Below are 72,089 nucleotides of genomic sequence, written 5' to 3' on the forward strand. Positions count from 1 at the left end.
GAATCACCACCACCCCCATTTCCTTTTCCCCAGCCCCCAGCCCCCCCACATGTATGGTGGTCAAAGATTCTGTGGAGAAAGACTGGGTTGAGGGGAACGGGCTTTGGCTTGTGTGCTGTCTCTCCTCTAGGAGATTTAGCCCTCTCACCCTTGTGCAAGGATCCTGCACTGCAAGCAGCATGCGGAATTCCTGGCTTAGCCCCTACCCCTGTAAGTGAGGACCAGGCATTGCAATCACTTGCAGATTCTAGGCCTAATGCCCCTGTAGGAAGGGAACCAGCAGGGCATCATCGAGTGTTGAGCGATGATCACTGCTCAGAGAAGTCTTCTGCCCTTCAAGACAAGAGGGCAGAGCACTGAGGAGGGGTCTGAGTGGAGGTCACAAGCCCCGGAAGCTAGCCCTGGTCACGGTAGAAAACCAAATCACACTCACCCTCACAACAACATATATTTTCTTAACGAAGAAGTCCCAAATAAGTTCTGGTTAATATTTTTTCTTCCTATGATATGGCTCATATAATAGCTGTATTTTTAAAAAATGACACAATTCCAAATGTCTTATAAGCACTTGATTTTCTTGTGACTATAATGGCCATTTCATAGTCAAGAGCATTGAGCCATAGGGATTCCAATAACACATTGCCCTGATTCTGCAGGCCCCAGCCAGTGTGCCTGAGAAGCTGGGCTTCCAATTGGCAGTAAACTTTCTGCTCTGAAATACTTGGAAGACATGTTCACGGCTGTATCAGTTTGCTTCCAACTTAAAAAAAAATATTTCTTTTACTATTTGAAGTTACATCTCTCTCTCTCTCATCTCTCTCTCTCTCTCTCTTTCTCTCTGCGTGTGTGTGTGTGTGTGTGTGTGTGTGTGTGTGTGTATGTGCGTGCACACATGTGCCCCTGTGCATACACCTGAGTGAATGTTTGTGCCCAGGGCTGGTGATCTCAGAGGTCAGGGGTGGGTGTCGGATCCCTTTGGAGCTGGTGGTTGTGAGCCGGCTTTCTGCAAGAGCAGTGTGTTCTCTTAACGGTTGGGCCATCTCTCCTGTCTGCCACCTTTTATTTTTGAAACTGGATCTCATTGCTCTCAAGCAGGCCTTAAACTCACCGTACCGCCAAATATGACCTTGAACTTCCGACCCTCCTGACTCCAAGTCCCTGGGGGATTCAAGTATGTGCCACTATGTTTGGCCGTACATGTTGAAAGGTGAACAGTTTTGGAGAGTATCTTTTTTTTCTTCTTCTTTAAACCCCCAAACCGAAGGGATTTCCATTAATGCACGGATCTGTAGAGAATTCCACGAATCCTTCAGGTTCCTGTGGCTCTGTTTACTCATTAGTGATCCACCTGAGGCCGTTGTAAGGCCTCTCCTTTCTATGGCTCTCTTATTCAGTTACAACTACTGGGGAAAAATACATACAGGAAGCAACCAAATGCATAAAAATGCATCCCCAATCAAGCAACAAAGACTGTCGGTATGCCACTGTCCCTGCTCTGATAAAGTGGCTTTTACGGCTGGTGAGGTCCAAAGCAAGCAGACAGCAGATCACAGAGTTCTACAGAAAACACCTCCACCCTCAAAACAGAGGCTTTGAAGCCCAGGTTAAAGGAGATCTTGGGCATAACAGGATTTAAAAAAAAAAAGCATTTTAGGGGAAATAGTGAAAACACCAGGTTATGCCGCATCCGGAATAAATCAATGTGAAGCTTCAGGGGCTCATTCCCGAGCAAGCCCTTCACGAAGCGCTGGGTAGATGTGTTGTTTCTCTCTGCCTTTTAACTTAATAAAGTTTTATTTGTGCAGATGTGCAGTTGACTGATCCTCTTTGTGCCCCCCTTCGACAGGAGTTGGGGCGTCTCCACCCTTTGTGTTTCTGGTGTAAACTACTTGGGCTCTGTGCTTCGTAACCAGCTTAATAAAGTCCTTCTCTTAGTGGGCAGTGGGGGTGAAGGAGCCCTTCAGCATCCCCAGGCCACAGCTGGAGTAATAAGCTTATACCAGGGAACTTCCTGAGTGTCATTGTAGTTTTGTCAGACAGGGCTAGGCCGTTGAACCTGTCCAGAACTCTGCCTTTAGACTTCCGCTTTTGGCCTTGACCCCAGACTCATTTACTGGGTCTTTCTTGGCTGACTCTTTGGCGTCTTCCTCTTCCGTCTTGTCCCTGGGCAGTGTGGGGAAGCTCAGAGAGATACTGCTGCCTTGTTAGATGTCCGACAGAGAAAACCCACTGTTAATCTCCTGCTTGGCTCTGTAGTACTCTTGTTTCCTGAATCAGAATTAAGACTGTGGGTTGCCAGAGCTTCCAGGGACAAGCCACTACCCAAAGACTATATATGGACTGACCCTGGACTCTGACCTCATAGGTAGCAATGAATATCCTAGTAAGAGCACCAGTGGAAGGGGAAGCCCTTGGTCCTGCTAAGACTGAACCCCCAGTGAACTAGACTATGGGGGGAGGGCGGCAATGGGGGGAGGATGGGGAGGGGAACACCCATAAGGAAGGGGAGGGGGGAGGGATTAAGGGGATGTTTGCCCGGAAACCGGGAAAGGGAATAACACTCGAAATGTAAATAAGAAATACTCAAGTTAATAAAGATATATATATATATATATATATATATATATATATATATAGAGAGAGAGAGAGAGAGAGAGAGAGAGACTGTGGGTTGTTGCATCATTCTCACTGCTGTTGAGCTGGATTTTTTTTTTTTTTTTGTATATTCTGGATTGATCCAAATCAAATGCTGTAAATATAACGAAAACTATTAAGAGAAAAAAGTCCTTTCCAGGATCCCGAGGTGGTTCGGTGAGTAGTGAAACCCGCTGCCTATCCTGATGATTGGAGTTGGATCCTCATATCCATACCGTCGGGGAAGAAGAGAACCGATCCCCAAAGCTGTCTTCTGATTTCTACATTCATATGCACACACATAAATAAATAAATAAAATGAAAATGAAAAGGTCTGTGTAGAAATATATATTGATATCAGTAGATGTTAAACACTAAAGACATTTTTCCTGAAAATTAGCATTTCAAAGCTCTCTCTGTCTCTCTCTCTGTCTCTCTGTCTCTGTCTCTGTCTCTGTCTCTGTCTCTCTCCCTCCCTCCCTTCCTCTCTTCCCTCCTCTCCCTGCCTCCTTGCCTCCCTCCCTTCCTTCCTTTCTTCTTAACCAAGTCAGGGTTTCTCTGTGTAGCCCTGACTTTCCTGAAACTCGCTCTGTAACCAGGCTGGCCTCAAACTCAAGGATCCACCTGCCTCTGTCTCCTGAGTGCTGGGTTTAAAGGTGTGCCCAACCACACCCAGATGCTCAAAACTGTTTAAAAAAAAAGTTGTACAGGCCTTGGAGAGATGGCTCAGAAGCCAGAGGAGCACCTCTCTTGCAGAGGACTGGGCTTCGCTCTCCAGCACTGATGTCCGGCTGCACACAGTTCCCAGGGAGCCGTTGGCTGCAGGCCTCAGAGGTCACCTGCATTCCTGTGCACATGCCCTCCCCCATACATACCAGGAAAAAGATTTTAAACCTTGTAGCTCCTTCAAAGTTGTTAATATAAAAATGCTGGGAGGGAGCTTGTGTTGTAGTTCAATTGACTGAGTGTTTAGTATGCAGGGAGCCCACATTCAACCTTTAGCATGATGTCTGTCCTCGGTATCTATCCTCCACCAGGCCTAGCAGCGCACACCTGCTGCCCAAATGCTCCAGAGGCAGAAGCAGGAGGGTCAGAAGTTTAAGGTCATCCTTGGCTAAATACATAGTTAGGGTTAGAGTGGGCGGCATAACATCCTGTCTCAAAATAAAACTAAAATTCAACTCAAAACTAAAAAGCCCAATTCAAGAAAACAAGGAAATAAAACGTGGTCTCAGCTTGGCCTGGTTCTGTCTTCCAGAGGACAGAATAGGACCTGCTAGGTGGGATGCAACTCTGTTTTAGAGACTGTCCCAGGGAGCAAGTTTGAAGCTGGGTAGGAAAAGGCGGCCAGTTTCCATTACACAAGAGATTTTCCAGGGGTGCCCTTTGGGCCTTGGTGAGGTTAAGATGTTTTTCCAGAGGACACTGGTTACAGTGATCTCCTGCCCAAGAACTGTGAACTTGGAGAGATGCTTGAGAATAAGAATGTTCCTGATAGATATTTATGGGTTTTGTTTTTTTTCCTGGCAGACATATTTTTCTGTGGCTTGAGAATTTTTAAGGTGGTCACCATCGTTAGCAAGTACTTCCTTGACTTGAGTACACACACACACACACACACACACACACACAAACACACACACAAGCACACACACAAACATACACATACAAACATACACACAAACACACACAAACATACAAACAACAAACACACACACAAACACAAACACACACAGACACACACACAAACACACACAAACACACACAAACACACACACAAACACACACACAAACACACATACACAAACACTAACACACACAGACACACACGCAAACACACACACTCAAACACACACACTCAAACACACAACAAACACACACACAAACACAAACACACACACACGCACACACACACACACACACCCTGAACACTGTGCACTGAGGCTGGCCTTGAGTTCCTGCTCCTTTAGTGCTGGGATTGCAGGTGTACGGCCCCATGTCCCATGTTTACTGACTATCTCTAAATTTTCTGGATAGAGGTACTATTGTATTAACTGGCATGCTTTTTTTTCCTGCTCAAACACAGCTTTTTTTTTTTTTGGTGTGTGTGTGTGCACTGTGACAAAAGTTTAGTAAAGATTTTTATTATTTATTTATTTGTTTCTTTGTTTGAAACAGGGTTTCTCTGTGTAGCTTGTCTGTTCTGGAACTTGCTCTGTAGTCCAGGCTGGCTTTGAACTCAGAGATCTGCCTGCCCCACCTCCCGAGTGCTGGGATTAAACGTGTGCATCACCACCACCCAGCAATAAATAAAGTTTAAAACAAATCATTTACTACGTGGAAAAGTGTATTGATTGCTTATGCATGGGATTTAAAATTACTTCAATGCACACTTTGATTATTTATTTACCTATTTTCGTGGCACTGGAGGTTGACTCCAGGACCCCCAAGCTGCATCCTCAGCTATACCTTGCCAAAAAAAATATAATAAAAAAAAAAAAGAAGGCTTTTGAGAGTGCTATGAAGAACAGCGGTGTGCTTGAATACTTTATTTGCAATGTAAAGGTACCTTACATTTTGATTTTTTATTTGTTTGTGCTCGAGACAGGATCTCATATATCCCAGACTGCCTTCTGATCCTCCTGCCTCCACCTCCCATGTGGTGGGATTATAGGCTTGCCCTACCATGCCCAGGGCATGCCAGGGGAGCCATAACTTGACCTCTCAGTTTAATTTGAGTGAAAGCTGGTGTTAATAAGTTTGGTAGTCTAGTGCCACCTTGTGGTTAATATGCTCAACTACACTATGTTGGATTTCAGAAAGCAACAATCCCCAATAAAACAAAACACGTCTTCAAAATGTAATTATTGAGTTAGGGCGATGGCTTAGCAGTTAAAAGCACTCACGCTCTTGAAGAACACAGGGGTTTGATTCCAAGCACCCACATGGTGGCTCACATCTGTCTGTAACTTCCAGTCTCGGGGGAATTCAACACTTTCTTCTGACCCCAGCAGGCACTAAGCGCATACATGCTGGAAAAGCACTCATGCGTACGAAGTACTAAAATAAACAGATCTAAAAGCTTTTACGTACTAATTAACTTTGATGTGCAGACTTTCTTATGATCCATGTTTTCTGGAAAAGATCGTCAGAACTGGGAGAGTCCTAGGCAAACAGGAACTAGTTGGTTATAAGATGACCACCTAGGTACAAAACTCTGTCTGGGCAGCGGGACACACAAAATGGGTGACAAGGTCACAGTTCTCATGGACCTTGTGCTGTCGTGGAGGAGCCATGATCAACAGTCATGTGAGCCATCGTGAACTACAGACTAATCGGCAAGGGCGATAGGTTAATGTATCAGGAAGAGGATTGGTGGCAATTTTGTTTTTGAAGTTACATCGTATTTTTAATTATAATTAATCTAGATTTATTTTAATTAATGTGTATGTGTGTGGATATGTGTATGCCAGTGATGTAGAGTCTAGGCAGCCAAGCAGGCCTAGGTCACATGACCTACACTTCAGCAGTGGCAGAGATAGGGTAAAGCTTCACATTGTCGTCGTCAGCAGGAGGCCTCGTAGTCTTTAGGGGTCACAAATCAGGTAAAACTGGACCCTTGGCTAAGACGCACAAAAGACTTTAAGCGTGAGCCAATATAAACCAAGCTGTATCCTAAGCAGCTCTCATTCAGTGAAAGCCACTGCTATTAAGTCTGGCGGTCTAGTGCCATCTTGTGGCTGAAATGCTCAAGTACAGTTCGTTAGGTTACAGACAAAACCCTTCCGTTTCCTCGTAAGGTTAATTGTTAACCCGGTTTCACTTGACAGTCTTCTCAAGAATGGCCAGGCAGCTGCTTCAGGTTTCCTGAGACAGAGGAACAGCGGTGACTCATCTTGATCATTTGACTGAATCTTTAATCAATGAAAATGCAAGCCGCTGGGCAGTCCTGTGAGAGATTTTTTAAAAAATCAGATTATTTGAAGCCAGGAGATTCAACTTAAATATCCGTGGCACCTTCTGGGGGCAGCCCGGATGACGGGATGTGCGAGAAAGAAGTAGTGCGATTTGCCTGTCTGCTTTCACTCTTGATGGCACGTTCTGTTGTTGTGACACATCCTCGGTGTTATTGGAACCATCTTCTTGGGCTTCCAACATAGACCTAAGATCAGCAGCTCCCCACTAATCCTGCAGGCTTTCAGTACAGGATTGGCTCTTCTGAGACATCCAGCCTCACAGACTTGGCCTCTCCAGTGGAAGACACCCATTGTCAGACGACTCAGACTGGATCGTGTAAACCACTTTAATGTATCCCCATTGCAGTTACCTCTCCAGCCCCAAATAAGCCCACACAATGAAATCACAACTCGTTAATATGAATACAGGCTGAGCGCCTAGATTGGGCAGATCCACCACTGCGCTACTCTATCCCCAGCTAGGAGATACCTTATAACCTGCGCTTTCTCCAGACCATGGGCTTCGTCTCCATCTTCCTTCCACCTCCTCTTTCTCCCTCATCCCCTTCTCTCTCCTTCCTCCTACTCTCTCTCCTCCCTCCTACTCCCTAAAACTTTTCGGCTCCACCTTTTTTCCTCTGCCCAATCACAGGCTCTGGCCTTTATTTTACAAGTTAAAATGGGGAGAAGATTCATATGACGCGTCACCTGAGTATGTAATTCGTTTCTTGTCCGAGGCAGCCCCTCTTGGGGAAGCAGAATTAGCATCAAAATACAAACAGCACCATGGCAACCCATGTATCCCTCCCCTCTTTGTATGTGTATGTTTATATTTATCATATACCACATTTACTCATTCTGTCAGTTCTCTTCCCTTAGGTAACCCTTGCTAGCACTTATCGCAGTGCCAGGAGTCGGGTAGTGCTGTGACAGACCTGACCGAATTGCTCTGTGGATTGTGAGGATTGTGGTTGCAATTGGAGTTTTCGGCTAAAAAGAGGGCATTGACTGTTCAAGTCTGTTGGAACTTGAAAGATAATGCTGAGAGTAAAGCAGACAACGGAGGCCTGGGATTAAAGCATGTGCCATCTCACAACCATCTGTAATGGGGATCCGATGCCCTCTTCGGGTGTGTCTGTAGACAGCAACAGTGCACGCATGTACATGAAATAAATAAATCTGAAAAACAAAAGCATGTGCTACCACACATGGCTAAAAGTTTCCTGTAATAGATTATAAACACTGGGTCTAAGAGAAAGAGAGTCCAGGACTCAGTCATAGCTAAGCATGGCTATGGGTTTCTCCTGGGAGACTTGCAATTAAGTCTTAGTATTAGCCACAGATGCTGTTCGGCAGTTCTCGGTAACAGCTCCTAAGGTATCTAAGGAACGAAACTCCCTCCTCATTTCTCTATCTTCTTGATCAGTGAAATTCTTGGGTGATTTTGGAGTTGCTTATAATCTGACAAAGCAAATCCAGGAGCCATTACTCATCAGGAGTGAGTAATTGGCTTAGGATTTATACATTTACTATAAATAAGGTTTCTAGTGAGATTCCTAGAAAATTGTAGGTTAGGGGGCTGGAGAGATGGCTCAGTGGTTAAGAGCACTGACTGCTCTTCCAGAGGTCCTGAGTTCAAATCCCAGCAACCACATGGTGACTCATAACCATCTGTAACGGGATCAGATGCTCTCTTCTGGTGTGTCTGAAGACAGTGACAGTGTTCTCATAAACATAAAATAAATAAATCTGAAAAAAAGAGAAAATTGTAGGTTAATAAACTATCCTCAATTTCATTCTCATCCTGGGGAAAGGAGAAAGCCCGTAAGCAAAAGTTGTTAGATGTGCTGAAGTCCATGGTGGTGGAGTTCATGGTCTCGTCAGCCCATATGTTTAACTATTATTTGGTCCCTAGTCAGTGGAACTGTTTGGGAAGGATTAGGAAATGTGGCCTTTTTGGAGGAGGCATGTCCTAGGAACAGGGTTGAGGTTTCTAAAGACTTGTGCCATTCCCAGTGTGCTGTCTGTCTTGTTTTCAGCTCAAGATGCGGGCTCTCAGCTCTTCCTGCTGCCACGCCTGTGCTCACCCTTCATGAACTCTCACCCTCTAGAACTGTCAAGACAATATCTTGTGTCTGTATGGCTGTGGCACCTGTCAGTAATAAATTTGATGGCCTATAGCTTAGGCAGGAAATAGGAGGTGAAACATCCTGTAGGCAAAAAGGATTCTGGGATAGTACCAGGCAAGGGATATTACCCAGGAAGATGTGGAGAGCACAGACATATGGGGCTTGAACACAGGTAATCAGCCGTGTGACAGAATGTAGATTAGAATAAATGGGTTATTTTAGGTCGTGAGAGAGTCAGAGAAGAGCCTAGCTGTATGGCCCAAGTATTTGTAAATATATTTTGAGTCTGAGTCTTATTTTTGGGATATTGGGGCTGGGAGGAAGAACCAGACCTAAATTTTACATGAAACCTCAAACTCATTTAAACACTTCCTTTTGTAAGCTGCCTTGGTCACGGTGTTTCTTTGTCAGAATGATACAAAAGTAACTAAGACCTTCTTGTCTCAGCTGGCGAGCGGATTCAGCCAGACTCTTGGGGGAAGGGCACTTTCCTTCCTGGGTTCCCTGTGTTGACCGTGTGTTTCAGTTCTTCTCAATTCCAGTTTATTTCCCACTCTCATCAGGGTCTGTGCAGAGAAGGGAAGGAGACCCAGCCTCTTCTCTGAAACCCTTCCTGTGCTGGCTTTAGGACGGCACAAAATTGTGAAATCCAGCGCCGTCCAGAACACCTTGGCAGACGGCAGCACAGTGCCTCTCAGCCTCTCTCTCATTCCCTTAAACACGCACGCACGTATCAGCTAGGAAAAGAGTAACAAGGAAATGCAAACCCAGGGCTCACTGTTCTCACTTAAGGAGTCAGTTTGTATGTAGTGCGCTATAAAAACCAGTCTCTGGGAAATGTTAGCTATGTTTTACTGTAAACGAACAAGACTTTTTGACTAGCTGTACAATTTAAACTGCTAAAATGCTCAGCCATAGCGATGCACCCTGAAGTCAACGCACGAGGAGAGGAATCGCAGTGAAGAGGACTGAGCATCCCAGACCTGTCTGGGCTACAAGTAGAAGCCTCTTCTCGAAACCCAAACCAAACAACAACTAACAGCAACAATAAGAGAGCGAGATTTATTTACTCCACCACAGACAGCGAACAAAGAATGCCACTCACCTTAGAATTCTGTTATGCTGCGTCCCTCCCCGACCCTCCCCTCTCTCTCTTCCTCCTCCCCCGCCCCCCAAGACAGGGTTTCTCTATGTAGCCTTGGCTGTCCCGGAATTCACTCTGTAGACCAGGCTGGCCTTGACCTCAGAGATCCACCTGCCTCTGCCTCCTGAGTGCTGGGATTAAAGGCGTGCTCTACCGTATGGTGGCCATGCTCCACTTTTCTATACTGAATCTTGAAGAAAATTATATTTGTGAATTTTTTAGGTGCTTGACCTATATAAAGTGTGCGAACCCAGAGGAAAATAATCTTCCTAGTGAGATCAACCTTTCCTATTACACAGGACCCACATCAGAAACCCTTCCTATCCTCTCCACCAGCCACGGGCGACCCCACGTGTCTTCCGTGTTCTGTGGGCATAGGCTAACCTTTTGAAGGAGAGCCTTGGTCACATTTGTAGGATCTTAGCCTCCTAATGTGTCTTCCATTCATTGTTGTAAGACAGCTGCTTTCTCACTATTTTTTACTGCTCTTTAAATGTGTTAATGGAATCTTAAAGTGACATAGGCCCTCGGGGTTGTGTTGTACATCAAGCCCTAGTGTGTGTGTGTCCTTTCTCCTCAAGTCTGGCTAAAACTTCAGTAGCCTGCTCTGCTGTTTTTCTTCCTAGAGACAGCTCTTGGAGCTTCACACATTCTGAGTTCTTGCAGGACAATGGAACAATATTCCCAGGCCAGCTTTCTTTTCTTAATACTTCACTCTTTCCTGGTAGTGCGTAGCCTGGTTTATTACACAAAAATAAGAACATAGAACATAGGTCTGGAGAACATGGAGAACACGGTCGAGTTCAATTCCTAGCTCACAACCATTTATAATGTGGTCTGATGCCTTTTTCTGGCATGGAGGTGTATATGCAGATAGAGCACACCTACATACACATACTCATACATATACACATATACATATACCAACACATATACATACACATACTCATACATATACACATATACACATACCAACACATATACATACACATATACCAACACATATACATACACATATACATTCACATATACATATACATATAAATATACACATATAAATGCTCATATACATAATAAGTAATTCTTAAACAACAAGAACATAGAACACATGGTTTCTAGTTTATTTCTTTCTTATTCTATACATGTGATTGAAGTGGAAATTTCTGGTTCTTTGGAAACTTAGTTGGGTCATGTGATGCTTTTGTGGAAGCTGTCTTGTGAGCAGGCACGTGGTGTTTTTGCTGAAATGGACATGTGAGGGGATGTCTTGCTGAAGCAGATACATGAGAGAACATGCGATGTTTGGAAAGAGAACACATGATACCCATAAACAGTGCTATACCTTGCAACACTTCTGGTCTTCACTTCATAGAGAGAAACAGGCCAAAGAACTGGTCATACTATTCCAGCCTCTCCCTCCTCCTCCTCCTCCTCCTCCTCCTTCTTTCCTTCTCCTTTTCTTCTCCTTCTCCTCCTTCTAAATTTATTTATTTTGCATTGGATCCCATTACAGATGGTTGCAAACCATTACGTGGAACTCTGATCTCAGGAACTCTGGAAGAGCAGTCAGTGCTCATAACTGCTGAGCCATCTCTCCACCCTTGGCTGCTTCTTGAAGCTTCTGCTGACATATGCAGATATGGCAGAGCCTCAGGGTTTCTGCTGGATTGAGCCACTGCTAATGATCTGTGTTTGGTGTTTGCGATTGAGCTGGACTGCTGATATCCTGATAATGAAGGCTGGAATCACTCCAAAGAACTACTTCTAAACAGGTCTACAGCCCTGAAGATTTGGTGGTGCCATGTGAACTAACAATGGTGGTCAGCCACCAGAACACACCTAATGAAACTTTTGTGCATATTAAGCACCCTTTGGAAATAACAGATTTTCTGTCTCTCTGTGTGCTTTTTCTAGGTGTTTTAAGCAAAAACTGGATGGGCTATGTAGTTGTCTGTGTTTCTCTCACTCAGGATGTTTCACCATCTTACAGCAGGAAGCAGGACTTAGTTCCTTTTGTGGTTGGTTAATATCACGCATGTGTGGTCATGCGCTGACACAGTGTGATACTGCCACAGTTGTGTGTGAGTGCAGTCTTACATCTTCGTTATTTATCTTGTGATATCTCACACAATGAACACTAGTTACCAGCTTTTGTTTGAACAATTTTAAAAAAAATCTTTTGGATGTTTAAAGACATCCAAAGGCTGACCACTTCAGTCACAATAATTCTGTGCTCGGACTTCTTTTTTTTTTTTTTTTTTGATGAATTAGCATGTTTTCCACAGAAGTTGTGTTACTTTCCAGCCCTATCACCAGTTAATGAGAATTCTGTTTTCTCTACCTTCACTCACTCATCCTCTCCCATAGGGAAAGGGATCCAAAGGCAGGCAACAGAGTCAGAGACAGCCTCCGTTCCCATCGTTAGGGGACCCCAGTGAAGAACAAGCTGCACATCTCTACAGATGTGTAAGTGGCTTAGGTCCAGCCTATGCATGCTCTTTGGTTGGTGGTTCGGTCTCTGTGAGCCCCCATGGGTCCAGGTTAGTTTACTCTGTAAGGCTTCTTGTGGTCTCCTTGACCTCCGATCCCTCAGTCCTTCCCCCTCTCCACTCCCACAAGACTCTCTAAGCTCCACCTATTGTTTGTCCGTAGTCTCTGTATCTGTCTCTGTCAGCTGCTGGATGAAGCCTTTCAGAGGACAGTTATGTTAGGCTCCTGTCTGCAAGCACAGCAGAATATCATTAATAGTGTCAGGGGTTGGCTTTTTCCCATGGGATGGGTCTCAAGTTGGGCAATCAATGATTGGTCAGTCCCTCAGCCTCTACTCCGTCTTTGTCCCAGCACTTCTTGTAGGCAGGACAAATTTTGGGTGAAAGGTTTCCTGGGTGTGTTGGCGTCCCCCTCCCCCCACTGGAAGTCCCATCTGGGCACAGGAGGTGGCCTCTTCAGGCTCCATATCTCCTGCTGCTAGGAGTCTCAGCTAGGGTCACCTCTCCAGGAGCCTCCCCCCACTGCAGGTCCCAGAGTAAAGATAAAAAAACTCAAGCGACAGCATAGGCTGGTGAGGATGTGGAGCAAGAGGAATACTTCTCCACTTTGGAAATCAATTCGGTGGTTTCTCCGAAAACTGGGAATAGTTCTACCTGAAGACCCAGCTCTACCACTCTTGGGTGTACACCCAAAAGATGCTCCTCCATCCCATAAAGACACTTGCTCAACTATGTTCATAGCAGCTTTATTCATACTAGCCAGAAACTGGAAATAACCTGGATGTCCCTCAACTGATGAATGGATCAAGAAAACGTGACAGAACACTACTCAGCTATTAAAAACAAGGACAGCATTGCAGGCAAACAGATGGATCTAGAAAATATCATCCTGGGCTGGCGAGATGGCTCAGTGGTTAAGAGCACTGGCTGCTCTTCCAGAGGTCCTGAGTTCAATTCCCAGCAACCACATGGTGGCTCACAACCATCTATAGTGGGATCTGATGCCCTCTTCTGGTGTGTCTGATGACAGCAACAGAGTACTTATATACATAAACTAAATAAAAATCTTTAAAAAAATCATCCTGAGTGAAGTAACCTAGATCTATAGTATGTACTCACTTAAGTGGCTATTAACCATAAAGTACAGGATAACATGCTACAGTCCACAGACCCAAAGAGCTACATAACCAGGAGGACCCAAGGGAAGATGTTTGAATATCACACAGAAGAGGAAATAAAATAGTCATGGGAGGTGGAAGATGGGGAGAGGAATTGGGTAGAGATCAGATGTGGGGAGAAGGGGGTGGAGGAAGGCTGGGAGAAAGAGCAACAAGTGCTCCTAACTGCCAAGCCACCTCTCTGATCTAGAGCATGGGATTTTTGTGTTTCCCCCTCCTTTTACCACATATCCCACAGGTCTGGAAAACTGTACAGCAGTTGTGTGTAAGCGTGCATCTTTCATTGGATAAAATCTCTCCGTGTAGTGGCCAGGTGCAATTATATGGCCCAAACTTGTGGCCATTCCACTTCAATCTCCTGATGACATATGTGTGCCAGTGCGCACAGCTCTGTGCCTCGTTTGGGTTCTGCTACCTTGTCCGAAAGGTCTTGGTTTACGCGGAGGATGCAGTCTATTCTGATCTCAGCTGGTTTGCGTTTCGTTTCTAGCTGAGCCTTCTGTACACCCCACCTCTGGTCATGTTTTCGTTCTTGAGTATTTGAAGGGTATTTAGGACAGTATGGCTGTATTTACAATGTGTCCTCTCTGCTTCTCTGTCATTTCAGGTTTGTTTTCACTTATTTAAAAGATTTATTTATTTATTATATATAAGTACACACCAGAAGAGGGCATCAGATCTCATTACAGACGGTTGTGAGCCACCGTGTGGCTGGGATTTGAACTCAGAACCTCTGGAAGAGCTGTCAGTGCTCTTAACCACTGAGTCATTTCTCCAGCCCTTTTCCATCTTTAAAGTCTCTTCATGTTGAGCTGGGTGGGGTAAGTTACGCCTTCAATCCCAGCACTCAGGAGGCAGAGGCAGGTAGATCTCTGTGAGTTCGAGGCCAGCCTGGTCTACAGAGTGAGTTCAAAGACTGCCAACCCTACACTGAGAAACCCTGTCTCAAACAAACAAACAAACAAACAAACAAACAAACAAACAAACAAAAAGTTCTTCAGGTCAGGTCATTCTGGTTTATTTGTTTTTATTAAAAGTTTTGCAATACTGTTTGGGGCTGGAGAGATGGCCACATGGTGGCTCACAACCATCTATAATCAGGTCTGGTGCTCTCTTCTGGCCTGCAGGTGCATGCATGCAGAAAGAAAGCTGTATGATGTATACATAATAAATAAATAAATGTTTAAAAAAAGTTTTGCAAAGAGAGTTCCAGGAAAGCCAGGGCTTCATAGAGACTCCCTCTCCACCCCCACCCACCCAGCCCAAAACATTTTGGTTTGACATTGGACATTGTATATATGATATTGTGCAGGGTCTATACTTTTGTAATTTCTTAAAGTGTTTAGCATTTTCTGGCAAGCAGCTGAACTACTTGGCAGGCAGTGTGGCCCTTTTTGTTTGTGAGCAATGGGTTTCATTAGTTCCTTGCATGTTTTAGCTCTCGCACTAAGTTTTACAAGCTGGTGGACACTGATACATTATTTCACCCACAGAACTATAACTACACATTCCCGGAGGGTGGAGCTGTGTGAAGGAGCTAAGACTCATACATACCACCATTTCGTCAATGGTGCAATCAAATGAATTACTGAGGATTTACAGGATATCTCCTCAGCATGCTGAGTCAGCTTTCTTCTTGCTGTGATCCAACTCTCAGATGAGAAGCAATTTAAAGGAGGAAGGGTTCATTTACAATTTAAAGAGGGCTCATGGTGAGGAAGGCTTGGCAGCAGGAGCCATAGTCAGGAAGCAGGAGACCTGCTCATGCTTTTCCTGTTCTCTATTGAGTCCTGAACTACAGCCGGTGGGATGGTACTGCCCACAGTTAAGGCTGGCCTTTTTCATCCTCATTAACCTACTCTAGTAACTCTTTCACAGAGTCTCTCAGAGGCTGGTTTCTGAGGCAATCCCATCAAGCTGAAGCATCAGCCATCACAGAGGCTCTCAATCTTGGCTATAGTAGAGACCACGCAGTTCATCTGGAAAGATCAGTTTCAGTGTGAAGAAAATCTAAGATTTAAACCAGACTATGCCGGTCACTGCTACCATGAGCTCTATAAGTAATGTTGTGAATTCAAATTCTAGATTCGCCACTTACTCTCCTATGAGCCTATCCACCCCACCCCCCTTGTAAAATGGTGATAGTAAAGGGTTATGGTACAGAGGATTTTAAGGGGAATCAATGGGTACTTCTTAGCTAATTACCAAGTATGCAGTCATTGTGCAACTAAAACTGTTCTGTGTCTGTCCTTGGTGAGGGTTTGTCATTGTTTTAGTGTTCTCTATTGCCTGGAGCAGTCCTGTAAAAACAACCAATCAACCAACTAACCAACCAACCAACCAACCAACCAACCAACCAATCAACCAACCACACTCTCCTATTCCCTTCCCTTTCAGTAATAATCTTGCCTCTTTATTTATGGATTCCATAGATGAGACATAGATCACCGAATGCAGCTTTTCTCACCATCCATATCCTGTATCCTACTGTCATGTCCTGTTTGAGCTCACTGAGAAGCCAGCTCTGGGAGTGGGCTTCTCCTCCCACTCCACTTTAAACCCAAGCGTGTTTGTCTCCAAGTGTCCTCTGAGGGCCGCATGCCCCGAACTCTGTGACACGGAGAGAAGAGAACAGTGGATACTCCAAGTGTAAGAACACCGCGTCCCCGAGAACATCTGGAAGTGACCCGCTTCCAGCAGAGGCTACTGTCATCTATCCTGTGATGTAAATGTGTCGGTAGTGGGGGAGACAGCAGGGAAGTTCAGCCTTGAGAGGTCAGTTTCAGCTGGATGTTGGGTGTTCTTGATGATGTCATCTCTGTGTGTCAGTTGGTTGTCCCCTTAGTTGGAAGCGTCACCTGAGGGGGCATTGCTCTGCACAGGACTCTGTGCTAGAAACCCCAGCTGACTGCCTCAACAGGGATCCAACAGTGACGTCTGGTGGGTGTTTGAGTATTCAGTCAGATGACCTATTGTCTGCCATCGATCGCTCTTTATCATTCTTTTACTTTGCCTGCTATCCACGTAATAAACTCAAAACTGAAAATATGACTCTCACAAATCATTCCCAAGACTGTACAGAGCATAATCCCACTTATAGACTTATCTGTCATGTCCTTTGAACCAAATCGTGTTTCTCCAAGGGAGGTCCTTAGAGCAACAACAATCACCATCGCTAAGAACGCCTATCTGTAGTCTCACCACAGACTTTTGATATCAGCGTGCAGGGACACGCACTCAATTGACTTAAAGTCTTTGGGGGAAAGCTTATGATTAGGGGTTCCCTGGACTCATGCATTTCCCCCTTGGAAATTTCCTGCTAGAGAAGTGAAATCATTTCTCTTGGATGTGTGGAGAGACAATATTATGAATGGCCGACTTAGCTTGATTGTTCTTTTTCAGGAGAAAATTCGACTCTAGTGGACACAGATTGGACAGAGTCCACTTGAGAAGACTTCCTGGTGAGTGAGTGGGGGGGGAAGTTTTGCACACTTTGTCAATATTAACTTCAGTTCACGATTTCAAGACTTAGAAGATTCATTTTTTACACATGTGAACTCATCCAATCTGATTACCATTGGGAGACTATGTCCCCTCTCCCCCTTTTAAAGGGAAGGACTTCATAGTTTATCAATCACTGTATTGGAAAAGATTCTAAAGATTCAAGGGTTGGTGGTTGAGGAATGACAGAGCTAACTCTAGTCTATAACTTGTTTCTAGAAGGAACTTGGGTGACCTTACACTCTGTTTTGTGAAGGAAGTAACAGTAATGGAAATTTACAATCAAAGGTATGCACTTTACTGTGATCTGACAGTCTTTGAATAAACCACACACCCTATAAATCGTGCAGGGGAAACATTGTCTTTATTTTTGATGATGGATGAAGAAGGTGACTCAGATCACAGGCAAGCGATGCCTTTGTTTCGAGTTCTTGGCCCTTGTCTAAAGTCATAGCCTGTGTAATGCCTGCTTGTTATTTAAGGCAGATGACAAGGCGACATCTATTGCTTGCTTCATCTGGCCTTTCAGAGGGCAAGAAGGAACATTCTGTTCTGAGTGCTTTTTCCTGAGCGTCTACCTGTTCACACAACCCAGCCTTGAGAGGTGGGAGGAGGTTACCTTTAGCAACATCTGCTCCCCTAAGACGTCAGATCTTTCCTACCACCCCTTAGCAAGTAATTCTGAAACCACTCAGAGTGTATGGGAGATCATACATAGGTCACAGGCCAATCGGTCACTGGGCCATTTTATGAGATGTGAGCGTTCGTGGAGCTTGTAATGCTCAAAGGAATTTGGAATCGTTCTCATACTGAGTGATGCTTCTCTGTTGACTTAGATTGCATGGTAGCCTAGGCACTGCCTTTGGGTTTAAGAAAACAAAAAACAAACAAACAAACAAACAAAAAAACCCAAACCATTTCTTTGCTCTAGCTGCTTTACATCTGGGAGGCTGCCTGGCTTTGGCCACCAGGTGGAACACTTCATTTGATGTTCAGGCCTTTCTGAGCCACACTGAATGAGAGCCCTGAATCCACAGGGCTGCTCCTGTAATCGAAGCTACTTGGCAAGTACCTCCTGAATCCGGGGATTTGAGTCTCATCCTTAAACTAGCAATAACGCCCCTCACCCAACCCTTTAGATACAAGAAGTCTCATCTCATAGAACAGTCACTTCCTCATGTACAAGTATGCAGGAGTTCTACTGTCTATTTGGATGATCCCAACCTTCACATCTCATAGAAGCCTTCTTCTGCCCTGAAGTAAGGCACAGGAGCAGAAATCAGGTGACACTTGCCTCACATACAGCTAACCCTGGGTTCCATACACTAATAGTGGAAACCAAAGAGAGAGGTAGAGTGTAGTGTTTTTTTTGTTTTCTTGGCTGATGGCTAAGGAAACCTGTCAGTCACATAGAGGAGGGAAAGATAATTTAAAAAAACATGGATGTCAGTTTAATAAAATTCAAACCAGCTGTATTAGTTAGGGTTTCCATTGCTATGAAGAGACATCACGACCATGGCAACTCTTATAACAAAAACCACTCAATTAGGCTGGGTTACAATTTCAGAGGTTTATTGTCGTGATGGGATGCATGGCATTGTGCAGGCAGACATGGTGCTGGAGGAGCCTAGAGTTCTACATCTTGATTCAAAGGCAGAAGAAGGAGATGTGTGCTCCACTGGGCACGGCTTGAGCACGGGAGACTTCAAAGTCCACCCCCATAGTAACACACTTTCTCCAACAAGACCACACTTCCTAATAGCGCTACTCCCTATGGGACAAGCATTCAAACACATAAGTCTACGGGGGTCATTCCTATTCAAGCCACCGCACCAGCCAACGAGCTTAACAAATATGAAACTAAAGTCATGATAAATCGCTGTCTACAGTTTTCCACTCTGCAGCCGTGTATTATCCTCTGTTACGAAATGCCCACTTCCAGAATTTCAGCTTTGTGATTTAAGATGTCAGTTTTCTAACAGTGGAGAGGACTTTATTTTTGAGAAGTCGAAGTTTCTGTAAAATGTGAGCTGAAAACAAAAGGCAAAGAAAGAAGGAAAACAATACCCACAGACCAACCAACAGCCCACCAGGACTTGTGCTGGCAGCAGAGAACTGAATAGCATCCATCTTTGAGGTATGTGACAACACTTGACTGGTTAAGGATGAAGGGGACTTTTTTTTTTTTTTTGTCTTGTGCTGTTTAATTTTCTTTGGGCAGTGGTGTTTATAATCCAACCTCTTTTCCTCCACTGAAACTTGTCTTTCCAACAAGTCTTCCTCCTATTTTCTTCTCTCCCTCCCAATCCCCCACCTCAGTGTGTAATCTCCTGAGGGTTGCTTACATGAGCGTAAGTGGGGGTTATTTACTTGAGCAAGAGAAATGTATCACTGCATCTGCTTGAATACATTACCAATACACCCAGGCTCACCAGACTCAGTTAGGTGTTGGAGTCACACTAAAGGCAGAAATTAAAACGCTTACCCCCTGGTGACCAAGATTGAGCCCAGAGTTAACTCACTACGTCGTCTTCCTTGTGGTTTCCGTCTTCCCTGTCTGTTGTATGAACCGAAGTCCGAGCCTGTCTTGCAAATCTGTTCCTGTCCCTGTTGCCTGTATGTCTGACTGTCCCCAAGAAAGAGCTTTGCTTTCTCTTTAATTGAACGACCCAAAAGGCATGACCTGGGGGAAGGGATGAGGAATGCGTTATATAAATCCTTAGAGAGTTTTACAGGGGATGAAGTTGCTGACACCGACTGACAGAGGTAACAGTACCACAGACATCATTGTTTATCGAGCAAAGTTCATATGGTGCCTTCATCATTTATAGTGGGCATTCATTTTATAAGGGCACTTTCAGCCAGCAAATGATTATCTTAACATCCATGCATTACTCAGGGGTGTGGAAGAGTATATAATTTAAGATTATGTATTAGTTCAGGCTGTTAAATCTGATTACGTGGGAGATCCAAAGCAAGTAGGGTTGGTTGTTACATTGTTCTCTTAAAGGCAGGTTAAACAAGCTGAGTGCACAGTAGGGCAGCAGCCTTAAGTCTTAGGTGGCCTTGAGGTGTATTTTTAACTCTGTGAGGTCCAGCAAGATAAGTGTTTTCATAAGCATTGAGACAAGAAAAATAGAGAGTTCTAATGAAGACGATGGCCTCTGAGCAGAAAATGCTTTCTTTAGTAGGTGTTTCTGGAAGTAATTTTCATGAAACTTAGCACCTTAGAGCAAAAATTAAACCAACTTCGATATCAAACAATAGACGTGTAGAATATTTGCCTTCTCAGTAGCATATGTTGACTGTACAGAGTGGATGCATTTCACTGTATGTTGTTAGGCCACTTGTCCCATTCTGCCCCTTCCTTTCCCCTGTCCCCTTGACCCTATTTGCTCCAGTAGGCAGTCTTTTTCTTTCATGTCATCTATTCCCTCCCCCTAGATTTCACAGGAGTGAAAATGTTACACTTCCCTCCCTTCAGGCTGGCTTATTCACGTAACACGATCATCTCCCGTTTCATCTGCTTTGCGGAACATGCCACGGTTCGGCTCTGCTTTGTGCTGAGAGAAGGCTCCATTGTGAGTCTATACCACACTGCTAACGTTTCTCCATTTATGTCAACCGTGGGCACTGAGCCCATGGTTGAGTTATCAGTTATCAGTAGTGACAACTCAGCTACTGGGACTAGAGCCGTGAGAAACACCGGTGTGCAGCCGTCTCTACTGCACGCTCACAGTGGTCCTTCTGGGTACACACTCGGGAGTGTTACAGCGGATCAGGTGGTACTCGTATCTTCGGTTCTTCAAAGAACTTCCGTGTCAGTTTCCATGGTGGCTGAGCAACTTCCCCTTTCACTAACAGTACAGAAACTTTCCTCTGTCTCTGCACCCTTACCAGTGTTTATTTGCCAGTGTTTAGTACTTGCGAGTGTTTAGCACTTACTAGTGTTTAGTACTTACTAGTGTTTAGTACTTACTAGTGTTTAGTACTAGACAATGTTTAGTACTTACCAGTGTTTCGTACTTACCAGTGTTCAGCACTTACCAGTGTTTAGTACTTACTAATGTTTAATACTTACCAGTGTTTAGTACTTATTAGTGTTTGGTACTTGCCAGTGTTTAGTACTTAGCAGTGTTCAGTACTTGCCAGTGTTTAGTACTTACCAGTGTTTAATACTTACCAGTGTTTAGTACTTACTAGTGTTTAGTACTTGCCAGTGGTTAGTACTTACCACTATTTAGTACTTGCCAGTGTTTAGTACTTACCAGTGTTTAGTACTTAGCAGTGTTCAGTACTTGCTAGTGTTTGTTTAGTACTTTTTAAGCTCTGACAGAGGTGGGATACCACCTTGATGGTAACTGCAGTTTGCACCTCTCTGATGGATAAAGATTTTGAACATTTTTAAAATAGTTTCTAGACATTGCTTTTTTTTAAAATTCCTTTCTGTTCAGTTTATTTGTCCATTTATTGATTGAAGTATTTGGTCTTTTGGAAGTCATTCTTCTGAGGTTTAAAGAAAACATCCTGGTTATTAAAACTGCGTTGGCTGGAAAGGTGCAAGAATTTTCTCCTGGTCTATCAGTGCTTACTTGTTTCCTTCCATGGTCAGAAGTACTGTAGCTTGGTCAGAAGTACTGTAGCTTGGTCAGAAGTACTGTAGCTTGGCCATTAGCCAGTCCTTGTTGCTCATCTTTAATTCTTTTGACAAATATCAGAATTGAAAGAGGGAAGGTCACAACTGATACCACAAAAATATCAATACAAAGGCTGGATCATATGGAATTACTACCAAAATATGCCAGTCAATTGGATAAACTAGATAGAATGGACACATTCTTAGACACATAAATGGAACATGACTGAATCGTGAGGAAATCGATTTTTTGAATAGATCAATAATGAGAAGGGAGATTGAATCCATAACGAAAACTCTGTGATTTAATTAAAGCCCAGGGCTAATAGGCTTTTGTGCTTCAATTCTACTAAAGTGAACAGACTTCATTTGTTGTTTTCTTTGTCCTCTGCTGTCCTTACAACGTGCTCCACAACACTTCTCTGTCTTTTTGTTTTAAAAACTCATGGGTTTGTTCTGACAAGAGAAGCTTTGAAAACAGCAGGATCTGGTGGGAGTTTTATTGTGTAGCTCTAGATGTGACCCGGAATCATTCTATTCTAACCTCTGCTACATGCTCACATCCCTGGGTCATGTTTTTATAAATTCCGACTGAATGTCACTTTCTCAGGGACACCGTGAAGGCTTTGACCTGAGCCAGGAAGGTGATCTCCTGGCTTCTTGTTTTGGTTTTGTTTTGCAGTCCTTCACAGCCTATGTCATTTCTTTGGTTCAGGGGTTCTAGTCTTCAGCACCCAGAATGTTTGAGGTATGACATGCATTTGTTCGGAGGACTCTCAGATTTCCCATGGCATCTGTGAGGTTTTTCAAGCATTCCTTCCCCAAGTGTGACAACCAGAAACGTCTCCAGTTATCACCAAATGTCCCCTCAAGCAAAGGAGATTCTTCGCTCTAAAAGAACCACCATTCTAACCCATTGGTTATTTCACACATAGTCGATCTCTCTCCTTTTACTATAATTTGTAATAAGCTTTTCACTGTCAGATATTCCCAAGGACATACCCCACAGCTTAGCAGACACATAGTGATTGGATTAATGAATGAATAAGAGGGTTAAGTCGGCGTTTAAGGGCTCTGACAAGGTCTGAGGCCACAGGGAAGAGAAGAGGAACCACACTTGAAATACATGTCTACAGTAGCACACAGACTGCTTTTATGCCACAAAGTCACAGTTAAGTAATTTTGTGGGGACCATAAAGGTTTAAATATTTACTATTTGATACTTTATTAAACTAAATTTGCCAGTCTTTTTGGAGGGATGTAGCGGGGGGGGGGTATGTTCAGAATGAGAATCCTAGTTAATTATTCAGAAAGCATCTACAGTGGCTTTGGTTTTCTGTAAAACAAATTTCCATTTGTGTGTCTTACCTTTGTCCCACAAAGAGATTTCCAGGTGCTAAACAAACTCCGGTACTGCCAACAAAATCTTTCTTGAAGGACATTTTGTATTGTTATTGCACTGGCTCTGGGGAGGTGATCTAAGCGCACCCCACTTCCTTCTTAAGGACCAGAGCCTCTTTTTCAAATAATCAGATCTTTAGTTCTTGTACCTCTGTCGAGAGAGACGTGGTACAGAGTCAGCTTTCTGTGTGCAAACTCTTGTTCTAGCCCCTGACCTGGGGAAAGCTGAGATCTGTTTGTTTTCTGGCTGCTGACAGAACAGACGGTCTTGCTTCCAGGGGGAGGGTAGTTTTCATAATACCTTCACTGGCTCATAGCAAGCATTCATAAGGGGATTAATGATGATTGCCTAATGGTGCAAAGCTGCTAGGGGTGCGCACCCTGCGGGCAGCCCACCACCAGCTGCCTTACCTCATCTCAAAAACTAAGAGCAGGAGGGCTGGAGAGATGGCTCAGTGATAAGGGCATTGGCTGCTCTTCCAGAGGTCCTGAGTTCAATCCCCAGCAACCACAACCGTGTATAATGTGATCTGATGTCCTCCTCTGGAATGCATCTAGAGTACTCATAAGCATAACTGTATAAGTAAGTGTTAAAACACGCACACACACCCACACCCACACACACACACACACCTCAAAAAACAAGAGTGGGGAGGATCAGCCCAGGCTGTGTGCTAAACCAGAAACCAACATGCTTTCTATCTTAAGTGTACTTCTCTTTGTTATATGTACAATTAGATGCCACGTCCCCAAGTCATTCATTAGAAAGACCTTAACCCCGATTCTGAAACTCACGAGTCGCATTAGTTATAATAATTGTGTTTAGTTTAATCATTTCCTGTGGGGCTTCTGCCAAATAGCGTCAAATAAAGGAATCCCATTTCAATTGGTAGTTTTCTGCAAGGTTGATTATTGCTTCCACTAGCTCAGCTGACCTCTACTGGGCTTAGACTCCAGGTTCAACCCGGAGCCTCTGGGTGCTGAGAAGAATACAGGATTTAGGAGTAGGTGCTGACACGTGGTTGCAATCTTGGCACTTGAATGGCGGCAGGGCTACTTGGAGGTCAAGGCCATCCTGGCCAACATTGGCTCTATGAGCCCTTATCCAAACAGCAAACATCAACAAAAAAGAATAGAGAATTCAGTATGTCTGAGAAAAATCAAGGTGGCTTGGAAGCTCGGGCTCCTCTTGGGGATTAGGCTGTCCCCTTCCTAAGGCTTCTTCTGCCCTGGGTGGGCACCTTCCTGCAAAGGTCTATTTTCATGCGCAGTTAGAGGACACATGGGATGGTAGTCCTCAAGGAGTGCTGTGTTCCGAATCAGCCGGGGCGCTGACTTTTCCACCAGAGTGGCTGCGGGCAGGGGGACCAGGTGACTGTGTTGTTCAAACTCTTCCGGCAATTCTCCCGTGTGGCCGTTTTGAAATGGATGTGCCAAGTCAGAGGCTGCAACATCGGCTTGTTCGGAAATTACCCAGAGGATCTTTTAAGCCCAGATTGTTGGGCTACAGTCCCGGAGTTCCTGATTCAGGGGTTGGGGACAGCTGGACAATCTGCATTTCTAATGAGTTCCCAGGTAACACTGGCGTGGTGATGATCTGGGGACATCACTTTGAAAAGCAGTGTTTCAAATTAAAGGAACGATTGGAACGGGAGACTGGGTTTTCTAGTGTCCTTATTAAATCCATCTGTGCTACAAGTTTGAACATGTCTAGTCATCTCTGGGTGGAGAAGTCACCGCAGAAGTCTTCTTGTGTGTTTGCGGCCATTTTGAAATGATCCACACATACAGTGCCCTTGTAATGTCTGGGACAAACACACTACTTTTTGACTTTTCTCTCAGTCTCCTTCCCTTCATCCTACCCTATCTCCCATGTGTTATGTAGGCCAGAGGTCAACATGAGGTGACTTCCAAAATCATGTGTGACTTGCTCGCCAGCATCCTAAGACAGCTATTTCTTCTGCCTTTGTCTATTAGAAATATGTTTACAGGGTTGAGTAACTCTGTACTGTCTAGGTGCCCAGGAGTATTTCAAATACTTTATTAAAAATATTGGAACTCTTCATAATTTTTTCTTTGGTGGTTTCTTCAAAACATATAAATCTACAGGACGGTAGAAATGGATTTGAAACTCCGGGGCTCACATAGGTCATTGTAGCTGCTGAGGCCTGAAGTGATTGATTCTCAGGCAGTACCAGTTCCCAAGGTTCATAACCTTTATTTACCCACCTCAGTGGCTGACCGGTGTGGGTTTTGCTCCCCAAGCAACATCCCTGTCCACACGTATTTCCAAAGCCCTCTAGTGACACACTTTCTCTACCAGGGGTACACTTCCTAATCCTTCTCAAATAGTGCCACTCCCTGGTCACCAAGCATTCAAATATATGAGCCTATAAGGACCATTTTTATTCAAACCACCATATCTAAATATGCTGGGCACTGAAACTTGAAAATGACGTTTTAGATTTTGGATTTTTTTTAAAAACATTTTTTATGCTGTTTGAAAAGTTGATCATAAAAGGCAGCACTAAGAGTGACCGAGAAATGAGTAGACGGGGTGGGAAATGCTACTGGTTTCTCCTCCCTCCTGCCCATAGCTGTTTGCTGCCTTGGAGATCATTTATTTCTGAACACCAGTGACAGCATTAGCATCAGTAAATGGTAGAGGCTCCTGAGTGAGGATGGGGGCAGCAGTCTGTATCCCTCAAATAAATAGTTAACATAGTAAGTTATATAAATGTAACAATCGAGGGCCGTGTGGCTTTCCAGGGTGATGTGGTAGTGACCTTAGTGACATGCTACGGGGGACAAGAGGTATCAGGTGGGGGGATGGGACATGTTGGGATGGTGTGCAGATACTTAAGTAGGGTGGCCAGAGAACCCTTCACTGAGAAGACTTGAAGGAGATGAAGAAGTCACCATGGCTGAGTTGGAGCAGAGAGCTTCCGGTGGGGGCTGAGGAGAGCGTTTCTGGGGTTTTCTAAGAAAGGGTGAAAGGTTTGGGTGGATGGAGAGGGGGTAAGAGGGAAAGTAGGAAGAAATGAGGGTGAGAAAGGGGGCAAAGCTGGGAGCTGGTAAGGCTCTGTGGGCTGGAATAAAATCTGTTTAACCTCTCAGCACAGTTTTCATTCACCATTGAACATACAAACTGTGCTGGCTGGTTTGTGTGTCAATTTGACACAAGCTGGAGTTATCACAGAGATAGGAGCCTCCCTTGAGGAAATGCCTCCATAAGACCAGCTGTAAGGCATTTTCTCAATTAGAGATCAAGAGGGGAGGACCCAGCCCACTGTGGGTGGTGCCGTCCCTGGGCTGGTGGTCTTGGGTTCTATAAGAGAGCAAGCTGAGCAAGCCAGGGGAAGCAAGCCAGTAAGTAACATCCCTCCATGGCCTCTGCATCAGCTCCTGCTTCCTGACCTGCTTGAGTTTCTGTCCTGACCTCCTTTGGTGATGAACAGCAGTGTGGAAGTGTAAGCTGAATAAACCCTTTCTTCCCCAACTTGCTTCTTGGTCATGACATTTCATGAAGGAATAGAAACCCTGACTAAGAAACAAACACTATTTTCTATGTCAACTTCTTATAATTCTACTCTTACAAGTCAACAGTGCCACAAAAGTATTGAAATGAATATTTGAATAATTTAAAGAAGGGCTGTCATGCTGGTCAACATTATTTTTCTTCAACATGACATAAGCTAGGGTCATCTGAGAGGAGGGAGTCTCAATTAGAAAATGCCCCCATTGGCCTGTAGGCAAGTGTAGAGAACATTTTCTTGTTTAGTGATTGATCGGAGAGGGACCAGCTCACTTTGGAAAGCACCTGTGTAGGCATCATGGTTTGTAGTAGGCTGACCACGCCTGCAAACACTTTCTCCAGAGACTGCATCAGTCCCTGCCTCCAGTTGTCCGCCCTGATTTGTATCAGTATTGGATGGTGACATGGAAGTGTAAGTCAAATAAACACTTACCTCCCTGAGTTGATTTTGGTCAGAATACTTTTTATTGTAGCAGTAGAAAGCTACTCACACATGCACTCATATATACATACTCATACACACACACTCACACACACACTCACACACACTCACACACACATACTCACACACACATACACAGTCTCTCTTACATACACACTCACACACATACTCACACACATACACTCATATATACATACACACACTCATACACACACACAATACTCACACACATACACTCATATATACATACACGTGTACACATTCTCTCTTACATACACACTCACACACTCATCCACACATCCACACACTCACCTACACACACTCACATGCACACACACACATACTCACACACACACACATACTCACACACATACACTCATATATACATACACGTGTACACATTCTCTCTTACATACACTCACACACGCACACACACATTCTCTCTTACATACACTCTCACACACTCATATATACATACATACACACACGCACATCCACACGTCCACACACTCACCTACACACAGTCACACACTTCCGATTAATTAGACATACCTGGAAGCCTAACTTTACAATGAGAAGGTAATGATTGAGCACTGGGAATTAGCATTAATAATAAGGTGTAGAGCTAGATGTTGTGTGTATGCCTGCAAGGCAAGCTCTTGGGAGACAGGTGAAAGTCTGAGGCCTGCCTGCTCATCAGCGACTTCTAAGGCCAGAGAGGAATAAAATAGAAAGGTCGAGTCTTAAGAAACTAAAACCAATCAACAACAACCCCCTAAGCCGGCAAACCAAAGGGTGAAGCTGCCATTCACATGTCAGACCTTTTAACCCAACAAATCAATTGTTTATGGCTCTCTGAAATGTTCTAAAGAACAGGTTCTTTTCAAAGTTGGTTCTTTGAGAGTTTCATATGTCGTTTCAGTATGTTGCTTCCCCCCAACTCTTTCCAGGTTCACCCCACCTTCCCTTCCATCGAACTGGTGTCTTTTGTTCTCCCATCAAGGCCAATTTGTGCTCCCCAAATATATATATATATATATATATATATATATATATATATATATATATATATATATATTTTTTTTTTTTTTTGATGTATGACTTTCCTCTGGAGCACAGTCGATATACCATCTTCTCCCAGCAGCTAAGTATTGTGAGAATCTCCATGGTTACAGGTGGAGCTCTGTGCCCGAATGCCCTCTCCCGGCTGGGTTTGTTCAGGTTTATACAGGTGATGTTGTGGTGTTGTCACAGCCACTGTGAGTTCCTATGTGCAGCTGTCCTGCTGTGTCCAGAAGACAGTCTTTCCTTGGAGTCACTGCAGCCTCGAGTTTTTAGGATCTTTCCACTCCCGCCCTCCTTGAAATGATCCCTGAGCCTTCGGAGGGAGGAGTGTGGACTGGGCATTCTGCAAGTCTCTTTAAAAAAAAAAGATTTATTTTGTTTATATGGGCACACTGTAGCTATTTTTAGACACCCCAGAAGAGGGCATTGGATCCCATTAGGGATGGTCTTTGAGCTACCATGTGGTTGCTGGGAATTGAACTCAGGACCTCTGGAAGAGCAGTCAGTGCTCTTAACCGCTGAGCCATCTCTCCAGCCCCTCTGCAAGTTTCTTATTCTATGCACCTCAGTCTCTCAGTGTCCATCACCATCTCCTGTAAATAGCATTTTTCTCTCCTGAAGATTGAGAGATACTTTTTTTTTTAGAAATTTACTTATTTATTTCATATATGTGGGTACAGAACAGGGCATCAGATCCCTTTACAGATGGTTGTGAGCCACCATGTGGTTGCTGGGAATTGAACTCAGGACCTCTGGAAGGGCAGTCAGTGCTCTTAACCACTGAGTCATCTCTCCAGCCCCGAGAGATACTTTAATCTATGGGCATCATGACATGCCATTAGAAGTGAGTCTTACATGGTGCCCATTTAGAAGAATAGTACATTTCTTTTGAAAATTCTTTAGTGTGTGTGTGTGTGTGTGTGTGTGTGTGTGTGTGTGTGTGTGTGTGTGTTGTATGTGAGAGTGTGGGCATATATGTACCACACTTTGTATATATCTGTCAGATATGTGAGAATTGGTTCTTTCCTTCTACCATAGGACCTGGGGGGTTGAACTCAGGTCATCAAGGCTGCATGGTAGGCTGGGCCACCCCACTGGTTCATAGCTAGCCTTCCTAAAGATTTTATTAATATGTCTACTTATATACCTCAATGATAAATTTCACCATGACTGAATTGAAGATTCCAGGTTTTGTAGCAGTTTCCTTTTGCACATGCTGAAGGTGCACGAGGTGAAGGAGAATTCAAGGGAATGCCGCCGAGGAAAGTAGACGCTGCCATTCCTGACATAAACCAGACCAAACACATCAGCTGTCACAGGAAAGTACATACACACAGCCTTCTCAAGAAGAAACTTGGACTTCCAGCAAGGTGACAGTCTTGCTACACGTAGAGGTGGATCGTCTTAGAGCTATGGAAATGAACCCAAAAGACAGGAATTACTAAGGAACAGAGGAAAATGAAAAATCAAAAGTGTAGCCAAGAGAAACCAAAACCCACAGAGGATGTCCAGGGGTCATCAGGGCCTATGACACAGAGCAGCTTGGACTGAAGAGATGCGAATGAATGAGCGCCTAGCTTGGCATGCTGCCCTGGCTGTGAGGAGAGAAGCAATCTGCCCACTTTCTCTAAGCAAGCTTGTGGAAAATCTGCTTCTTATCCAGGGCATGGAAAGAGGTAGGCATGGGGAGTCAGCCACGAGAAATTTGATTCCCTCTTGAGTTTAGAAACAAAATGTTTCCTCATAAATCCACATATGGGAGATTGTAGAATAAATAACCAGACATTGTTGAAGAAAAAAAAATGCACCATTTTGTCATGGCTGTTTTGAGACAGGATCATACCGTGCAGCTCTGTGGGGCTGGTCTAGAACTCACTGCATAGAGCAGGCTGGGCTCAAAAGTGGTTACACCATGCCTAATTTTTAATTTTTCTATGGGGAATACATTTATCAGTAACTTATGTTATACTTTATACATATAACATTATCCCTTGTCACTTAAAAATAAAGATAGCTCAAGAGGAAGAAATCAGCCAAAATAATGAATTTATGTTAAGTCCTTCCGAATTGGAACGATTTGACAAAAAGAATAGTTTTCAAGTGAGGCGAAAGACATGAAAAAGAATAGGGTTGAAAATGAAGTTCTGTCAATGAAAAATAAAATCACCGAAGTTAATATTCATTGAACAAGTTCATACCAAGACCATGTAGGCAAACAATTTTTTAAAATGACTAATATATTTGAAGAAACTATTGAATGTACAACAGGGGTAGAGAGGGGTTGGCTGAACAGATGTGGGCATGGGGGGGCAGAAGGTGTCTGTGCTGGTGGGGCTGGAAGATGACTTAGTAGATAAAACACTGGCTGCTGTCTCAGAGATCGGGGTTCAAAGCCGAGCACCCACATGGCAGCTAACTGCTCCCCGTGTCTCCAGTTTCAGGGATCAAACACCCTCTTCTGACCTCCTCAGGCACCAGGCACACATACCACACATGGTACACAGATACACATACATGCAGGCAAAGCATCCAAAGATAAATTAAATTAATAATAATTAAAAATGCGAGTTACTTTCAGTTGATACTTTGTAATTGTTTTTGTCCTGCAGGATACTTATGTAATACATTATGTAAAAGTAGGCATTATGTTTTTCACATTTTTAAAAGTTTTTGGAAAGACTTTTTATTGGTTCTTTGTGAGTTTCTCATCATGCACCTCAATCCCACTCATTTCCTCCTCTTCTCATAACCACCCTCCACCCTGGCAACCCGAGACACAACAGAGAGAAGACTCTCACTGTGGAAGCTGTAGTGTGTCACAGTGTGTCCCACAGTATACCCTTTTGTACACACTTCTTTGATTGAAATGCTCATTTCCACGACTCACTGGCTTGGTACTAGGTCGGGCAGGCTCACCCACAACTTACAACCAGGGCCAGCTCTACCGTGCTGCCCAGGTGAAGTGCAGGGACTGTTCTCCCAAGTATGGCAGCTGGTGAGGGGTATGGCCGGTTCTCCCATTCTCATGACCCCAGGGCCAGCTCTCCTGTCTGCCATAGATGACAAGGAATGAGAGATGGGAAAAGGGCATCTTCTTTCCCTCTTCTGTGCCACCTCCCAGTAGACAAGAGGCAAAGCCGACTCTCTCATACTTATGCCTTCAGCACAGGCTAACATGCAACCCCCATATCCAGGGCCAGCAAGGTGCAGGGCTCTCTCCTACATGCTGCAGCAGGTGAGGGGCAGGGCCATCTCTCCCACCTGCTGTAGGTGACAAGGGATGAGGGGAGGGGGAGGGCACCTCTCCCTTGCCCATCTTGCCACTTGGCAGACAAAAGGCAGGGCCAGCTCTCCGACACTCACACTCTTGGGGACAGCTCACCCACAACCCTCCTGCCCTATCCAGTGCTAGCTCTACTGTGCTGCCCAGGTGAGGTGCAGGACCCACTCTCTGGGGAGCTGCAGCAGGTGAGGCACAGGACCAGATCTCCCACTGTGATGATCTCTAGGCCAGCTGACCTGCCTGCTGTAGGTGGCAAGGGGTGAGACTGTGTGGGGGTTCATCTCTCCTTTGCCCGTGTCCCTGCACAGCAGATAGGTGGCAGCGGCAGCTCTCCCAGGCTCATGCCCTCAGGGCCAGATTGCCTATGATCTTGCTACCAGGGTCAGCACTGCTCTGCTGCCCAGGTGAGATGTAGTCCTGCCCTCTCAAGTGCTGAAGGCAGTGAAGGGAAGGGCCAGCTCTCCTATGCTCACTGTCCTTGGGGCCAGCTCACCCTCAACTCCCAGTGTGTGTGGCTGCTCCCCTGAGTTGAGTACTCCAGCTGGCTAGGGGTAGGGATAAGCTCTTCTGCTCTTCTGCTCCTAGGGCTAGCTCTCCCATGATGCCCATGTGAGGGGTGGGGCCAGTTCTGCACAGCCCTCAGACATTAATGTGTACCTGGGTGGCAGCCCAGACTAGGAACATTGCCCTAGACTTTGGTGGTAACAGTGCCCTGCTCCTATAGGGGACTTGGACTCAGATCTGGCCCCCATTGGCTGCAAAGGCCAGGGACCCTACTGTGGTCCCAGATGGGATCACTGGCTACTCATACCAGGCTGTTCCTTACTATCCTCAGGTCTCCAGATCTGCCTCTCTTTGTTGTGCCCACGTCCTTCTGTTTCTCTTTCTCTTCTATTTCTCCACCTCTTACTCACTGGCACCCGAGGTCTCAGAGTGTCTGGGGGTCCTCTCAGGAGTGGTCTCAGGGGTGCTCTGCCCCTTAGTGCATTATGGGACCAAGCAGGGTCATCTTGGGCATAGTCTGCCCCTGTAGATCTGTGCAGCGCTGGACTGGTGGTCATATCAGGTTGGCTCCCTAACAGCCTGACTGGTGCCTCATGACACCTGACTGGTGACCATCTCAAGGTCTCTTTTATTCAGGGGATATTTGGCTGCAAATCATTTAGATGTTTGAAGGTCAGAATGTTGAGTACAGGCATAGCCTTTCTCCTCTCTGCCACCTACTGACCCTGCAGCCATACCTGCAATGCCTCCAAGGACTGGGATTTTCACATTTTTTATTATCATGAACAGAGCAGAGGAGGAATAATAATTAGAAATTAGGTAAAACATTAGTTAGAATTAATTAGAAGAAACAAATGACAAAAAGTTGAAAACCTTTTCTTACGGTAAATGTGACATTTAGCCTTCAGGATATGCAGATTAATGCCTTCCCAGAAATAGTTATGGCCATGCTGAAATGAGTGTCCTGGATATTTATTGTAATTGAGTCCACGCTAATTGAAAAAGCAAACACTGGGGGTAGCAAGATGGCTCAGTGGGTAAAGGCACTTGCCACCAAGCTGGGTGTCCTAAGTTCGATCCCCAAGACCCACATGGTGGAAGGAGAGAACTGACTCTTGCATGTTGTCTTCTGACATCTGCATGCACATGTGAACACACACACACACACACACACACACACACACACACACACATACACACACACAGAGACAGACAGACAGACACAGGCACAGACACAGAGAGACAGAGACAGAGAGAGACAGACACAGACAGAGACAAACACAGACAGAGACAGACAGAGACAGAGAGAGACAGAGAGACAGAGACAGTCAGAGAGACAGAGACAGAGAGAGACAGAGACAGAGAGAGACAGACACAGAGACAGACAGAGACAGAGAGAGACAGAGAGACAGAGACAGTCAGAGAGACAGAGACAGACAGAGAGAGACAGAGACAGAGAGACAGAGACAGAGAGACAGAGACAGAGAGACAGAGACAGTCAGAGAGACAGAGACAGAGAGAGACAGAGACAGACAGAGAGAGACAAAGAGAGACAGAGAGAGACACAGAGAGAGACAGAGAGAGACAGAGGAAGAGAGATGGAGAGAGACAGAGAGACAGAGACAGAGGAAGAAAGAGGGAGAGAAAGAGAGAGGGAGAGAGAGACAGAGAAAACAGATGGAGAGAGAGAGAGAGGGAGAGAATATTTTGAAGTACTTATTGGATAGTAGTTACTGAGATGTCAGTCATGGATCTTTCTCTCTCACTAGGGGTGAACACAACCATTAGAGGTAGGCTTAAAGCCCCACAAGTAAACATTTTAATTTCGAGAGTGGAAGTTATTAAATGGAAGATGCGCCTTTTAAAAACGAGTTAGGGCACCACTGACCAAATTAGAAACTGCACATGGTTCCTCTGTGTGAGCCAAAGCCATTCTAACGTGGGATGCGTGCTCTCAGAAGAGTGGCACATCGCAACGGACCTTCTGCTAATCTATTCGACTGCTGAGTTTCATAAAAACATGGAACAAGTCCACTAAGTATTAACTTTGAGCCTCTTTCTTACTATTTCTTGGTGATTAAGCATTGCAATGGTCAAGTACATGCGTGAGAAACTGCAGTCATAAATGTCGGGGAGAGTGTGTAATCACAGTCAGTAACACACATTTGAAAGGTCATTCATAGCTTGCCTAGAAAACAAGAAAGACAGATTATCCTGTCGGGCTTCCCTCAGCTGAACCGAGTTAAAACTATCATTTAAGTTCAGCATGGAAAGGAACCATTTCAGAAGCACAAAGCTGTGAGAGAGAGAGAGAGAGACAGAGAGAGACAGAGACAGAGAGAGAGACAGAGAGACAGAGACAGAGAGAGACAGAGACAGAGAGACAGAGAGAGACAGAGACAGAGAGAGAGGCAGAGAGAGAGACAGAGAGAGACACAGAGAGAGAGAGACAGAGAGACAGACAGAGACAGACAGAGACAGAGATAGACAGAGGGACAGAGAGACAGAGACAGTTGTGTGACATTTCTGAGAGGCAAATTGTTCTATTCAATGTGTACTGATTGGTTAAGCCTCCCCTCCATGGAGACCATGGCTCACCTTCCCTTTGCTGGGCTCCTTGCTTTCACCTGTAACGGCTCCCACACCTCGGTGCCCTCCCTCTGACCGTGCTAGCACCACTGGTTTCACACTTGTGTTTGCCTGTTTTCTCTGGACTTGAAACTGCAGAGCTTGGTTTCCAGGTGGATTGACACCTGTGACTTCTTAGCTTAGTGCATTTGAGGATGTAGATTCAGCATCTCCTGACGCTTCAAAGAGAAGTGTTAAAGCAGGGAATCAAGATACCTAAAGCATTGAGTTTACAAGCGATTCTTCCTCTGGTCTTTAAACTTTACTTAACCCTGTCTGGGCATGGTGGTGCTCACTTTTCATCTCAGCACTTGGGAAGTAGATGGAACTCTATGAGTTCTCAGCCAGCCGAAGCTATTAGTAATACCTCGTCTTAAACCAGCTCACTACACTCCCCCCAAACCTTATCCTTAACTTTGAGCTCATAATACTACGACATTTACTAATGAAACATAGGCATCTAATGCTGGCAATTTGCATCAAATCTTAATTTTTAAATTGCTCGCTCTCTCTCTCTCTCTCTCTCTCTGTGTGTGTGTGTGTGTGTGTGTGTGTGTGTGTGTGTGTAGGTGTGTAGGTCAGAGGCCAACTTGCAGGAATCTGTTCGCTCCTACCATGTAGGTCCCTCCCTAGGATCAAATCCAGGCCATGAGGCTTGGCAGCAAGCCCTGCTGAGCCACCTCAACTGGCCAGAACCTTAAAGTTTTGATGCCCTTTATGTCAGTAATTTTAAAAACTGACTTTAATGAAAATGTGAAATACAGAATAGCATATGTTAGTAAGTTCATTTCATTCTTAAATCTGAAGATGTAAGTTATATACAGTTTAAAACACTGCTTGTTTTTATACATGGTGATGTTTGGAGGAAAGTACAATTATGCATTGAATTACTTGTTTTTTATTTCATTCCCCCTTTGACTCTCTCCTTTGAGACAAGGTCTCATGTGGACTAAGGTGGGGGAGGCTGGCCTTGAACTCCTGATCCTGCTTAGCTCCATCTCCCAAGTGCTGGGGTCACAGGGGTGCACCATGCACACTGCCTGGATGGTCTTCTTATTTTAGTGGCAGTAATACATATTCACTGAGAAAATTAGAAAATAATTATAAGAGTGGAAAGTTGTGTTGGTGCAAGTGAAGCAAGACCTGCGACAAGGCTGGCCAGGGTGACCGCACCTTTGAGCACTGGGAGATGGGGAGTGGGCAGGCAAGACTCTGTGAGTTCTAGGCCAGTCAGGGATGCACAGTGAGACCCTGCTCCACCCCCCCAATATTACAGGGATGGCTGAGTATTTTGTATACAGCAAGAAATATTTTTTCAAGGAACCAATCAATAAATGATTGGTTGATGATTAGGTTGATGAGGAGAACTCATTTGTTATGTTTTTGCTGGGGATTGAAGGTAGAGCTTTGTACATGTTGGGTAAGTGCTCTGCCAATGAATTCCAGTCACAACCCTTTAAAAATGCTTCTCAAAGAAAAGGCCGCCCAGAGATGTCCCCACCTAGAGATCCATCTCATCTGCAGACACCAAACCCTGACACTATTGCTGATGCCAAGCACTTGCTGACAGGGGTCTGTTACGGCTGTTCCCTGAGAGGTTCTATCAGCACCTGACCAATACAGATGCAGATACTCACAGACAACCATTGGACTGAACCCAGGGACCCCAAGGGAAAAGCTAGAGGAAGGACTGAAGGAGCTGAAGGGGACTGCAACCCCATAGGAAGAACAGTATCAATTAATGGACCACTCAGAGCTCCCAGAGACTAAACCACCAACCAAAGAGTATATACATGGAGGGATCCATGGCTCCAGATACATATGTAGTAGAGGATAGCCATAGATATCATCAATGGGAGAGGAGTTCCTTGGTCCTGTAGAAGCTTGATGCCCCAGCGTAGGGGGGATGCTAGAGTGGTGAGGTGGGAGTGGGTGAGTGGGTGGAGGAGCACCCTCATAGAGGCAAAGAGGAAGTGGGAGAGGAGGGAGGTAGCCAGGAAGGGGGATAAAATTTGAAATATAAATGAATAAAATGATTAATAATAATAAAATGCTTCTTAATAGCACATATTCACTATACTTAATAATGACACTCATTTAGAACAAATTGATACATTCACATAATGTATTTCAGCCATTCCTTTTTACCCTTTCCTGTCCCCTCCCACTACCATCAACCTCATTCATTTTTGCAACCAGCCCCTCTTCTCCTTTTGCGTCTTTTTTTCTGGTGACCCAATGAGTCAGGGGATGACACTCCACAAGCCTCTTGTTCCTCCAACACAATATTGACCTGCTCCGTCTTGCACAGACATTGTGCAGACAGCCAGAGCTGCTGTGAGTTGGAGCACAGTGGCAGTCCTTCCCATGGGCCAGCCAGTGTTCCATATGTCACCCTCCATTCCTCTAACTCTTGCCTTTTTCTCTGCCCCTTATTCCTCGGTGTTCCCTGAGCTGCAGAGGCATGATATAGATGCCCAGAACACAACAGTCACTAATTCTCGTCACTTTGACTAGTAATGAGTCTTTGTTATTGCCATGACCACTACCAAAAGAAGCTTCTCTGACCAGTGCCAGTGGATGGCACAGCCTTGGTTTGATGTCTTTGAGATAGTGTCTTGTTTTGTAGCTAGGCCTGTTAGACTAGCTGACCTCACCATGTGAGCGATGGTGTTCTGTCAGCTTCTGAGATGCTGGGACTGTAGACATGCATCACCGTGGTCTTCAGGAGTTGTCTTAGGGTTACTATTGCTGCCATGAAATATGATAACCAAAAGCAAGTGGGGGAGGAAAGGGTTTATACACCTTACACTTCCATATCACTGTTCATCATCAAAGGGAGTCATGACAGGAACTCAAACGGGGCTGGAACCTGGGGCAAGAGCTGATGCAGAGGCCATGGAAGGGTGCTGCTTACTGGCTTGCTCCTCATGGCTTGCTTTTAGTCTGCTTTCTTATAGAACCCAGGACCTCCGGCCCAGAGATAGAACCAACTACAGTGGGCTGGACCCTCCTCCATCAATAGCTAATTAAGAAAATGCCACATAGCTGGATCTTCTGGCAGCTTTTTCTTAATCAAGTTTCTCTCCTTTCAGATAACTCTAGTTCAAGTCAAGTTGAGTGAGACTAGCCGTTGCAGGAGTCATTGTTTTAATAAGCTCTAGATGGACTAGATTTGGTATGTTTCAGCACAAATGAACACTTGGTATTTCTTCCAACAGTTAATGCCCTTTCGAGCTCCTTCCATGAAGACACTGGTGATGTATAAGCCTCTCCACAAAATAGAAGAGTCTCTCATGAGTGAGGAAATGAATTTTTCATACCGCACAGAACTTTATATGTAACAATTTTATGCTAGAGGGGAGTTAAATTGGATGGTGTGGGGACAAGTATCATTTTGCTTTGTCTCTACATTTTAAAGAACTTCTATACAACTCCTGGATTGCCTATAAAGCATCTCAAGACATTCATCACTTACTGTGCCGCGGGTATTAAACTTGGCATGACCAATGGTCAGAAACTTAATGTCACTTTGGGCTCCCAGCAGCAGGTGGGAGGTGCTTCTCAGTCACCAGATGGGGGTCCAGGAATCAGCAGTAGCAGCAGGAAGGCAATGGAAACCAGAGGTAATCAGACATTGGTGAGAACTACAAGGGAGAGAACTCACTCCTGGGAACGTGTTCAAATAAGGCCTGGAGTTCTCATCACTCCTACATTGTGTCTAAGGAAAAATTTATTGGCGTTGAGTAAGAAGGACAGACAGGAGACAGCAGGGTGTTGATCAAAATAAATTCCTTTTGGGATAGATAAGGTCAGACATGAGACCAGGGAGAAGAACAACAAGAATATTTCCTTAGTAGAAGATTCTAGAAGGAATGTAATGCTAACAGAAAGAGCTGGATAGCTAATGGTTGAACTTACAGGGTCTCAGAGTTGACTGTGGAACCATTAGGGGAGAAGTCAAAGATGGGGCTTTTGACACCGGGTGGTCACTGTGAGCAACTTCAATATAGATGACAGTGCTAGAGCCGGTGATGAAGGGCTGGTTGGGGATCTTACCAGGAGAGCAGGGAAATGGAGGCATAACTAGTGCTGTCTTTACTTCCAAACCTCAGCCAATGGATGTAGATTGTTCCCTTCAAGGGGGGCGGAGCACAGTTCTCTTCTCCCTCCCCCTCCTCCAACCCTTCCTGCTTTTTCTGTTCTCCTCCTCCCGCTCTTCCTTTTCCACCTCATTGTTATCTTCTTTTCTGAGACTGGGTCTCATGTGGTCCTGGTTGACCTTGACCTTGCTATTAACAGAGTCCAGCTTTGAGTTCATGATCCACATTCCAAGTGCTGGTATTCCAGGCACATATCAGAGTCACTTCCTCTCCTGCTTTCCCCCCTCCTCCTCCCCCTCTCCCTCCCCTTCTTTTCTCCCTTCCTCCCTCTTCCTCTCTCCCTCTCTCCCCCTGCTTCTCTCTCTCCATCCCTCCCCTCCCCTTCCTCCCCCTCTCTCTCCTCCTTTCTCCTCCACGTGCTCCACCATCTGAGTAGCTCCACTTCTTTACTTCTTCCCTTCTTGCCTTCATTGCTTCTTGGCTTCTTCCACAAGCCAGCAAATCTCTTAAAAGAGTTTTATTGGAGGGTTCAGAGGTTGGAGGGACAAATCCAGGGGTGATTGTCTCTGCTCCCACAAGTGGACAGCAGGGAATTGGACAAAGGGCAAGGCTTATATAGGATTTCTTAAGGGGGGGAGTTCAGGGCAGAGATTTCTAGAGTGAGGATTGGTGGGATTTTAAGTCCTGAGCTTGGGGAGCTCAGGGATTGGATTGGTGGGGTTTTGTGCTCAGGATTTTTTTCCTGTGGGAATCTGAGGGATTGGTGGATTTTCCTCAAGGATTGGTGTGTTTTTTCCCCACCCCCACCCTTTTTGTGCATCTGGCCCATGGGTTAAGATGAGAAGACCTTTCTAGCTGCAGGCTGCTTTGACTGAGGCACCATCACTGCTGAGCTGCCTGGGGTGGCTGGAGAGGAGGTGTTGACACTGTAGACAAGCTCCTTATGGGACAGCTCCTACGGTGGTATTTCCTGAAGGCCATAGGCTGAGGCAGGAAAGAAGGCGCTGCCACTGTGGACAACTCCTGTGACAGTACCTCATGACAGTCTGCAGGCTGAGGTGGGAAAGGAAGCACGGCCACCATGGACAGCTCCTGTGGCAGTATTGGGTTGGAAGGAGGGGTTGCCACGTAGATCTTGTGGGGCGCTGCTCAGGGACTACAGAATCTTTTTCTTTTCTTTTTTTTCCATTCCATCCACTGTTTATGTTTTTCTAGATTTTATGAATGGATTTTTTTCTATCTCTTTTAAGAACGTCGAGAGTATCATAATAGGCTTTTTTAAAGTCCTTGTCTTGTGTTTTAGCTATACCGTATTTCTCAGTGTCACTGTAGTAGAGTTGTTAGGCTTTAGTGGAGACATATTATCCTGACTGTTACTGATTATATTTTTTTCTTTTTCTTTTTCTTTTCTTTTTTTTTTTCGGAGCTGGGGACCGAACCCAGGGCCTTGTGCTTGCTAGGCAAGCGCTCTACCGCTGAGCTAAATCTCCAACCCCTTATATTTTTTTCTTAAGTGAGGAATTTTACTAAAAACAAAACAAAACTAAAACAAGACTGAACAGAAGTTTTCGTCATGGAGGAGGCCTGGGGCCAGGTTGCCCTCCATCAGCTGCTAAATGTTCTGCTGCTACACAAAGGGGTTGGGGATGGCCTCCATGCTGTCAGACAGGCAGATGAACAGCATTGAGGTGCCATGGCTCCATCTGCTGTGTGCCCTCTATCAGCTTGTACTGGTCATTGGGGTCTTGCACGAGCTCAGTGGTTCCGTCCAGTGCCAGGTTGCTCAGTGGGTCAAACTCTCTCAGGATCCCTCTGGGTTCCCAGTCATCCTAGAACTTCATGTGGATGGTCTTGTCAATATACTTAGACAGGTCCAAGATGCTTTCTTTCTTTCTTCTTCTTCTCTTTGTCCATCATCTTGCCATAGCCTATCGATTATATTTTTACATCGGTAGCTAGGTATCTGGGTTTGGGATGGTTGTAATTCTAGCTGCTGATACCTGCTCTTGTGTTGGGTAGGTGCTCCATTCCTTGGTCTTGGTTGCTGCTTCTGGTTCTTAGGAGAGTGTGATGCCGTGGGTTGCCTGATTAGGAATGCTTCTGAGATCCTGCCATGTGTAGCCTTTGGGGGTCCTGGGTAGAAAGTGTTTCTAGGTATTGGGAGCTGACACAAAGGACTGGGGATGGCTTGAAGGTGTGTGTGAGGGGGTCCACAGGAAGGAAGAAAGCTGGGTCTGTTACCAGGATCTGCTTAATTCCCTGGGAATGGGGGCCGAGAGAAAGAAGAGGCCAAGGTAGGGGAGGGGGTTGGAATTGAGGGACAGGAAGGAGAAATAAGATCTCCTACCTGATTCCTTGGTTAGTGTGGCTGGCAGGTTTCTAGCGAGTGCCTGCAGGAATTGGCAGCAGACACAGAGGGATGGGGTAATGGTGGAGTTCTGTAGGAAAAGTTCTGCTTGATCTGACAATAGGACCAGTGAAGGAGAGAAGGCTACAGCAGATGGCCTGCTACAGAGCTAGGGGTAAGACTGAGGGATTGGAATTGGAGGACTGGAGAGAGTGAAGATCATCTACCTGATTTTCTGGCCAACATGAACAGAGGGTTTCCAGGGAGTGCCTATGGGTTATATGTGGTGAGCAAATGTGTGTGTGTGTGTGTGTGCTGTTTGTGAGTGTGTGTATTTGCCCGTGTCTGCATGTGTGGAGGCTAGACGATGGTGTTGAATATCTTCCTCCATTGCTCTATCTCTATCTCTATCTCCATCCATCCATCCATCCATCCATCCATCCATCCATCCATCTGAGATGGTTTCTCACTGAACATGGACCTTGCTGTTTTGACTATATTGAGGGAGCACCAATCCCCCAAAAGCTGCATTTCCATCTTGTTCCAGCATTGGGATTATAGACATATCTGGCTTTAAAACAAGTAATTAACAATTGAAAGTATTATTACATTATTTCCCCTCTTTCACTTTTTCTTTCTTCCTTCCTTCCTTCCTTTCTTTCTTTCTTTCTTTCTTTCTTTCTTTCTTTCTCTTGTTCTTTCTTTCTTTCTCTTGTTCTTTCTTTCTTTCTTTCTTTCTTTCTTTCTTTCTTTCTTTCTCTCTCTCTCTCTCTTTCTTTCTTTCTTCCAAACCCTTCCAAGCATAACCCTACTCCCTCTCTTTAAAATTCAAGGCCTCTTTTTTTCCTTTAATTGTTTCTATATAATTTATTCTGTGTCCTCAATGCCTCTCAACTTCATGACATCTTCTTTTAATTATTACTGTTAAATGTATAATACATCGTTTCCCACATATTATCATTGTCACTCATCACACACACACACACACACACACACACACACACACACACACACACGACCTAATGAGTCCATGTAGGTGCTATGGAGATGGACATTTGAAGCAAGAATTGATTGGGATTAAAACCAGAGATCAGAGATCGGTAACTAGCATCGTAGGGAACCTGCCAGTGACTGAGTAAACATGGAAGAAGCTGACGTTTCAGGAGAAAGAAGTCAGCTATTCAGTAATTGTGCCTGCTCATCGTCTCTAGCCCGTACACGCGTATTTTAGCACAGCTTAGCTTATTCAGATACTTTCCCGGCCCACAGGGCTGTTCTTTTCTTCCAGTTAGTTACATTTACCTTATCATTTATTAATTTTTTCAACAGCTGTTCTTTCAGTCAAAGGAAAACACAGCTTTTGAATGCCTTTATCCCGGTTCCCCAAGTCCCAATCTAATTAATAAGCAAACATAAGAAGTGAAAGGCCTATAGCTCATTTCCATGCCTTTGCACCGATTGTGTACATAAATGAATATCAATGGGGTGGGCAGAACTGGGCTCATTGCACCGAGTTAATACATGATGATTTATGGCTGGGCAGAGGCAGAAAACAAATGACTCAGCCCTGAGGAGAGGAGGAAGGAGTGATTTTCAGACACCATAACAACACTGCAATCTATGGCATGTATAGGAAAGTCCTGTTTCAACATCGATTGTATTTTAGAGCAGCGGTGCTAACCCGTTTCCCCCTAATTAAACAGGCATTTACTCTCACTCTTCCCGCCCACTGATACCTGGGTGTTCTATCATCAGCATCATTGATCTGAACAGTTCTTTCCCTTTCATTGTTTTAAACGTTGGAACTGATACTGTTCATGTATTCTTCGTATTTCAGGTTTACTGAGGCGCGTTGATAAATAACTGCACACCAGATACACCTCAGTCTGTCAGATATTGGTGCAGGTATTGGTGAGTCTTTGTACCAGCATATACCCCTTCACCATGAAGTAGAACTTACACTTATCACTGCCCACACTTTTCTTGTGCTCTCTTCCCTACCTTCTCCCTCCCTCCATTCCTTCCTGGGGATTCGACTTAGGGCATTGTCTTAATTAGGGTTTTACTGCCGTGAACAGATACCGTGACTAGGACAACTCTTACAAGGACAACATTTAATTGGGGCTGGCTTACAGGTTCAGAGGTTCAGTCCATTATCATCAAGGCAGAAACATGGCAGCATCCAGGCAGGCATGGTGCAGGAGATGCTGAGAGTTCTACATCTTGTTCTGAAGGCAAACAGGAAAAGATTGGCTTCCTGGCAATTAGGGTGAAGGTCTTATATCCCACACCCACAGTGACATGCCTATTCCTACAAGGTCACACCCACTCCAATAAGGCCACACTTCCTAATAGTGCCATTTCCTGGGACAAGCATATACAAACCATTACAGGCATGCAAGCAAGAAATACTCGTCTACAGACCCAGATTTCCCCACCCATATCCCACAATTTTCTATTTTATTTTATTTTACTTGATAGTAAAGATCTGATTAGTCTGGTAAGTAAATATTATAAAGAAAATAAACGACTGAAGCTCCTGGAAAGGGCGGCGCAGATCTTCCTGGTTGCTGCCGCCACAGAGAGCTCGTGGGCAGCACCCCGTGAGCAAACTTGAGCCTCGGGACCACAGGTAAGACTAACTTTTCTGCTGCAAGAGACCTGCCTGGTGAACTCGGGACACACAGAGGCAGAATTCCTCTAGGACCGGGCACTCCCTGTGTTTACTGGGAGTCCCACACCCAAGGATCACAGCCCGCAGCAGCTCTCTGCTCCCAGACCCCGTGGGAGAGAGACCTCACCGCCTGGTCAGGTGGGCACTCCTGAGGCTGCGGAGCGGAAGAGACCACCAACACTGCCCACCCCTGCCCACATCCTTGGCCCAAGAGGAAACTGTATATGGCCTCTGGGTTCCCGTAGAGGAGGGCCCAAGAGCAGCAGGACCGCTGCGTCTGAGACACCACCGGAAGCTGAAGGGATCTACTGGATAAACAGTTCTCTGCACCCAAATCCCGTGGGAGGGAGAGCTAAACCTTCAGAGAGGCAGACACGCCTGGGAAACCAGAAGAGACTGCACTCTGCACACATCTCGGACGCCAGAGGAAAACCCCAAACGCCATCTGAAACCCTGGTGCACAGAGGCTCCCAGAAAGGGCGGCGCAGATCTTCTTGGTTGCTGCCGCCGCAGAGAGCTCGTGGGCAGCACCCCGCAAGCGAACTTGAGCCTCGGGACCACAGGTAAGACCAACTTTTCTGCTGCAAGTGACCTGCCTGGTGAACTCAAGACACAGGCCCACAGGAACAGCTGAAGACCTGTAGAGAGGAAAAACTACACGCCCGAAAGCAGAACACTCTGTCCCCATAACTGGCTGAAAGAAAACAGGAAAACAGGTCTACAGCACTCCTGAGACACAGGCTTATAGGACAGTCTAGCCACTGTCAGAAATAGCAGAACAAAGTAACACTAGAGATAATCTGATGGCAAGAGGCAAGCTCAGGAACCCAAGCAACAGAAACCAAGACTACATGGCATCATCGGAGCCCAATTCTCCCACCAAAACAAACATGGAATATCCAAACACACCAGAAAAGCAAGATCTAGTTTCAAAATCATATTTGATCATGATGCTGGAGGACTTCAAGAAAGATGTGAAGAACTCCCTTAGAGAAACACAGGGAAACATTAATAAACAAGTAGAAGCCTACAGAGAGGAATCGCAAAAGTCCCTGAAAGAATTCCAGGAAAACACAATCAAACAGTTGAAGGAATTAAAAATGGAAATAGAAGCAATCAAGAAAGAACACATGGAAACAACCCTGGATATAGAAAACCAAAAGAAGAGACAAGGAGCTGTAGATACAAGCTTCACCAACAGAATGCAAGAGATGGAAGAGAGAATCTCAGGAGCAGAAGATTCCATAGAAATCATTGACTCAACTGTCAAAGATAATGTAAAGCAGAAAAAGCTACTGGTCCAAAACATACAGGAAATCCAGGACTCAATGAGAAGATCAAACCTAAGGATAATAGGTATAGAAGAGAGTGAAGACTTCCAGCTCAAAGGACCAGTAAATATTTTCAACAAAATCATAGAAGAAAACTTCCCTAACCTAAAAAAAGAGATACCCATAGGCATACAAGAAGCCTACAGAACTCCAAATAGATTAGACCAGAAAAGAAACACCTCCCGTCACATAATAGTCAAAACACCAAACGCACAAAATAAAGAAAGAATATTAAAAGCAGTAAGGGAAAAAGGTCAAGTAACATATAAAGGCAGACCTATCAGAATCACACCAGACTTCTGGCCAGAAACTATGAAGGCCAGAAGATCCTGGACTGATGTCATATAGACCCTAAGAGAACACAAATGCCAGCCCAGGTTACTGTATCCTGCAAAACTCTCAATTAACATAGATGGAGAAACCAAGATATTCCATGACAAAACTAAATTTACACAACATCTTTCTACAAATCCAGCACTACAAAGGATAATAAATGGTAAAGCCCAACATAAGGAGGCAAGCTATACCCTAGAAGAAGCAAGAAACTAATCGTCTTGGCAACAAAACAAAGAGAAGAAAAGCACACAAACATAACCTCACATCCAAATATGAATATAACAGGAAGCAATAATCACTATTCCTTAATATCTCTCAACATCAATGGCCTCAACTCCCCAATAAAAAGACATTGATTAACAAACTGGATACAGAACGAGGACCCTGCATTCTGCTGCCTACAGGAAACACACCTCAGAGACAAAGACAGACACTACCTCAGAGTGAAAGGCTGGAAAACAACTTTCCAAGCAAATGGTCGGAAGAATCAAGCTGGAGTAGCCATTCTAATATCAAATAAAATCAATTTTCAACTAAAAGTCATCAAAAAAGATAAGGAAGGACACTTCATATTCATCAAAGGAAAAATCCACCACAATGAACTCTCAATCCTAAATATCTATGCCCCAAATACAAGGGCACCTACATACGTAAAAGAAACCTTACTAAAGCTCAAAACACACATTGCACCTCACACAATAATAGTGGGAGATTTCAACACCCCACTCTCATCAATGGACAGATCATGGAAACAGAAATTAAACAGTGATGTCGACAGACTAAGAGAAGTCATGAGCCAAATGGACTTAACGGATATTTATAGAACATTCTATCCTAAAGCAAAAGGATATACCTTCTTCTCAGCTCCTCATGGTACTTTCTCCAAAATTGACCATATAATTGGTCAAAAAACGGGCCTCAACAGGTACAGAAAGATAGAAATAATCCCATGCGTGCTATCAGACCACCACGGCCTAAAACTGGTCTTCAATAACAATAAGGGAAGATTGCCCACATATACGTGGAAATTGAACAATGCTCTACTCAATGATAACCTGGTCAAGGAAGAAATAAAGAAAGAAATTAAAAACTTTTTAGAATTTAATGAAAATGAAGGTACAACATACCCAAACTTATGGGACACAATGATAGCTTTCCTAAGAGGAAAACTCATAGCGCTGAGTGCCTGCAGAAAGCAACAGGAAAGAGCATATGTCAGCAGCTTGACAGCACACCTAAAAGCTCTAGAACAAAAAGAAGCAAATACACCCAGGAGGAGTAGAAGGCAGGAAATAATCAAACTCAGAGCTGAAATCAACCAAGTAGAAACAAAAAGGACCATAGAAAGAATCAACAGAACCAAAAGTTGGTTCTTTGAGAAAATCAACAAGATAGATAAACCCTTAGCCAGACTAATGAGAGGACACAGAGAGTGTGTCCAAATTAACAAAATCAGAAAGGAAAAGGGAGACATAACTACAGATTCAGAGGAAATTCAAAAAATCATCAGATCTTACTACAAAAGCCTATATTCAACAAAACTTGAAAATCTGCAGGAAATGGACAATATCCTAGACAGATACCAGGTACCGAAGTTAAATCAGGAACAGGTAAACCAGTTAAACAACCCCATAACTCCTAAGGAAATAGAAGCAGTCATTAAAGGTCTCCCAACCAAAAAGAGCCCAGGTCCAGACGGGTTTAGTGCAGAATTCTATCAGACCTTCATAGTAGACCTCGTACCAATATTATCCAAACTATTCCACAAAATTGAAACAGATGGAGCACTACTGAATTCCTTCTATGAAGCCACAATTACTCTTATACCTAAACCACACAAAGACACAACAAAGAAAGAGAACTTCAGACCAATTTCCCTTATGAATATCGACGCAAAAATACTCAATAAAATTCTGGGAAACTGAATCCAAGAGCACATCAAAACAATCATCCACCATGATCAAGTAGGCTTCATCCCAGGCATGCAGGGATGGTTTAATATACGGAAAACCATCAACGTGATCCATTATATAAACAAACTGAAAGAACAAAACCACATGATCATTTCATTAGATGCTGAGAAAGCATTTGACAAAATTCAACACCCCTTCATGATAAAAGTCCTGGCAAGAATAGGAATTCAAGGCCCATACCTAAACATAGTAAAAGCCATATACAGCAAACCAGTTGCTAACATTAAACTAAATGGAGAGAAACTTGAAGCAATCCCACTAAAATCAGGGACTAGACATGGCTGTCCACTCTCTCCCTACTTATTCAATATAGTTCTTGAAGTTCTAGCCAGAGCAATCAGACAACAAAAGGAGGTCACGGGGATACAGATCGGAAAAGAAGAAGTCAAAATATCACTATTTGCAGATGATATGATAGTTTATTTAAGTGATCCCAAAAGTTCCACCAGAGAACTACTAAAGCTGATAAACAACTTCAGCAAAGTGGCTGGGTATAAAATTAACTCAAATAAATCAGTAGCCTTCCTCTACACAAAAGAGAAACAAGCCGAGAAAGAAATTAGGGAAACGACACCCTTCATAATAGACCCAAATAATATAAAGTACCTCGGTGTGACTTTAACCAAGCAAGTAAAAGATCTGTACAATAAGAACTTCAAGACACTGAAGAAAGAAATTGAAGAAGACCTCAGAAGATGGAAAGATCTCCCATGCTCATGGATTGGCAGGATTAATATAGTAAAAGTGGCCATTTTACCAAAAGCAGTCTACAGATTCAATGCAATCCCCATCAAAATACCAATCCAATTCTTCAAAGAGTTAGACAGAACAATTTGCAAATTCATCTGGAATAACAAAAACCCAGGATAGCTAAAACTATCCTCAACAATAAAAGGACTTCAGGGGGAATCACTATCCCTGAACTCAAGCAGTATTACAGAGCAATAGTGATAAAAACTGCATGGTATTGGTATAGAGACAGACAGATAGGCCAATGGAATAGAATTGAAGACCCAGAAATGAACCCACACACCTATGGTCACTTGATTTTTGACAAAGGAGCCAAAACCATCCAACGGAAAAAAGATAGCATTTTCAGCAAATGGTGCTGGTTCAACTGGAGGTCAACATGTAGAAGAATGCAGATTGATCCATGCTTATCACCCTGTACAAAGCTTAAGTCCAAGTGGATCAAGGACCTCCACATCAAACCAGACACACTCAAACTAATAGAAGAAAAACTAGGGAAGCATCTGGAACACATGGGCAGTGGAAAAAATTTCCTGAACAAAACACCAATGGCTTATGCTCTAAGATCAAGAATCGACAAATGGGATCTCATAAAACTGCAAAGCTTCTGTAAGGCAAAGGACACTGTGGTTAGGACAAAACGGCAACCAACAGATTGGGAAAAGATCTTTACCAATCCTACAACAGATAGAGGCCTTATATCCAAAATATACAAAGAACCAAGAAGTTAGACCGCAGGGAGACAAATAACCCTATTAAAAAATGGGGTTCAGAGCTAAACAAAGAATTCACAGCTGAGGAATGCCGAATGGCTGAGAAACACCTAAAGAAATGTTCAACATCTTTAGTCATAAGGGAAATGCAAATCAAAACAACCCTGAGATTTCACCTCACACCAGTGAGAATGGCTAAGATCAAAAACTCAGGTGACGGCAGATTCTGGCGAGGATGCAGAGAAAGAGGAACACTCCTCCATTGTTGGTGGGATTGCAGACTGGTACAACCATTCTGGAAATCAGTCTGGAGGTTCCTCAGAAAATTGGACATTGAACTGCCTGAGGATCCAGCTATACCTCTCTTGGGCATATACCCAAAAGATGCACCAACATATAAAAAAGACACGTGCTCCACTATGTTCATCGCAGCCTTATTTATAATAGCCAGAAGCTGGAAAGAACCCAGATGCTCTTCAACAGAGGAATGGATACAGAAAATGTGGTACATCTACACAATGGAATATTACTCAGCTATCAAAAACAACGAGTTTATGAAATTCGTAGGCAAATGGTTGGAACTGGAAAATATCATCCTGAGTGAGCTAACCCAATCACAGAAAGACATACATGGTATGCACTCATTGATAAGTGGCTATTAGCCCAAATGCTTGAATTACCCTAGATGCCTAGAACAAATGAAACTCATGACGGATGATCAAAATGTGAATGCTTCACTCCTTCTTTAAAAGGGGAACAAGAATACCCTTGGCAGGGAAGAGAGAGGCAAAGATTAAAACAGAGACTGACAGCCACCCAATTAGACAAGATGGATGAAGCAAAGAAGTGCAGACTGACAGGAGCCGGATGTAGATCGCTCCTGAGAGACACAGCCAGAATACAGCAAATACAGAGGCGAATGCCAGCAGCAAACCACTGAACTGAGAATAGGACCGCCGTTGAAGGAATCAGAGAAAGAACTGGAAGAGCTTGAAGGGGCTCGAGACCCCATATGTACAACAATGCCAAGCAACCAGAGCTTCCAGGGACTAAGCCACTACCCAAAGGCTATACATGGACTGACCCTGGACTCTGACCTCATAGGTAGCAATGAATATCCTAGTAAGAGCACCAGTGGAAGGGGAAGCCCTGGGTCCTGCTAAGACTTAACCCCCAGTGTACTATACTTGGGGGGAGGGCGGCAATTTGGGGAGGGTTGGGAGGGGAGCACCCATAAGGAAGGGGAGGGGGGAGGGTGATGTTTGCCCGGAAACTGGGAAAGGGAATAACACTCGAAATGTATATAAGAAATACTCAAGTTAATAAAAAAAAAAGAAATGTAAATAAGAAATACCCAATTTAATAAAGATGGAGAAAAAAAAAACAAAAAAAAAACAGAGACTGAAGGAACACCCATTCAGAGCCTGCCCCACATGTGGCCCATACATATACAGCCACCCAATTAGACAAGATGGATGAAGCAAAGAAGTGCAGACCGACAGGAGCCGGATGTAGATCTCTCCTGAGAGACACAGCCAGAATACAGCAAATACAGAGGCGAATGCCAGCAGCAAACCACTGAACCGAGAATAGCACCCCCGTTGAAGGAATCAGAGAAAGAACTGGAAGAGCTTGAAGGGGCTCGAGACCCCATAGGTACAACAATGCCAAGCAACCAGAGCTTCCAGGGACTAAGCCACTACCCAAAGACTATACATGGACTGACCCTGGACTCTGACCTCATAGGTAGCAATGAATATCCTAGTAAGAGCACCAGTGGAAGGGGAAGCCCTGGGTCCTGCTAAGACTGAACCCCCAGTGAACTAGACTGTTGGGGGGAGGGTGGCAATGGGGGGAGGGTTGGGAGGGGAACACCCATAGGGAAGGGGAGGGGGGAGGGGGATGTTTGCCTGGAAACCGGGAAAGGGAATAACACTTGAAATGTATATAAGAAATACTCAATTTAATAAAAAAAATAAAAATAAAGAAAATAAACAAAAGTTTGGCAAAATTTCCCCCTCTATTTTCAGTGCTTGGGAAAAAACAAACACAGTAAAACCCAAAATGCTTCCCAGTGATCTGCAGCTTTGGTGACTAAGCCTAGTTCCTTAATAACCCATGCAGAATAACCTCAAGACCAGCTCATATCCCTCCCACAATGCCCCTGTCTGTCAGTCCTCATAACTCCCCAAGTCAAGGTTTGCTTAACAAGCACGGTGTGGAACCTAGGCACAACCCTACCCTACAGTGTCTCTTCCAATTCAACCAGTGAGGCCTCGACTGGACCCTCTGAATCTCTGAGCAGATTCTTGATGCTTGAGCTTCTTAATTTCAATCATGGTTTCAAAAGTCACCTGTTCATGTTTGGATCTGACTGGTGATTAGTTCCCCAGTGAACGCCAATCGGGGTACAGGACTGCGGGGCTGTTCGTCTTTGACATCTCTATGGAGAGTAATAAAGACTCGAGCAACTGAGAACCGTCCCTTGTGCCATGCTGCCTCTAAGAGCCACATCGGTTTCCTTTAATTCTGCTTCTCGATCTGCTTTAAGTAATGGGATGCTTGGAAGTCTGGCTAGAAGCCAGACATATTGGGGCCGGGAGATGGACAAAAGAACCTTTACATCTAAAATAGGCATATTTATTTTGATACTTAAATAGTTTACATGAATTATCTTCTTGGCCTTTTAGGAAATTTTGTCAATGGAATGAATGAATGAACGAATAACCCTCAGAGCCACCCAAATCTTAGCAATCATAGCTTTAGCTAAACGTTTGACCTGTTCACCTAGTGAGATATTTGTAGCCATTATTCAAGAATGTTGGATGAAGCTTGAAAGTGTTTGGGTCTGAAAAAGTATCATTTCAATTATGTAGACATGTGTTAAGTCATGCTATTTATTTATGTGCACTTGTAGAGGAAGATATAGAAAAAGACTGTTAGTAACACCCAACTGGCATGATGTTATTGATCTCAGGGGGTTCTAACTTTTAATACATGTATAGCTCTTGCAACACACACACACATATGAATACATGAATAGTGGTAAAATATTACATGTTTTTCAAATTTTAGATTTTCCGGAATTTCTTATATTGAATAAAGATATTATCTCCAAGGGAAGCAGAGCTTGTTAGCTACAGAAATTGTGTCAGAAGCACTGGGGATGAGTCTACAGGTGGCTCAGAGAATAGTGGGGAATTACGTGCCGGCCTAGTAACCTGACTTCCCTCCTAGAATTCACAGATGTCAAGAGAGAACTAATTCTTTTTTTTTTTTTCATCTTTATTAACTTGAGTATTTCTTATTTACATTTCGATTGTTATTCCCCTTCCTGGTTTCTGGACCAACATCCCCCTAGCCCCTCCCCCTCTCCTCCTCTATGGGTGTTCCCCTCCCCATCCTCCCCCATTACTGCCCTCCCCCCAACAATCACGTTCACTGGGGGTTCAGTCTTGGCAGGACCCAGGGCTTCCCCTTCCACTGGTGCTCTTACTAGGCTATTCATTGCTACCTATGAGGTTGGAGCCCAGGGTCAGTCCATGTATAGTCTTTGGGTAGTGGCTTAGTCCCTGGAAGCTCTGGTTGCTTGGCATTGTTGTTCATATGGGGTCTCGAGCCCCTTCAAGCTCTTCCAGTCCTTTCTCTGATTCCTTCAACGGGGGTCCCGTTCTCAGTTCAGTGGTTTAATGATGGCATTCGCCTATGTATTTGCTGTATTCTGTCTGTGTCTCTCAGGAGAGATCTACATCCGGTTCCTGTCGGCCTGCACTTCTTTGCTTCATCCATCTTGTCTATTTGGTGGCCGTATATGTATGGGCCACATGTGGGGCAGGCTCTGAATGGGTGAGAGAACTAATTCTTTAATGTTATCCTCTGACTTGTATGTGTGCAGTGACTCTTCCACATGTATGTGCAGGTGCATCATGTGTGAGGGTACACTTGTGTGTGAATGTATGCATGAGTGCGTGCGTGCGTGCGCGCGCACACGCGCGCGCACATACACACACACACACATACACACACACACACAAATAAATAGTTAAGCTCACCTGGGGGCAGTAACAGAACCAACTTCTGAGTTCTTGAAGTCCTGTATGTGTTCCTAAAATCACTGTCCAGTATTTTATGTGTTGTGCTTTTATTACACTTCTAGCTGAAGAGTCTGCTTTAATTGTCTGGATGTTTTCATAGTTCTGGGAACTGGGAAGACAAGAACCAAAGCACAGCTGATTTGGTATATGGTGAGACCCTGTATCCTGCTCCATAGATGACACCATCAACGGCCAGATGGTGAGATCATATGAGCCTCCTTTTACGTCATTTCATGAGAACTCAAGCCGAAGACCTCAGCTCCTAACACCGCCAAGTTGTTTGCAGTGAAGATTTCAACCCATAAACCTTTGTGGGAGATACGCACTTTTGAACAACTTCTGTATTCAAGGAGTAAAGGAGCGTGTTGAGCCCACAGAAATCTTCCTGAACATTTTCGGTGAAGGTTGCTGTCTAGGCTCACTGAATTGTGTGAATACAGCCATTTACGTCACAAGGAACTACTCTGAGAGAGAAAAGTGTTTTCTTCCAATTACAACAGCGTCGTGTAAATGTAATCCCAGGGGTTTTTCTTTGCCTCTTTTGCTCCCAAGTAAGGACAGGGCACGTCTATGCTTGCTCTAGCTTGTTTTTAGCTCCCGAACAAATGACAGAGACTTAGTACATTTCTTAACAAGCTGCAGACACTATGTTGGGCAGATACTTAACTATTCTAACCCTCTATGGCTGCCTACTTCCAGTCAGGTGGTTCTTTACATGCATTTGAGTCTTGCCCTGACTCTGTTTCATGTGTGTCCTCGTGGCGACTGCCCTGGTGATCTGCTCAAGGCAGCCGCTCCCCTGGTGAGCCAGCTCCCTTGGCCATCTGCTCTTTCTGAATCTTCCTGGTCTTTGTCTTCTTTTTTCCTTCTTCCCAGCCTCTCTCCCTTTGCTGGGACTCCCACTTACTGGGATCAGAAGTCCTGCCCTATTTTCTTCTGCCCAGCTATAGGCTGAATCAACTCCTTACTAACCAATCAGAGGTGATAGAAAAGAATTTGTACACATCATTGTGAGAGGAGATGCTCCAAATATGACAATGCCAACGTCCGCACTGCAACCTCTCTTGACACAGCAGTGCACAGAGCTGTCTCCCAACAGCATAGTCTTGTTATACTGAATTAGTAGCCGCTATCCAGAGCACTCGGAATTCACAGGAAGCCTTCAATCTTGGCTGTGCTTAGAACTGGAGACTTAGTTGAACCTCAACACTGGTCCTTTGATTTTTCTTAAACTGTTTATCATTGCGTCTTCACTTTAAAGTCATCTTAATTGAACTAAACATTAAAATGCTTCTCATTTTTATTTCTTTTCTTGTTAACTTACCCATATTGGCTTTTGGAAACAGCACATGCAAAAAAAAATAGCTACAAGCAGGAGCTCATTGTTTTTTTTGTTTGTTTGTTTATTAGTTTGTTTTGTTTTTGTGAGGAGAATACAATCTTAAAAAAATAATTCCAGGGCTGGAAAGACGGCTGAGTGGTTAAGAACATGGACTGCTCTTGTAGAGAACCTGGTTTAAATTTCCAGCAACTATATGGTAGTTCATAACTCTATGTAACTATAGTCCCAGGAGAATCTGATATCCTCTTCTGGCCTCTGTGGGAACCAGACACACACATGGTGCACAGGCACATACACAGGCAAAACACTCATATGTATAAAATATAATTAACAAAATGATTTCATTAGAGTAAAGCAAGTAGATATAAAACACATTTTTTTTTTTTTTAGTATTTTTCCAACTTGACTTCGGCTATTCCATTTTTGCATAAAAAAGCAATCAGCATTTTTATTCCTCTTGATTTTTAATTCACTGTTGCTTTATGATCTAAGGGAAGCATAAATTAGTCTCTCAGTTGCCAAGGTCATTTAAAACGTTAGTTTACATTTTTATTGGTTGAATAAAAAAATACAATTAGGAGGAAGTTCTGCTCCTGGGTTTTGTGGAAATTAGACAGGCTGTAAGTAATAGGGCTTTTTAATGTAGCGCTTAAAGAGGGGGAGACAAATCTGCAAGGGGGATTACAGCTGTAAACTCTCCATATGCACATTCAATGCTGCTGTTTGACGTTTATGGAATCTATTTACTGATGATTGTGACTTCTCTAAACTATAATCAAAGAATTTTCAATTTAGACATGTAAGTAGCGATCCATACAAACAGGCAATTCGGGTTCCTAATTTATTTTTCTTTCTTTCTTTTTTGTACTGTAAGATTATTTTTTAAATGTCTCTTAAGGATCTTTGTGGGAAGTGAAGAATGCAGGGTCTCCTTGATGAAGATACACCAAGACTACAGAGAAGAATCTTCCGAAATGCAGACGATTTGCTTCCCTATGTTGCTTCCTGTGATCATGAACTGGAGGGAATGCAGCCCCATGCTTTCGAAGCCGTTTTGCCACAGTCTCCTTGATCTTTATCTTTCCTTCTTTAAACCACTGACTCAGCTGTAGAATCCCAGGCTCAAATTTATCTTTATAATTTAATGCCAAAAATCTCTCTCTTGATGTTTCTATCTTTCTGGATTGCTTCTCCAGCAGGGGGCAATCGAGGATGACAGGGCACATCTTCATTGTACTGAGAAATGACCACACAGAACGATGTGGCTGTTCTGATTCATTGGACTTATCACTGCATTGCTGATGTCACCTCCAACATTGTCAAAGCAAACATCCACTCCGTCTGGGCACGCTTCTTGAAGCCGTTTCCTGTTTTGTAATTGACTGCAGCATCGAACTCCAGCTCTGAGGTCAAAAAGAGACATTTCTCATGCATTCCACAAATCCCCACCACTCTGGAACAGCCAAGCAGGTGGCCAATCTGCCCAGCCAAAGAGCCACAGGCACCCGCTGCTCCGCTGACAGCCATTGTCTGATTAGATCCAGCAGATGTGTGACCTTTTTCCTGAACCCCAGTCAAGGAAGTCAAGCTGGGCATACCTATAGCTCCAAGGAAATATGAAAGGTGTCCATCTACAAGTTGTGGGTCTACTCTTTCAAGGCCATTCCTGTCTAGAGTTGCCTTTAGTTTGTGACTAAAAAGAAGTCACAAAATCGCCTTTAGCCAACTTCTGGTGCTTGCTCTCTTCTGTAACTCCAACTCCTCCATCAACTACCTGCGCCAGCTGCCACTGTGCCAAATAGTGCCAGTTCCTCTGTTCATCTTACGGCACACATAAGGATCATGGAAAGAGAAATAGTTCTCACTCGAACTTATCCTTCATGGATAGTGTCCAGTAAACTGACTTCTTCCACCCTGGAATTCTCTGCAACTGGATTTCCATTTTTCCCAGGTCGGGAATCCAGTACTATTCCTTGTATGATCACCGCTTGACTTCTGCAATTGTTTCCTAAGACTTCTATATAAAATAATTCCCATTATGGGGCATTCCCTAGTCTACTGTCCCATGCTATACCTCTGGTGTCACCCGGAGCTCCATGAGGACCTCGTTTTATTTTTCTACGTCACATACCTAAGTAGAATAAGCATTAGGCACGTGGGAGTTAAATTGACGTCAGGAAGGAGACATCTAAAGTGTGTTGCAGTTACTGTAATCAAAGGTGGTCAACTGTGTTCTTTATAAACAGAAAACATTTATTTCCCACAGTTCTTCAGGTAGAAGAGTCCAAGGTCAATGCACAGTAAAATGGCTGGAAGGGATGATAGCTCGCTCTCTCTGTCTCTCTTTGTTTGTCTCTCTGTGTCTGTGTCTCTTGTCTGTCTGTCTTTCTCTCTTTTTCTTATAAGGCCACTATTTCCATTCATGTCATGATTTACTTTACCTCCCAAAGACCTTCTTTTTTTTTTTTTTTTTTCTTTTTTTCGGAGCTGGGGACCGAACCCAGGGCCTTGCGCTTGCTAGGCAAGAGCTCTACCACTGAGCTAAATCCCCAACCCCTCAGTGAGTTTTAAGATCAAGAAATGAAGAGATTTCCTTCCTTGAGACCACCTGAATTGGCTGCAGAGCAATGTGTGAGCCACCTTTGAGTCTTCTGGATAGGGTAAGAAATGGTCTATCCTGCAGATCAAGCCAACCCATACTCTAGCATAGAAAAGGGAGGGGATTTCCAGGTCCCACACCTAGCTGAGGTGCTGTTGGCAGAAGGTGGCTGTTGGGGACCAGAGAGTGAGTTTTCTTCTACAGTGTGGCCCATGTAGCCATGCTCCAGTTCATAGAGCTCTACCACCTGTGCCTATAGCATGCCTAATGGGACTCAGTTGGTTGTTTAAAAAATGCCATGAAGTTAGTGTGTGTGGGTATCCAAGGATTATTGGAGTGGGGAGCAGAGGGGAGGAGGTAGTCATGATGGATCTAAATATGTTGGAGGCAGGCAAGAAATTCCCAAAGCGAAGAAAATAAAGAATTTCAACCCTTCCCTGAAACAAATATAAGCAAACAACAAATAAAAGGAAATGATCTAAGCATTTGCTGGACAGTTATTTAGAGTCAAGGGCATCTTAAAATTATATTCTGCATATATGGAAACTGTCTTTGTATATTTTAATTAATATTAAAAATTGTAAGCCAAAATTCTAGTACAAGTAGGGCTTCAAGTGTGTCCATTCCACAGTGTATTGTGGGCAGATTTGGACATACATAAATTTATTTCTCGTACATTGCTTTACTGGCTGTAGTGTTCTGTTGAACAGATGTGTACTCACTCAACCTCCTGCTTTATTGATATTTGAGGTGTTTCATATTTTCATTAATATTAACACTATATAACAATCATACTCATGAGGGAGTCCTAGAGAGGTGAACATGTACAATATTAATGTTTGAACATTCTGTAATGGAACCCATTATTCTGAATGCCAAGTTAAAAAAATTAAACTCAGATCAAATCAAACAAATAAAAATCCCTACATTCAAGTGAATTGCTGCATGGATACGTAATTGTTTACATCGCTCCTCCTCAAAGGAACTTTTTTTTTTCCTTCCAGCTAACAGAAGCTTCCTCAAAGATGCACAACTAGGCAAAAGAGGAAGTGACAGAGGAATGCCCAGCCCTTATGGATACGTCTGTGATGTAAACCCTACATAAGAGTTTGAGATTAGATAAATTATCTGATCTCAAGCAACCAGCCCCAAATCCTTAAATATCTAGATACTAGCAATACAAAATGGACTCAGTAAGATTATATCTATATCTATATCTATCTATCTATCTATCTATCTATCTATCTATCTATCTATCTATCTATCTACCTATCTACCTACCTATCTATATATATCATCAGTAGGTTGTACACACACACACACACACACACACACACACACACACACGCACACACACACACACACACACACACACACACAGAAACAATAATAAAGCAGAGGCCATAAATCTAAGAAGGAATTTAGAGAAGGAAGGAGCTGGATGGGGAGAGGAAGGAGTAGAAATTGTGTAAATACAGTAATCATGTATGCAATTCTGAAAAACAGTTGAAAAAGGAGCAGAAATGTTGGGGACTATGATTACAAAATTCTAGGTATTGATTTTTTTGAAAGGGCTTCTTATGCAATTTTCTTTCACATTCCTTTCATTTTCTGGGTCACTGAGTTCTAATTTCTGTGTCCATTTGTTCCCGTAAAACTTTTCTTACCAAGGAGTACAATGGCGGGTTTCCGTCATTACATTGCTCGACCTCCCTGTGGCATTTGGAATTGATGATTGCCTCTTGAAGTTATTTCTTTTGCCTCATTTCCGTATTTGCCTCATTGCTCGGCACGCCCCTTCTACTGCTCTTCACTGACCCATGCTTCCTTCTCCTCCAACATATCAAGGACCAGAGTCTCACGTTTAGCCTCCTGAACTTAGCACTGTCTTGACTCTTCACATGGGTGAAATGTGTTTGGGATTTATATGTCAGCTCAACCTTCAAGTCTCCTTGCTTAGAAGAAATCCCTTTTTACATCATGGTAAAATGCAGGGACAGAGAGGACAGTTCTACTGAAGACAAGGGCACTTAGAAAACTTTATTCCAGATCTTCAGGTGTATTGTATAAGCTAGGGGAAGGGGAAGAAGCAAATTCACACAGCAGAAGGTGCATGCACTGGGAGGGCCAGTGTTTTGCTCTAGCACCATTCTGGCATGACTGGATATGCTAAGAGCTCATTTCTGTTTTATGTGTCTTAGGACTCTGTTCTTCCTGTTTTTACCCCTTTTTGAAGTTTACAAATTTCGAGAAGGAAGCTCTAAAGAGCTTCTTGGTTTAAGATAGCTTGGTCTCTTTTACCTGCACTCAGAGTTCTTAGTGGAAGACCGTAGATTTCTGTGGAACATTTTTTTTTTTCCTTTTTCTTTTTTTTTGGAGCTGGGGACCGAACCCAGGGCCTTGCGCTTGTTAGGCAAGTGCTCTACCACTGAGCTAAATCCCCAACCCTTCTGTGGAACATTTGATCTGGACTCCTGGGTTAAATCTGCATTCCAATGACTTCTACTTCCTAACTCCACAAATCTCTGTGGCATTCCAGACCACTCCTTGTAGCTGTTTACTGCAGGTCTTAGTTTCCTTTCTAGTTTCTGTGGTAAAATATCCTCAGAAAATCAGTGTATGGGAGAAAGGGTTGATTTGGCTCAAAACGGTGGTTACAGTCCCTCCTTTCAAGAACTTGAAACAAGGGGCCACACTATGCTCACAGCCAAGAGTGTTAAGGTCTGGGTAACTGCTGCCTGTCTAGTCAGCCATTTTAGGCTACAAGGAGACTTTCTCATACTCTATAATTATTGTTACAAGGAAACTTTCTCATACACTGTCACTATTGTTGATGGGCAACTTTCTCATCCAGGAGTTGATAGCATATTCTGTTATGTTCTGTGTTTTGGTGCTCTTGAAAACCAATCACAAGTGAGGTCAGTTATAACTACTCTGTGTAGTTAGCCACACTAACCTTGGACTGGAATCAACCACTCTGCACCTGTGTATGAGCTTTTATTTTTTTTCCCACTTTATGTTGGGGTCCTGAACTTCCATTTTGAGGAGGGGTCAAGTAAAATTTTAAGTTCCCAAAGTCTCCCTGGGAGTTGACATCCTTCTTGGCAGAAAAGAGTTATCTACATGGGTAACAATATCCTGGTTGGCACGTTAAGACATGAATGTTTAGCCAAGGCGAGTCCCCCGCCATAGTTGAATAACCCAACCAATGTGAACAGGATAAAATGTATAACAAAGACACGTACCTAAGGAAGTCCTCTGTCCCCAAATCCCGATTGGTGGAATAACTTGGCACAGATGTTTGTGGATTTCAGGCTTAAAGACTCTATAGGATCTGGTTCCAGGGTCACAGACTGTCCCTGAGTCCGGTCTGTGGCCCTGATCTGTCAGTCCTGGGGCAGATGCTCAATCAACTATCTTTGTTTGATTGAGATAGTTGTTCCTTTGGTTTCTTGGGTCACTTCTGAACCCCAACAAAGAACAAAGAAGAACACATTAACACACACATGCCGATGCTCTCTCTTTCAGTTCTGACGTGATACTATTCACAGGAAGATGAGGTCCTGTAATCAGGATAGACCCCCCCCCTCCCATAGTCATGCCCACAGATCAAACTATCCTAGACATTCTCAAGTGATTCTAAGTTGACAAGACTATCATTTTCAGTATTGTTCTCTGTCTACTCATTGACTCTACAATTACATTCAGATAAACAATCAGCTATTTATCTGGCCTTCTAAGTCATACTTCTTGTATTCTCAACCTCTAAAAGGCAACAAAACATGATGTACAAGAATGAATAATTTGGTGGAATATGACGGGGACTATGAGAAATATAGTAGGGAAATGGAGATAGGGCATGGGGAGGGGCTGGTACTCAACAGGAATGGTAAAGGTAGGATTTACTGAGGGGTTGACTCTAAGACTTAGAGAAAGAGGGAGGTAGTCATCAGATATTTGAGGGAGGAATATTCCAGGCAATGAGGATGAGCAGTGGGAAACTTAAGGCGTGCTGAGTGCATTAGCTTTCCGCGATGAGTGTATTCGCTCTGACAGAAGCCCCATGGCGGGTGTTTCTAATGGAGAGAGGCTTGTTTAGCTCACATCTCTGGTGGTTCAGAGACATGACTCAAGCATCAGCTCGGACGAAGACCTCATCGTGCATGCAAGTGTGTGGGAGAAGAGGAGTCTGACTCAGGAGTGCGTATAGGACTGGGTTTAGGTAATGCAAGGGCTCAACCTCAGCCTCAGTTTTATTTATTTATTTGACAAAAATGTTTATTTATGACTTTTTTCCTAAAGTGACCCAAATTCCCCATAAAATTTTAGCACATTCTACCCCAGGCCTAGGCTTTTGTAACAGGTCTTTCTCTTGAGTGCTACCGAAGAGTCCCTTCTGGTGGCAATGATGCTAATGACCCACCGTTAGTTCCACAGTTTAAAGGTTGGACCTTACCTTTTCACCTGCACACTGAGGGCCAAACTTTCTCAGGATGCCTTAGGAATATGAGCTTTCTAGACCTCAGAACTTGGCATGTTTGGGGACTAGTCGTGGTGTCCCTGTGGCTGGTTAGAGTGAAGGGAGGTTAGGAGTAGGCATCAGGTATTTCAGTGAGCCAGGCGACACTTGGGAAGTTCTGAGCAGAGGTGACAGGGGTGACTAGCATGTTAAGAGCGAGCATCTTTTCAGTTATAAATCAAGTTGAGATTTGGAAATGGTTTTGATTCTTCCCTATACCCCACCCCAACTCCTACATTCAATCAACAAAGGAGCTATACAGTCTCCTCTCCCTAATGTGCTTGTGTCCCCTACCCTCTGCGTCCTCATCTGTAACTGCCTTAGCTTACAACCCACCCCCTCCCCCCATCATATCACAAGCGTCAGGTAATGCGATGTCTTCTTAATGCTCCTACAGCCAGGCTTTGGCTTAAATGTACTTTATGAGATTTTAATGTCAATATAACTTGTTAGCGTCTACTTTCTGAAATATCTACAGCTTAAAAAAATGTAAAATGAGGAATGATATTAACAGCTGCCCCTCGACTGTTGGTGGTGCCACCCAGTCATGAGTCCATGCTTGGATGCATCTTCTTAGATTCCTCATTAACCCCTCACACATTAAGGAAGATAAAGTGATTTATTTTCCCCACCCTTTCTGTTATGTTATGTTATTTATTTATTTACTTATTTTATGTGAGTACACTGTCGCTGTCTTTAGACACACCAGAGGAGTAGGGCATCAGATCCCATTACAGATGGCTGTGAGCCACCATGTGGTTGCTGGGATTTGAACTCAGGACCTCTGGACGAGCAGTTAGTGCTCTTCACCGCTGAGCCATCTCTCCAGCCCTTATTTTATTTAATTTTGTTTGAAGAAAAGCCTTGTCTTGCTATTGTATTCATAATACAGTTTTGTGTTTGAAATACTGTATTCTTAATGCAACATTATCGCACTATTGTATAAAGGACATCTTACATCTCTAGCTCGCTTTTATTTAATTAGAAGTCCTGGTTTCTTTCATACTTAGTAAAACTTGTAGTTTCACGTTTTGGAACTGAACTAGCCCATCTTCATGGTTTAGGGAAATTGTTCGACATTATTATACTAAACTTCAAAGACAAACTCTTAATCTTAATACCTTTTAAACCTTATTCATAGCATAATATTGACTGGAATAAGGATTTTCTGAAGTAGATGACCCATCAATCAAGATACAATCTTCCAAGGATTCCATTACTCGGACCTTTGGAAGTCTGTATTTACATCATCCCTCCCATTAAAATATTTTTAAATTTCATGTATGTGTCTGTGTGTGCATGTAAATGTGCATGTGTATGTCCATGCTTGCCTGTATGCGTGTGTGTGTGTTTGTGTGTGTGTGTGTGTTGTTGTTGTTGTTGTTGCATCTGAGTGCAATGCCCACAGTAACCAGAAGAGGGTATCAGATCTCTTGCAGAAAGAGTTACAAGTGGTGGTAAGCCACCCTACAAGAGTAGTGTGTGCTCTTGATGGCTATGCCAAATCTTAAGCCCCTCCTCACTCCCACCCATTTGCTGCCTTTCCTCTTCTTTCTTCTGTTCCTCTTACCTTCTTTTCTCTAGTCCATTTCTTTCCTCCTTTCCTTCCTTTCTTTTTCTTCCTTTTTTCTTTCTTCTTTCCTTTCTTTCTTTCTTTCTTTTTTTTTTTTTGTTTCTTCCTCCCTCCCTGCATGAGTGGGTTTCTCTGTGTAGCCTTGGCTGGCTGTCCTGGAACTCACTCTGTAGACCAGGCTGGTCTTGAACTCACAGAGATCCACCTCTGCCTCTGCCTCTGCCTCCCAGGTGCTGGGATTAATGCGTGAGCCACCACCACCTGGCCTGAATCCATTTTGTACTCCGTTTCTGGATGACATTTTTGTATGGGTTGTTTTCTCAGAATACCCTTGTTTCTCAAGGCTCAAGTCTTTCCCCTTAAGAGCAAATCTGAAACAGTTATTTCCATAAAGACTTCCTAGAGTCTGAGGAGAGATGTACGCTCCCCTCTGCCCTCTGCCATATGGTTGAAATATCAATACCTTGTCACACCATATGGGTGTGTCAGATGGCTCAGTCAGAAAATCTGAGTCTTTCACTTGTGAGATTCACTAGTCTCATTATAGAGTGTTTGAATAAAAAATAGTCAAGAAATGGAGTTCATGGTTGCTTATTCAGATCTGATCACAGCAAGAATCTGTGAAAATTGTGATTTCAGAGATTGCTTTAAAAATGTCATCTAATGGGGCTGGGAAGATGGCTCACTAGTTAAAAGTACTGGCTGCTCTTCCAAAGGACCCAGTTCAATTCCCAGCACCCATAGGACACTCACAATTGGCTGTAACTCTGGTTCCAGCGAGTTACAAGTTTACACACAGAAACAGACATACAGGCAAAAGAGCAATACTTATAAAATTAATGAATAAAATAAAAACAATTAAAAGTATCATCTAACTTGTTTCAGATATCTTGCTTTATCAACTAGCCCCTTCTATAACACCATAGGATACAAAGTAACTTTCAACAGTTGCTTCCTAGACCCAGATGAACGGCATCGTTACAGGGAAAAGTAATGGTGTAAATTGCAGAGCCGTCAGACTTCTGTATTTCCTTTCACATCTGTAGTCTGCTTTTATTTTCAACAAATGGCAGATCTGGGACTCCCGATTTAATATCCCAGATGAGGAACATGACGGTTTTGGGCCTGGATATTTAGTCTGTACAGCTGTGATTTGCTGTTTCATTTAATTGAGGGAAGTCTGGTTTAAAATTCATCAGAAGCGCTTGGTCCTTAGACATCTCTCACCCAGTCCATCTAGCCCTCCTGTCTAATGCCCTCGTATTTATTTAAGTCCTTAAGACCAGTTTCCTGTTAATTTTAGAATGCATTAATCTTTCATTTCCCACACAGAAACCAGTCCTGCCAATCTTGATCCTGATTTTTGATCCAGGATCACTTATTCGATGAATTCTCACTGCAGTAGCCCAAGTGTGAAGGCACAGGGCTCTGCAGGCAGAGCTGCAGAAGTAAGGCTTAGACACAAGGTCATGCCTTACATCCCCGAGGATGTTGTTGTCACAACTCAAAAGTATTTCTTAGAAGAGCTAAATCTATGACTTCCCACCACACTGAATATTTGTTCCCGTAGGCCACCGATTTTGAGCTTTGGGAAAGATTGCTGGTGGTGTTTGGAGAACAACTTTACACATTCTTCAGCAGTCAAGGTCAAGGCACAGATAAAATGGCTTTCTAGGGATGTAAGATAACACACCAAACATTTGAATGTATAGCAACAACGTTTGATAGCTACCATGACTTACATGGATGTCTTCCTAATCAATTACTACTGAAAGACAAGGCCAACCTCTAGGTCCAGTTTTACTTTCCATAAACAGCAACATTTTTCAAGTTTATTGCCTTAAAAATCCTGAACATTCAACTGTGTACTGGCTGGGCCAAGCCAGAGAGCTCTCTTCTGCTCCACATTAATTGGAATGGGGCTCTCTAAACGCTTTCCTGGTTGGACTCTCTCGGTTGAACCGCTCACAGACTGTCAGTTGGCGCCATTGTTAGCTAGACTCTTGGATCTCCTCCGTGTGGCTTTTCTTCTTGGTGTCGACTCATCACAACCTAGAGATTTGATATGGAAGGTATTTCATGTGAAGGTGAGAACTTCAGGTGGCCACTTCTACTGCCTCCTCTTGGTCAAAGTAGCACAGTGACAGGGAAACCCTACCCGTGAGAGCTGTGTATATATAAAGGAAGCTTCTGGAGATGTCTGCGCCAGACTCCTGCTCACCAACTCTGTCACAGGCTTACCAGACGCCTCAGTTCATTCTCTTTTTGGTAATGCTGGGTATTGAACCCATGGCTTGGCACACACCGGGTAGCAGTGTACACTGAGTTACACCCTTCCTTTTAACATTTTTAAGGCGAAGAACTACTCTTTATCAAGACGCCACGGTAGAACTCATAAAGGACTTGGGACGCGTTGCAAATCAGGGTAGCTTTGTTTGAATGATTGCACCACAGAGAAAATTGTTAAAAGAAATTCACATCAAAATCGAGGTAGGCATTGGTCCAATGTCCCCCTGATTCTGTGATTCCGTGATCTTCATAGGAAGAGCCTTTGTAATCTGCTGTGTTCCTAAAGAGCAGAGTGTGTGGTGTTGCTTGACTTCCTCACCACCCCTCCAGTGCTACACTCTTGTATAACGTCACACAGCAAGCCGCTATAATGGACTAGACTGGCTTCTGACATATGATGCTTGTTCTCAATGCCAATTTGATTGGATCTGGGATCAACTGAAATGGAAACTGCTGGTCCCTCCCCTAAGGGAATTTCTTGATTGGAAGTAGGAAGACCCTAAACGTGTGTGGCTCCTTCTGGTGGCAATCCAGATCAAAGAAGGAAATTTTGCTTCTTCGCCAGCTCGTTTTAACCTTTTCCAATAAGTTTATCTGATCTTGTTGCTGCTACATCTGCATTCCTTCACTGATACTAAAATCTGCTTCTTCAGATCTCCAAAGACCAAGAGCTCCCTAGGAGTGTTCCAGGACTCTAGTACCTGGTTGAGACTGCCGAGACAGCCACCCTCATGGACTGAGCAACTCTTGGATACTCAGCCTTTCAGGTGTGAGACAGCCGTTAGTGGACTGTCCAGACAGTATTGTACAAGCCAGTCTAATAAATCCACTTTTAGTATGTATCCTTTTATTGATTCTGTTTCTCTAGAGAACTCTAACACAACCCCCCTTGCCTTGCCTCTGGTCTTTTTATTGTAGGATTCTCCTTTCACAGCACCACCACAAATGCCTCTGGCTGACCCAGGGCTTCCTTACTCCAATTTGAGAACCTGTATCATAGGCCTTTAGTTCCTCCATGGTAACTACAGGAATAGTAGATACAAGAATCATAATAATCTGGATATCCATAACCACTTCTACTTGCCTGTCCTTGACCTCTTGCTAGGAGTGAATGTGAAGTGGATCATCTCAGGCTTAACTTTCTTTCCCTATCTGATCTGGTAGTTTTGTTAAAATCAATGTGCATTCTCAGGAAGCCATTCTTGTTTGTACTAATGGTGACACACACTAAGCAATCTCATAGGGACACTTCAGGTTTTCTCTTCTTAATCATTCACATGTGGGTGCTTTAAAGTTTCTTCTAGGCTTATTGTTAAAGTTCCAGCATACCATGGAAGACAGGTATGCCTTAAAAATGATTTCCTGAAGTTTGACTATGTGCAATGCTCATCATATGTACGGCATATACTGAGATGGCAGAAATAATATTATAGAATAGTCTGTCCAGCCTGTAGCAGAGGATGGGGTCAATAGCTTCTTTCCCCCTCCCTCCCTCCCTCCCTCCCTCCCTCCCTCCCTCCCTCCCTTCCTCTTTTCTTCCTTCCTTCCTTCCTTCCTTTCTTCTTTCTTTCTTTCTTTCTTTCTTTCTTTCTTTCTTTCTTTCTTTCTTTCTATTCTTCTCTCATTTATTATGTCCTGACTGCAGTTTCCTCTCTTACTTTTCCTCCAAGTCTCTCCTCTCATCCCTCCCCCCAATCCATTCCTCCTCCATTTCCCTTCAGAAAAGGGCAGGCCTTCCAGGGATATCAACCAAACATGGCATATCAAGTTGCAATAAGACTAGGCACATCTCTTCGTATTAAATTGGGATGAGGCTAACGAGTAGGAAGAAAAGGCTCCTGAAAGCAGGCAAAAGAGTAAGAGATAGTCTCTGTTCTCACTGTTAGGAGTCCCACAAGAACATCGAACTACACAAGCATAACATATATGTAGAGGGCCTAGGTCAGACAGTACAAGCTCCCTGATTGTCAGTGCAGCCTCTCTGAGCTCCTGAGAGCCTTGGTTAGTTGATTCTTTTGGTTTTCTTGTGGTGTCCTTGAGCCCTTTGGCTCCTACAATAAATCTTAGAAAAAAAAGTTAAAAAAATAATTCTTTTGTTTTATTAAAATTTTCATACAATATATTTTGATTGTGTTTTTTCCCCTTCCACCAATTGCTACAAGAGCTTCCCCCTTCCCTACGCGTCTGATGTCATGTTCTTTTTCTTACTCTCATTCTCTCTCTCTTAAAAAGCAAAACAAGAAACAACAAAAGATTAAGACACCCCTCTCCTTATAAAAAAAAACCCAAATAAAAATCAAAACAAATTGGGCCTCTCTTCCTAGAACTTCACAGTTTTGGAACTTACCCTTGGCTCATCTCTGTTTATATTTTCACAGTGAGTCAGTTTATTCTCTCTTAAATAATACATGAGCTGCATTTAAAACAACAACAACAACAACAACAACAACAACAACAACAGCCCTGGACCAGGCATGCTGGTGCAAATCTGTGATCCCAGTTCCCAGGAGGTAGAGACAAAAGGATCATTGCTAACAAGGTCTATACATTGAGTTCCAAGGCCAGCCAGGGCCACAAAGCAACAGCCTACTTCCCACAACAAAAGAAAACAAGAACCAAACAACAATAAAAGCAATTACTTGGGAACCAGGATCCTAGTATTTTTTGATTATATAAAAAACAAAACTAAAACCTCACCTTTTGGGCAGTGTTTTAGAAGACAATCCATTTTTAAATGGCAGATAAATCCTGTATCCAGTAGGAAATCTTTAAGTGTATCGCAATTGTGATTGGGCTGGAGAGATGGCTCAGTGGTTAAGAGCACTGACTGTTCTTCCAGAGGTCCTGGGTTCAAATCCCAGCAACCACACAGCCATCTGTAATGGGATCTGATGCCCTCTTCTGGTGTGTCTGAAGACAGCTACAGTGTATATAAAAAATTAATAAATCTTGTAAAAAAAGAATAATTGTGATTGACACGATTGTGGGCAAGATTAATTGGAGGAATCTATCTTACATGCAATTTGTACATTTAAATTCTAAAAGTAGAGACAGAAAGGACCAGGGAGCTGGCTGGGAAGAAAGTACAGCCTTTGCTTCCGTTCCACTGCAGCCTCCAATTAGCTGCACAGGAATTTGAAGGGTGAAAGTACTTTTATCTGAGTGAATTGAGGCTTTTAGATTTCTCACTTAATTCTTACTTAATTATAGCTAATAAGTACTTCATCACATACCATCTATAGAAAGATTTCCCTTGAAATTATTTAAAAATATGATTTTTCTATTCATGTATATTTGATGGAGAGGCGAAAGTACTCTTTTTTTAAAGAAGACTTAAAATGTACAGAAATATACTGTTTAAAAAACCCAGGGATCTGAAAGGTGGTATTTTCTTCTTCTAGAGCAGAAAATTAGAATTCAGGGAGGAAAATCTACAATGATTCAGGAAGTAAAAGAAGCCCATTGATTCTCCAAACCTTTAGCTTCTTGTTAGCACTCTTATAATTGCTGTTATAAAAGCAATTTAGCTGCAAGAAGTGCTGTGAGCTAATGCTGTGCTAGCTGCAAGGCGTGGGCATGGACTCAGACGGGACTATAAATTAGTTTAGGGCGAACTCTGTTACCTAGCTGGGCTGGATTCAGGTCTGACTTCACAGATTTCTGCAGTCAGGTGGTCTGTTCATTTACAGAGGAAGCCAGTTTCACAGAGATGATATACAAAGGGTCAGGAATTTGAACAGAGGTGTATAGCAATGGGGGTTGGGGAACTGGGGGTAGCCACCAACAAGTTCCAGATGCCAGGAAAGCTAGAGGTTCCCAGGACCCAACAGGATGAGATTAGCTGAAATTCTCAGATGTCCAACAAAGGAGAATGAGAACCTGTAGAGACCATATCCAGAGGTTAAGCAAGCACCCCCCTCCCTTGGGGGATGGGACCACCCACTCATCTCCAAATTCTTAATCTAGAAGGACTCCTGTCTAAAGAAAATATGGGAAAAAGTGTGGAGCAGAGATTGAAAGAAAGGTCATCCAGAGACTGCCCTACCTGAGGATCCAGTCCATATACAGACACCAAACCCAGACAATATTGCTGATGCCAAGAAGGGCTTGCTGACAGGAGCCTGATATAGCTGTCTCCTGAGAGGCTTTGCCAGAGCCTGACAAAAACAGAGCCACGAGGCTCACAGCCAACAACTGGACTGAGCACAGGGACCGCAATGGAGGAGGTAGAGAAAGGTCTGAAGTTGCTGAAGGGATTTGCAACCTCCTAGGAAGTTAACACCAATATCAATCAACCAGAACCCCCAGAGCTTCCGGGGACTAAACCACCAACCAAAGAGTACACATGGAGTGACCCATGGCTCCAGCCACATATATAACAGAGGATGACATTGTCAGACATCAATGGGAGGAGAGGTCCTTGGTCCTGTGAAGGCTTGATGCCCCAGTGTAGGGGAATGCCAGGGTGGGGAGGTGAGAGTGGGTAGGAGGGGGAGCACCCTCACAGAAGCAGAGGGGGTTTCCAGAGGGGAAACCAGGAAAGGGAATAACATTTAAAGTGTAAATAAAAAAAATCCAAAAAAAAAAAAAACCAAACCAAACCAACCAACCAAACAAACAAAAAAACCCAAGACTAGCACGTTTATTCACTTGAAGGGAACATCTATACTTTTCAGAGTAGATGGGTACTGACTGAGACCATCATTGCAGGTTGTGCAAGTTTGCTATTTCTCTCACCAACCTTCTTGCATTTTCTGTGTTTACACTCTATAAAATCTTCAAACAGTGTAATGAACATCTCTTTTGTACATGCTGGATAGATGTCTATCAGCCATTAAGAGAGCTTATCTTACCTGAGTGTAGTCCTAGCACCCAAATAGGATTGCTCACAACTGTCTGTAATTCCAACTCTGGACACCCTAGGTTTCTGTATGAACCTACACTCATGCACACCCCCATATATATCATTAAAAAACTAAAAACAGGCACCTGGAGCTGACTTGGTACCACAGTTCTCTATCCCCCTTGGAGAGAGCGGGTATCCCAGGAGTGTTGAAACACACCTGGGAGCACAGGTGAGACCACCATTTCTTCTCAGAGGGACCTGCCCAGAGCCCTCAGGACACAGGAGCGAAGGAGCAGTCTGATACAGGATGTTTCCAGTTTCTGTCTGTGCCTGGAGCTGACCCTGTGCCACGGCTTTCTGTACCCAGATCCCGCCTGGAGAGAGCTGATCTAGGAGTGCTGACACATAGACCTACAGAAGGGTCAAGCAAGACCAGCTAACACCAGAGATAACCAGATGGTGAGAGGCAAGTACAAGAACCTAAGCAACAGAAACCAAGGCCACTTGGCATCTTCAGAACCCAGTTCTCCCAACACAGCAAGTCCTGGATATCTGCACACATTGAAAAAGCAAGATTCTGATTTAAAATCACATCTCATGTTGATGTTAGAGGACTTTAAGAAGAACATAAATAACTCCCTTAAATAAATACAGGATGACACAATTCAAAAGGTACAATCCCTTAAAGAGGAAACACAAAAAAAAAAAAAATCCCTTAAAGACTTACAGGAAAACACAATCAAACAGGTGAAGGAATTGGACAAAACCATATAGGATCTAAAAATGAAAATAGAAACAATAAAGAAATCACAAGGGAGACAAACCTGGAGATAGGAAACCTTGGAAAGAGATCAGGAGTCATAGACACAAGCATCACCAACAGAATACAAAGGAAAGAAGAGAGAATCTCAGGGGCAGAAGATATCATAGAAAACATTGACACAACAGACAAAGAGAATGCAAAATGCAAAAAGATCCTAATCCAAAACATCCAGGAAATCCAGGACAAAATGAGAAGACCAAACCTAAGGATAATAGGTATAGAAGAGAGCGAAGACTCCCAACTCAAAGGGCCAGTGAATATCTTCAACAAAATTATAGAAGAAAACTTCCTTAACCTAAAGAAAGAGATGCCCATAAACATACAAGAAGCCTACAGAACTCCAAATAGATTGGACCAGAAATTCCTCCCATCACACAATAATCAAAACATCAAATGCACTAAACAAAGAAAGAATATAAAAGCAGTAAGGGAAAAAGGTCAAGTAAACAAAAGAATATACCTTCTTTTCAACAATTCATGATACTATCAACAAAACTGGAAAATATGGATGAAGTTAATAATTTTCTAAATAGATATCAGTTATCAAAGTTAAATCAGGATCAGATAAACTATCTAAACAGTCCCATAACTCCTTAAGAAAGCAGTATTAAAAGTCTCCCAACCAAAAAAAGCCCAGGACCAGATGGGTTTAGTGCAGAATTCTATCAGACCTTCATAGAAGACCTCATACCAATACTGTCCAAACGTTTCCACAAAATAGAAACAGAAGGAACACTACCCAGTTCCTTCTATGAAGATACGCTTATACCTAAACCACACAAAGACCCAACAAAGAAGGAGATCTTTAGACCAATTTCCCTCATGAATATCAATGCAAATATACTCAATAAGATTCTTACAAATTGAATCCAAGAACACATCAAAAACAATCAGCCATCATGATCAAGTAGGCTTCAATCCAGGGATGCAAGGATGGTTCAATATACAGAAATCCACCAATGTAATCCACTATATAAACACACTCAAAGGAAAAAAATGATCATCTCATTAGATGCTGAGAAAGCATTTGACAAAATTCAACACCCCTTCATGATAAAAGTCTTGGAAAGATCAGGAATTCAAGGCCCATATCTAAACATAGTAAAAGCAATATACAACAAACTGTTAGTTGACATCAAGCTAAATGGAGAGAAACTTGAAGCAATCCCACTAAAATCAGGAATTAGACAAGATTGCTCACTCTCTCCCTACCTATTCAATATAGTACTTGAAGTCCTAGCAAGAGAAACTA

At 43.6% G+C, this 72,089-nt stretch overlaps 3 pseudogenes; all 3 read right to left on the bottom strand.

The window, feature by feature from the left end:
* Positions 1-32,535: 32,535 nt before the first annotated feature.
* On the bottom strand, positions 32,536-32,656 carry LOC120098399 (small nucleolar RNA SNORA17; annotated as a pseudogene).
* A 7,584-nt stretch (positions 32,657-40,240) lies between these two features.
* Positions 40,241-51,266, bottom strand: Lsm7-ps1 (LSM7 homolog, U6 small nuclear RNA and mRNA degradation associated, pseudogene 1; annotated as a pseudogene).
* A 3,874-nt stretch (positions 51,267-55,140) lies between these two features.
* Positions 55,141-57,001, bottom strand: Ptgr2-ps1 (prostaglandin reductase 2, pseudogene 1; annotated as a pseudogene).
* Between the last annotated feature and the right edge of the window lie 15,088 nt (positions 57,002-72,089).

The sequence above is a fragment of the Rattus norvegicus genome, chromosome 18 (genome assembly GCF_036323735.1).
Source record: "Rattus norvegicus strain BN/NHsdMcwi chromosome 18, GRCr8, whole genome shotgun sequence".
NCBI lineage: Eukaryota > Metazoa > Chordata > Mammalia > Rodentia > Muridae > Rattus > Rattus norvegicus.